The sequence below is a fragment of the Grampus griseus genome (assembly GCF_964374135.1).
Source record: "Grampus griseus genome assembly, chromosome: 9".
Classification (NCBI taxonomy): Eukaryota; Metazoa; Chordata; class Mammalia; order Artiodactyla; family Delphinidae; genus Grampus; species Grampus griseus.
Window position 1 is genome coordinate 34,582,437 of NC_139003.1, and position 72,089 is coordinate 34,654,525.

The window sequence follows — 72,089 nt, forward strand, 5'->3', positions numbered from 1 at the left end:
GACCAGAATCCTGATACAGAATGGAATGAAAAGCATGCATTCCAGAGCCAGCAGAGTACTGAACTGAGTAGCTGGGGGCTGAGATGTTAAAGGGGTAGACCAGATGGTCAGGGAGCTAATGGCAGGTTTGAAGGGGGCCTCAGAAAGCCTTGATGATGATAATGTGGAAGGATGATCTTTCTTGCCAAACTCAAGTGGAATGAGTATTCCACTTCATTCACTCACAGGTGCCCTGTGGTTTGAATCACATTCATTTTTTTTCTAGTATCTCGCCCCACATCTTAGAACTGGAGCACTTTCCTTTTAACCCAGGAAGCCACGGTCTGTCCTGAACACACTTCCATCTTGACAGGAAAGGGTCCCCATTTCTCCCCAGAATGAATCCAAATCTCATCCTCAGAGATAATTTCCTCACATCTCCCTTCTCCTCCCCACTGGGGCTCCTTATAAAAGACTTTTTGACCTGGACAATTCTCTCCAAACTCCCCAGTGTCATTGTAATTTCTCATTAAGCATCTCCATTCCTATGAGAGTTGTTGCTGGAGTTACCTAGGTCAGCCTGGCTTCAGGGTTGAAGTTCTCCCTGCACTGCTCTTTTGAGGAAGGTCCAGAACCAGATCTATACTTGAGAGAGCAGCCCCCCAAATCACAAGACTTACTGATATCACTACATTCCTCAACTTGACCCTTGGCCCGGAATTTCTTCGAGTGCCCAGATGAGTCAAAACAAATTTGTAACATCTGAGATTGAGATACAAGTTACAGAGTGCCAGGTATTGTGCTCAATGCTTTAAATATACTTTTTTCTTTTTTTACCTTTCTAGTATTTCCATGAGTTACGTACTGTCTGAGGTTTAGAAATGTTACGTAACTTGCCCAGAGTCATGGAGGAGGACTTATAGTGCTTCTCCTTCATCTCCTGTAATTATCCTCTTTATTGAGAAAACATCTAATCCTACATATGCATTTCTCCTACTATCCCATTCAGATTTTAGTTGTGTTAACCTAGCAATTAGTTACATCAAATACAATTCAAAAGTTTACTCCCCTTTTCACTCATCTATTTAGTCAACCAACTTTCAGGGGACACTTTCTATTTTGTGCCAGGTGTGAGAATTCAGAGATGAATATCAACCCCTGCTATAAAGGAGCTCCCAGTTTTCCCACTGCGAATGAAGATGCCCCCACGAGCATAATGAACTATAACTTCCAAACCCCAGCATTACATGTGGAGACTTCTATACATGGGTTTGATTGGAATTTGGATAATAGCACGTCTGAGTCCCCTTTCTCCACCTTTTCAAGCATCTACCTTCTAATACTTTAATCTCTTCTTTTACCTCTGGCTTAGCCAAACTATCCAGTAATCTGGTTGTACCGATGGCTTAATATTCAGTTAGGGGATGATACCCAAGAGGTTTGACTAAATATGTGACTTAACTGATCATACCTAACCCTTAGGAAAATATCCAAGAGTCCAGAGGAAATTCCAGAAGAATCTAATTTCATTGGTTGTATGCAACCAGTACATGAAATTTCTATAAAGAAATTATTATTTCCCTCCTAGGATGTTGAAGCCTCCTCTGTACACATTTATTTTTGAGTAGAAGCCCACCATCGGAGTCCCAGCTATGTTCTTTACAGAGCTATGATATATTGAAGGTTTTCAACAAATGCTACTGTTGTTAAATATTAATGATATGAGCAATAATGACAAACAGTTATGACTATCCATGCTGCCTGAGGAGAAGAAACTATGCAGAATAGCCAAGAAAGTAATTATAAGTGTGTAGTTTACTTTAAATGAATTTATTCATGTTGTCATGTATTTGCTTTGCTTGTGTTTGCACACTGCAGCAGGCTATAGTCCCAAAGTTCAATACTAATAATAATAAAAAAATACAATTCAGCCTTTCACTGATCTGCAGAGAAGGTGAGAGAAATGTCTGGGAGAATCAGAGATGGGCAATTAGTACAGAGAAAATAAAAACTGTTCCTAGGCGGGGAAATGTACCTGCTAGACAACAACATTTACACAGCTTCACTCCACTTCCATCTGTACAGACACTGCCACGAGGCTCAGAGAACGGCCAGATCCCCAAGTGTTTCAGATTTAGCTGTTAGACCTACCACATTGTTGTAAGCACCCCAAATCCTCTTTGCAAATACCTCCACAGAGTACTGACTCTCCTCTTTCAAAGGAGGCATTACGTAGTAGGAAATTAAGAGTGAAGGAAAATGGGAAAATAAATAATTTCCAAAATAAGCTTATGTGTTTTTCTGAAATTAATAAGAATTGGCAGACACTGCTAATTGCATGTCCATTATCCTCTTATTCCTTCTTTATTCACATAACCCTGGTGGGTGGTGGGAGAGAGGAGGGCAGAAGTGCACTCACTTAAAATACTCTACCAGATTTCCTTTCCTCTAGGGATAGCTACTCTGACATAGTTATGGCCAGCGACATGTAAGAAAACTTCTGTTAGGGATTTCTGGGAGAGTTTTTGCTTTACCAATACAAGCACTGACCCTTTCTTCTCCTTGTTTTTTCTTTCTGCCCGAATGCAGAGATAAGGCTGAAGATGTAGCAGCCTTCTTGTGTCCATGAGGCAACAAACTTGAGAATGAAAGCTGCATGCTAAATCTAGGGGAGCAGAAAGACAGGGCACTGGGTATTCGATGACATCAGGCTTCTTGCTAAGGGAGAAAAATAAATTCCTATTTGGTTAAACTGATGTTATTGAGTTTCTATAACATATAGCTGAATCCCAGATAACACAGAGGATAAAACAAAAATAAAACAGAAACAAAACATCTGTGTGTCCACAGTGAAACTGCCTCCAACAACTCTGCCATGTGTGGTTCAAATACCCTTCAGGAATATTTTAACTGTGCTCACTGAAGATTTTTTTTTGGCGGGGGTGCGTGGTCATTATTGTCCTGATCTCTGTCTTCTAATCAGGGTAGAGAAGCCATATGTGGCCACATAAATAGCACAATGTGCTTTAGTTGAGAAACTGAGCCTACATGGAGATCTCGACCTGCTCACACCCAGGAATGGCAGGTCAAATTCTGGGCAGGTGGGTAGAGAGGGCTGAAGAAGTGAGCATCCTTCTTCACACGTGAGGTGCCTGGGGCGCCTTCACGGTCCCTCAGGGAGTAATTAGTCCCTCCCTGGTAGCTGAGCAGGAGTGGAGTGAGGGCAACTGCTCTTCTGAGTCCTCTGGCAGAGGACGGGGTAGGGGTGTTGGTTGTTGCTGCAGGTGCCTTTCTGGAAGCACTCAGCTGAAGAACATCCTACAAAAATAATTCCTGACTCCTGTCACCCAAAGCATCCAGGGCTAGGAAACCTGAAAAGAGGTGGACATAAAGCCTCCAATGATGGCATCTGAAATGGATGAGGCCGCTGCCCTGGTGTTGCAGTGGTTAAGAATCCGCCTGTCAATGCAGGGGACACGGTTTGAGCCCTAGTCCAGGAAGATCCCACATGCCGCGGAGCAACTAAGCCTGTGCGCCACACCTACTGAGCCTGCGCCCTAGAGCCCACGAGCCACAACTACTGAGCCTGCGGACCACAGCTACTGAAGCCTGCGTGCCTAGAGCCCGTGCTCCCCAGCAAGAGAAGCCACCGCAATGAGAAGCCCGTGCACCTCAACAAAGAGTAGCCCCTGCTCGCCGCAACTAGAGAAAGCCCATGCACAGCAACAAAGACCCAACACAGTCAAAAATAAATTAATTAATTAAAAAAAAAAAAAAACAGCACGTGGAAAACCTCTCTCTGTAATCCAAAGATGGTCTCCTTTGATAGGTCAGCTACAATGGACCAAGGGAGAATGTGGTTCCTTTGGTGCAAAGTGTCACTGCAATTTAAACACAACTTCGTGCACGTGGTTTCCTCATAGCAGCAAGGTGCAACACAAGTATTCTAAGGAAAGGCCATGTGAGCTATCGGATGCTGAAGTGATGTTAGGAACACTCGGGCACACAGACTGTCAGAGGGCTCGAATGATGCTGCAGATGGTAGCGCTGTTGAGTCCCAGGACTGCGCACTCACATGCCCACAGGGTAGATGCCCACCATGAAGCTGCTAGTCATTTTCTTCAAATATGGTCCTTTTAATCTGTCTTTTCTGTCCAACTTTTATTAGACTCTTAAGTACACACAAAAATATTTTCCCACTACATGAATAACAGTGCAAGTAAGATGACAAGTGGTAACTACTATGTGACCTCCGTAATGGGTGGGGGGCGGGGGCATAAAGGACTAGCGGAGACTGTAGCGAACTGGATGGTTCTCACCCCAACTAAAGGTCACTGGCCCTATACAGCTCTGGTTGATTGCTACCATGCTGGCCCAGTATGGTGAGATATTCAAGTTCTTTCAAGGAAAGCCAGCAATTTTTAAAGAAATCTTCACATTTTTAAAACATATTTTTGGTTAGACAAAGCATGTCTGTGGGTTGGATCCAACACGTGGACTGCCAACTGGAGATTTCATATTTAAAAAATCTAAATATGTTAATAATTACAATGAATGCTTATGACAGAAAAAGTTCATCTTTCCATCTCAATCTTTGTTTCCTCCTTTCCTGGTTCCTTGCCCATCTCTAAGGTTCTTATCATTTCTTTTGTCCTTTTTCTCCTCCTCAACTAGGCTTTATTTATCAGTAGGATTGAAGTATTACCTGCCCTCATATTACTTATATCTAAAAAGGCTCATACAATTAAAAAACAAACAAACAAACAAACAGTTCTGCAAGAACCAAGGAAGGACTCTATAGGCAGAATTTTAGAGGAGAGATTTGGATGGCGTGGCTTAGTACAGCACATCTCATATCACACAATAGATCTTTAGCAAATCCTGCTGGTGTTTTATCATGTGAGAGTCACACATTCCTGTTTTCATATCCAAACACAGCCACACATATTTATACACACCTGTAATAACTGTGATTGCCCAAAAAAGCAACATAAAAGATAAACTGACACCCCTAAAAGTGGCAGATAAGACTCAGAGAATATCAACTAGCTGACATATTTTATGTTTGTTTCCTGGGTTGGGTTTCAGTTCGGTTTGAATCCGCAGGAAATGTTATGATGGAAAATTCCACAACTGGCCCACAACTTACATTCCAACTTGGATCCAAGAAACAATTTCAGCAAATCAAATAGGAAATCTAATATGAAATTTTTTGGCTATATCTTCACACAAAAATAATAATAATAAAATTTTACAGTAGTGTGTTTCTTTAGAGTTTGCAAAGCACTTTCATATCCATAATCTCATTTGATCCACCAGGCTAGCAGAAGTACATAAAATAGTTTGTGAATATAAACAAGTCCCTTAACACAAAACACGGACAGAGGCATGATTTTTTAAATTACCTTGTAAAAATCTGTCAGAAGCAATGCACATTAATTCTAGAAATTAGCCCAGTACCCATGGGAATTAAGTATATGATAAAGGAGGCATACTAAATAAGCAGAGTATGGTAGTTTTAAAGATACGTCCACAAATTCTTTGATGCTCTTCCTTTCAAGAGATGGAGCTTAACTCTCCTGCCCTTGAGTTAGGATTGGACTTAGTCACTTCTAATAAATAGAATATTGCAGAAGTGATCATATGTCACTTCTAAGACTACAAAACAAACAACCTCCCTTTGTCTTGGGTGCTCTCTTTCTGTCTTGGATCGCTCACTCTGGGGAAGCCAGATGCCATATCATGAGGACACTCATGTACCCTATGGAGAGGATCACATGACGAGGAACAAGGACCTCCAGACAATAGCCAATGAGAAACTAAAGCCCGCCAACAACCTAGGGAATGATCTTGGAAGCAAATCTTTGAGCCTCCAAATGACTGCACTCCTAGCCAATAGCTGAACTATAACTTTAACACCAACCCTGAGTCAGAGCCACCCAGAAAAGTCACTCTCATATTCCTGACCATCAGAAACTATATATCACAATAAATGTTGATGTTTCAATCTGATAAGATTTGGGCATATTGTTACGTAACAACAGATAATATGGAGTAATAGCTGATAGGAACTCATCTGGAAAAGATAAACTTGTACACATACTTTATACTGTTGAGCAGGATAAATTCTAAATGGATCAAAGATTTAAATGTACAATATGAAATGTTCTAAATTATTACCAAAAAACACGAGCTGATTCCTTTAAACAAATTTTCTCCACCTCACCACTAGTAACATTTCAGGCTGGATAATTCCTTACTGTAGGATTCTTTCCTGTGCGTTGTAGGATATATAACAGCATCCCTGGCCTCTACCCTCCAGATACCTGGAAACCCTATCTTCCCATTTGTGACAATCAAAAATGTCTTTAGACACTAGAGTCAGAGGAGGGTAGGGGCTTTCTGATCATGATAACACACACACACAGAATCCTATGCAAAGTCAGTGGACAAGTGACAAGCTGCAGGAAAAATAATACTTGCAACTCGTATCACAGGCAAATGACTAGCAATCCAAAAGAAAAATAGGCAAGAGATCAGAACAGATAATTCTTAGAAAAAGAAATACAAATGGCCCTTAAACATATGAAGTGATTCTCAACCTCATTCAGAATAAGAGAAATTCAATCAAAACTAAACTATTTTTTTTTAAACGTGTAGGTTGGCGAAAAAAAAAAAAAAACACACCCAAGTTTGACCACACACTGTCTGATCATTGCTGGGAAGATGAGAGCCAGATTCTCCTACAGTGCTGGTGGGAGTACTAAATGGTTCAGCTCCTAGGGAGTACAATTTAGTACCATCTTCCAAAATTACAAATATATTTATCCTTTGATCCAGTCGTTCTGTTTCTAGTTTAGCTTACAGATATGCCTATTCTCACCTTCTATCCTGAAGACAGAACTGCATCTGGCACACGGCTGCCCAGCTTGACGCTGCATTTCCCATCCTCCTTTGCAGCTAGTGGTAGCTATGTCACTAAGTCTTGGCCAGTGGAACATGATGGGATGAGATGTTTGCCACTTTTTGGTCTGGGTCCTCACATGCTGGGCATGTGCTTCTCCATGATCTCTCTTTTCCTTCCTGTGACCTGAAAGATGGATGTGTGTCCATGATCCAATTTCAATCATGCAGACTAAGACCTTGAGAAAAGTAGGAGGAATGAGATGGAAGGAACATGGCCCCCCATAATATACTGTTTGTGTCCCCTCAAAATCCGTATGTTGAAATCCTAACCTGCAATGTGACGGTAGTATAAGGTAGGACCTTTGAGAGGTGATTAGGTCATAAGGGTGGAAACTTCCTTAATGGGATTAGTACCCATAAAAGATGCCCCAGGGCTTCCCTGGTGGCGCAGTGGTTGAGAGTCCGCCTGCCGATGCAGGGGACACAGGTTCATGCCCCGGTCCGGGAAGATCCCACATGCCGCAGAGCGGCTGGGCCCATGAGCCATGGCCGCTGAGCCTGCGTGTCCGGAGCCTGTGCTCCGCAATGGGAGAGGCCACAACAGTGAGAGGCCCGCGTACCGCAAAAAAAAGAAACAAAGATGCCCCAGAGAGCACTCTTGCCCTCTCTGCCATGTGAGAACACACAAGGCAACAGCTGTCTGTAAACCAGGAAGCAGGCTCCCAACAGACACTGAATCTGCCTGTGCCTAATTTTGAACTCAGTCTTCAGACTGTGAGAAGTAAGTCTCTGTTTTTCAATCCACCCTGTCTATGGTAGCTTATTATAGCCACCCAAAGGGACTTAGATACCCATGAATGATCACAAGAAACAAGTCCACCATCACTGGACTCACCATACCCCACACCTCGGGACAATTACCTGAAGGAAATAACCTTAAGCCATTATACATCTGGATCTTTTTCTTAGGGTACCTTAGCCTTTATCCTACTATACACCTGTGCACATATGAAATGACATATGGACAAGATTATTCATCTTGGCATTGTTTTGACACTGTAAAAGATTGGAAAGAGCCCAAATTTCCATCAATAGAGGGGTGGTTAAATAAGCTACAGCATATCCACAAGATGAAGTACCATGTAGGTATTTAAGAAATGAGGAAGCCCTTTCTATATTCACATGAGTATATCCCTAGGCCATATTCTTAAGATGAAAAACACACAGTACAAAGCATTGCTCTCCAGTAAGACAATACATCCCTGATGTTGGCTTGGCCATGTGACAGGCTGCAGCGAGTGGAGCAATGTGATGTATGTCATGTCTGAGTTTCCTGAGGCATCATGAATTTCTGCCAGTTCTCTTGTTCCTGCCCTCTACCATAGGAAGAGCATGTCTCAGATAGCAGCTGCTCCTTTGGCCTGGATCCCAGAAAAAGGAGACCTAGGAAGCCTACGTACAGCCAGGAGCAGAGCTGCAGCTGGAGCAGAGCAGCCCATATAAAAGTAACTGAGAGGGCTTTTCTGGTGGTGCAGTGGTTGAGAGTCCGCCTGCCGATGCAGGGGACACGGGTTCATGCCCCGGTCCGGGAGGATCCCACAGGCCGCGGAGCGGCTGGGCCTGTAAACCATGGCCGCTGAGCCTGCGCGTCTGGAGCCTGTGCTCCGCAACGGGAGAGGCCACGACAGTGAGAGGCCCGTGTACTGCAAAAAAAAAAAAAAAGTGACTGAGAAAGAAAAGCGTGCTTTGAAAAGTGTGCCCCTGAGGTTTAGAGCTTGTTTGTATTCACACAAAATAATCTAGTAAAAATATAAGTTATCCTTTGTATAAGAAAGAGGATTAAGAAGAGTATCTATCACATTTTGCACAGCAAAGGAAACCATAAAAAAAGAATAGACAAGACACAGAATGGGAGAAAATATTTGCAAACAATGCGAGTAACAAGAGATTAGTCCCCAAAATTTACAGACAGCTCATGTGGCTCCATGTTGAAAAAACAAACGACCCAATCAAAAGATGGGCAGAAGCTCTAAACAGACACTTCTCCACAGAAGACATACAGGTGGCCAAGAAGCACATGAAAAGATGCTCACCATCACTAATTATTAGAGAAATGCAAATCAAAACTACAATAAGATATCACCTCACGCCAGTCAGAATGACCATTATCAAAAAATGTACAAACAATAAATGCTAGAGAGGGTGTGGAGGAAAGGGAACCCTCCTACACTGCTGGTGGGAATGTAAACTGGCACCACCAACATGGAGAACAGTACGGAGGTTCCTTAAAAAACTAAAAATAAAACTGTCATATGATCCAGCAATCCCACTCCTGGACATATATCTGGAGAAAACCATAATTCTACAGGATACATGCACTCCAATCTTTATCGCTGCACTATTTACATTAGCCAAGACATGGAAGCAACCTAAATGTCCATCAACAGAGGAATGGATAAAGAAGATGTGGTACATATATACAATGGATATTACTCAGCCATTAAAAAGAATGAAATGATGCCATTTGCAGCAACATGGATGGACCTGGAGATTATCATACTAAGTGAAGTAAGTCAGACGGAGAAAGACAAATATCATATGATATTGCTTATATGTGGAATCTTTTAAAAAAGATACAAATGAACTTATTTACCAAACAGAAACAGACTCACAGACCTAGAGAACGAATTTACAGTTTCTGGCGGAGGGAGGGAGTGGGGGAAGGCATAGATTGGGAGGTTGGGATTGACATGTACACGCTGCTATATTTAAAATAGATAACCAGCAAGGACCTACTGTGTAGCACAGGGCACTCTGTTCAATACTCTGTAATAACCTGCATGGGAAAAGAATTTGAAAACGAATAGATACACGTATATATATAACTAAATCAGTTTGCTGTACACCTGAAACTAATACATCATTAAACAACTATACTTCAATTTAAAAAAAAAAGAATATATATCACATTTGCATTTATTTTTGTAAAAAAACACTGGAAGGATAAAAAAGAAACTGACAATTTTCATATCATTGTAATGACACCAGTCAGAGCTGTTATGAACATTTTGTTGTATTTACTTCTAGTCTTTTATTCTGTGAATATTTTTAAATAAAAATGGAATACTACGACGCATAATCTTTTGCAAACTTTCTTTCCCACTTAGCATTATATGAAGGCAACTTCTCAAATGCTTAGTTACCATTTTAATATGTAATTCCCAGTTGACTTATTTTGTTTTGTTCTGATATATTGTAGAAAGTTCTAGCAGAGGTCTGTGCAGAGTCACTGGTGCACACAAGTGATAGGGCCAGTCTTCCGACGTCTACAGGTAGGTAACCCCACCTGACTGAGCCTAGCTCTGCTAGGATGGTGTGTGAGCTCTTGCTCACACAGTAGACCAGCCCCAGAGGCCCATGTGTGGCTCCAGCAGTGGGAAAGGCATGAGGGATTCCGGTCACGTTTTATACTTGGGTCGTGTCCTTCTTCAAAGTTTTGATAAAGCCACAGACATGTGTATTCTTCCTGAAGAAGTTTTCTTTGTTTCTATAAGATCAGAAATTTTCATCTCAAGCCAAATTGGAAGTCACACACGCGCACACGCGCTCGCGCGTGCGCGCGCACACACACACACACACACACACACACACACACAGAGTAATCTGACCAGAAAACTCAGAAAATGTCTGCTTTCTCAGAGAAGAATATCTTAAGAGGGTATTCTAAGAATAGGAGGAATTTGCTCTTCATATTGAAGTTTTGTATCATCCAGCAAGGCCCGACATCACACGCTAAAGGGCAGGGCTTCTGGCACCCATGCCGGCACAGTGACACCACACTGCCAGGCCTCGGTCCCAACAACATTGTACTGAACTGTATTTGTTCATTTGTTTCATTGCTATAGCACAGGTTGCTTTTCACTTAACATAGTTCACCTTTGCAACTACAGTAGAGAGAGGGACATTCTGATCGTATGCATGTGTAGGTTTGAAATAAAATAAACCAAAATCCGCATGTAACATTCAGTTGCCGGCATGCAGCACCCGTGTACCAATGGAGGGAATTACTGTCAGGGTGCGTTTCTTATTCCTCTAAAGATCTAGGGAGTCGACTCAACTGGCCTGGAGGAGAGGGTTCCCTGCAGACTTTCCAGGGCTTTAGAAGCCCCAAGGCAGAATCTTCAATGCCAGAAGGTGATTTCGAGGGCTATATTAGCCCATAAGCATGCCCATGAGGACTAATGGGAACAATGTAAGATGAAAAAAAATATATTAAAACAGACAAGGTGAAGATGAAACAGATTCAGACTTCTCTGGCAGGTCTAAATAATTTAAAAGCACAAAGCACAGGCTTCTAGGACGGGTTAAGCACATCCAGCTGTGAATCAGAAGACCTATGTTTTATGAGTTTAACATTTTGGAAAGTAACAAAGAAGGAGGGGTTGAAATCTATTCAAGAATCCAACAAGCAGTATGTTGGATTGTTGCTCTTTACTGACACAGGAGGCTATGATTAGAAGGATGGCTGATAAAGCTAGAAATAGCTACTCAACTAAGCAATGAAGGGAAAGAGTAAAACAGGTCTTTTCCAAAGAGCTCTATGCCCCATCGTAAGAGATGGTGCAGTGAATTTAGCCTAACCCGCATGCCTTAAATGTGTTGTTACAGCAATACGTGATGTTCACTATGGGGACACACTAGTTTACCTATGAACGTGACACTAGTGAGAATTGTCTAAGTGGATTTTGTGGGACTAACATGTCCAGACTTAGCTTTTGTCTTCATATCTTAAGAGTATTCTAGGAGATATGAAACCTAAGTGGGAATAAAGTTATGGGGTAGGAGTAATAGAAATAGGAGAAGCCGGGTTGCCACCATTGTTGCCATCACTTAAGTGAGGCCAGATGCCCTGGGTTGAGGAAAGGGAGTTAGGAAGCAGTAAAGGAGGAGAAGTATGAACAGCATGAACCCAAGCTGAGAGTCCTGCCTTCTATGAGGGTGATGGTGAGGGGAAAGAGGGGCAAGTGGTGGAGGATGAAGGGAAGATGCTAATGACAAGCACGAGGAAGAAACACACGTAAGGCTTTCCTGTCCCCATCCAGTAAGTCCAGGACCACTTGTACAGGACTGCAGGCAGTCAAGGTTCCCTTTTGGCACCTTCAGAACTGTACCATGGAAAGGGGGGAAGCTGTGAAATGTGCTCCCAATTTGGACCAAATTCATGACGTCAGTCTTTGAATACTCCATGTCTAACATCATCATGTCTGAATGATCCTCTGAACGCCTTGGCCAGCGCTGTCAGTTTTATATCAACATATTTTATAGCTGGCAGCCTTAAGTATAGTACTTGGGCAAGTTGGCACTCGTAGTATGGAATTTTTCTGTCAAGCGATTCTGTCCTTGACAACCTTCTAAAGCTTATTTAGGGAGACAATGTTGCCCTGTTGTCCCTGCAAAACTTCTATATTTATAAGTCCAGCACAGCCTCTGGCTAAGAGTAGAACTGACCTCATGATAAAGCCACAGAGGAAAACTTCTCATTTTCCTCCAATACATGTCTCCTTAAGCTGTTCGGAGTTATTGGCTGGTGTGAGGGTTGTTAATAGTAAACACCCTATTTGAGGAAAAGGGTACAATTTCTTTGCCATATATTTTAATCATCTCAGTGGATATTTTTTTTGCCAGGTAATCTAGTGATTTCTCCTTCTTTTGTGTGTTCACATCACATTATCGTTTTTTGTTTGTTTGTTTGTTTTTGTTTTTTACCAATGGAGCCATGTTGGATATATGCATTGCCAATTATACTTTGGGGATAGAAATCTAATGATTGGACAGTTGTATAGAAGCACCACCTTCCGAATTATTGTCAAATGAAGCTGAATTTATTCATGCTCCAACCTGGGACAGGAGCTCTAAGTGCTGACAATGCATAGTGTGTGAGATCTGGGCCAAACACCAAAGGAACTCAAGGGTTCCTTGCCTCCTAGTCCTGAAACCAACCAAGCTGTGTTACAAAAGTACTCTTGGTGTAGAGACAGCTGGTATTGATGTTACGGACAGTTTCAATGTGCTCATTTTAAAATAAGGTTTGTACACTGAGGTGTTACAGGTACCACCTATTGCCAAGTACATGCATTTTTCTCAGGCTTTATTCATTCAATCAATTGCAAATTACTGCTGTAAATATTTCTGATGGGAGGGGCGTTCCTCTAGTCGTTTTACCTTGGACTGGCCCAGGGGTCACTTGTTCTCTGGTAGCTCCTCTCTATCACTTGTTGTGAGCGTCTGCCGCCTCATTTCCTCCGGTGACATTTCCTCTTTGCAACTTCCATTCCTTTCACATGAGCAGCTGTCAAGCTTTTGCCCACTTAGCACCTGCGATCCATGAATCTCAACTACTATTTTTAAACTTTTATTTTCATAGAATTTCATATGTGTGTGTATATATATACATACACACACATATATATGAAATATATGTATATATATAATTTTTATTGTGGTAAAATATACATAACATAAAGTTTACCATCTTACCAATTTTTAAGTGTACAGTCCAGCGGCATTAAGTACATTTAGTGTTGTGTGACTACCACCACTCTTCCCATTTTCCATTTCCAGAACTTTTTCATCCTCCCAGACAGAAACTCCATAGCCATTAACCAGTAACTCCTCTTCCCCACGTCCCTCCCTGCAGCCCCTGGAAGTACTCTACTTTCTGTTCAAACCATATTTTATCTATTTACTCGATAGAAAGAAAGGGGATCTGCCCCTCACTCACAGGTGGATTGGCAGCGAGGGCCAGACACCGGCCTGGGAAAGAACACATGACACAGGGTTACTTGACCCAGACCCTGTCTTCCTCCTCGGGTTCCTCTTTCCAGCCCCTCTGCTCAGAAAGCTGGGACCCTGGTACTGCCCTGGACCAGGACTAGAATATTCTACTCAAACCCACATTCCCTCTCCCCTGGGCCACTCTCCAAGGCCACTCAAATTCCCATTTCCATCGACAGAAGATAAGGATGAAATAACCCATTCCACAGCGTGGAGAGCTTACTGAGCGAAGCACATGAACCATCCAGGGTGTTTGCGTTTTGAGGAGAACATTTATGAGCACAAAGCAAAGTGCTGCACCCTCAGGACACACACTAGGGCCTGAGAAAGTGTTTGGAGCTGTCCAAATCACGCAAAAACAAATCACTTCCGTGTCGATAGCTTTGGAGTGCTATTTCCACGAGCAATACTATAGATGGGGGAGGTTGAGGGGTACGCGGAGTGAAAAATCAGAATTCCTGTCATGGGTGGGGTGAGGGAGGGGATCACAGGTGTAAACGGAAACTTTTTTGTGTTGACAGCCGTGATAGTCACTTACATCTCCTTCCTGCCAAGCAGTCCCGCTTCCCTCCTCCAGTCACACTACATCCTAAAGAGAAAAATGCAGATTTCAAAAATCTCCTTAGGTAAAATGTAGAATAATACCTATGTAATGACAGTATTTTTCCTGAAATACTGTAGGATATCACATACATGTATTTTATATGTATAGTAGATGGTTTCCCATAAAGAAAAGCAAAGGACAGGATTTGGGTGCTTCAGAGGTACGGCAAACACCAGCTAGAAGACCTGAGCTACTGCAAAGCTTTGACTGATAAAGACAATAAACCTTTAAAGCCAGGCTTCATGGGAAGGAAAGGGAAAGAGAATTTTCTGCATTCTTTTGGCATAATAAAGACCAGGCCAAAAAATTAAATCACAGTATTTTCCATAAATTTAGGGAAGATAATTCTTTTGCCCAGAAAAGCCTCTGGCCATGCTACCCTAAGGGGAGGAAGAAGGAAGGAGAGCCCAAAGCTGGCCCTAGCCTGTCCTGAGTTGAACTGTCCCCTGAGAAAGGGGAGAGAGGGAGAACGCACAGAGGTCAGGGCCAAGGTGCTGCTTCCCCCCCGACCCCCACCCAGGGGCGGGTGGAGGGAGCTTTAGAACAGTGTCAGCAAGAGAAACATCATGTGAGTCACAAATGCCAGCTACCTCTGTGCTTTCAAACTTTCTAGTTGCCACACGAGAAAGCGAAAAGGAACAAGTGAAATTAATGTAAATAATACATTTCATTTAACCCAACCTAGCCAAAATATTATTACTTCAACATATAATCAACAGAAAATTACTAACAAGATAGTTGCCATTTTTTTTATATTGTCATTGAAATCTGATGTGTATCCTTCATATGCAGGACATCTCAATTCATACCGGCCGTGTTTCAACTATTCAGTGGGTGCAGGTGGCCCGTGACTGTCATGTTGGATAGCACAGCTTAGAAGATCGTAAGATACACATGCAAAGTACCAATCCTCAGTTTGTTTCCATGACCTAAATGACACAGCATTGGGAGTGGGAAGCTGGCCAAGGGAGGAGAAGAAAACGAGTCCTAGGCAATGCTACAGCCTCTCCTGCCATCTCCACCAAGGCTTGCCAGTAGCTTCTAGAGGATCCTGAAGTTGCCCTGCCCGGGACCAGATATAGACTTACTGGTATTAGAAGTAGACTCAAAGAGTTTGGGCCTGGAACAAGAGGGTATTAAGGGTTGTGGTTCCAAGATCAGGACAAATGTTTAAGGTCACAGGTGGACAAGAGCAGTCCCACTTCAGCAAGAAAGACCACAGAGGATCCAGAAGCTAAGCCCCACCATGGCTCTGCATTCATTCATTTATTCAGCAAATATGGATTCAGGGTCTGCTCTGTAAAAGCCACTGATCCTGGTATTGGGCAGACAGTTGAAAAAAAGAATCTAAAAATCTGTTCCCTTATGGAAATTACATTCTAGTTGGGGAAGAAAAAACTGAAAAGAAAAAATAAGCAAAATATATAGCGTGTTAGATAATGATAAGAACTATGGGAAAAGCTAAAAAATAAAGCAGGATGGGGAAAGGGGAGTGGGGAAATACGTAGTTTTAAATTAAGATGTCAGGAAGTAGCTGGACAAGAGAATGAGAAACCTTAGAGACTGAACGTTTTTCTTATTTTTTTTTTCTTTTCTTGCCACCCATGGTGGAGGCGAGGTAGAGAGCTGAGGTCTCAAAACAGGGATCAGAACAGTTAGGAGAAGTAAATTGCCTTATATTTGGTATATCTGTATACAATGTGATTAAATTGGCTTCTTAAATTCATATGTATTTATGTGGAAAAGACTGATAGCATATATTACAAACTATTAACTGTGCTTCTCTTTGGGGATTATGGTGAACTTATTTTCATTGTACTTTTCCCCATTTTCCTGATTTTCTACAATCAGCACAGCCTACTTTAATCAGGAGAGGTAAAAAAAAAAGCCCTCAAAAACATTGTTTATGAGGAAGAACAAAAATAAAGCCAGCTTCTTTTGCCGTCTAATAATACTGGTATAATTGAGGTATTTAACCATAGTGTGAACTTCTGAGTTCCGTGTATCAAGTTCCGTTTCTGTGTTCTCTCAGTAACAGACACTGTAGCTCTCCTTTCTTTAGATTTTTAGCCAGTTTTGTTTTGTTTAGTCCACATGTCTACATTTGTTGAACTTGAATCTTCCCATTGTGTTTTTCTGATATTCAGCATCTAGCATCTTATTACGCTGACAGCATCTTTTGAGAAATGCTGGCAGGTGTGGGCTGTGATGCTCACTCACCGCCCCATGCACCATAGATCATCAGTTGTGACACCTATCCCAGTCTGCTCCACCACCAGACTTGGTGTGCTTTCTTCTGGAAACTCCTTGTGTGGATAAAATCCCCAAAGACATTCTGAGAAACTGACATGTGGAATGTTGAATGTTGTCAGCATGCCGCTTTATACTGATTTATCTGCAAGTTCCATCACTGGCACCAAACAGATCCCACTGAGAGCCAGCCCAGGGAGTTCTTTTAACTCTTTGAGAGAGAAGAGGTATGCAAACTGAAATAACCAGAAAGGCCATTCCTTTAAAGTGATATCACTTGATGTTAAGAGAACATCTTGATCTCCATTAAACCTCTGAGAACAACACAAATATTCTGATGAAGGTATAAGCTTGGACTGACATCCTATTAACCTGTTGATCTTTACATTAACCTGGTACACATGATTTTCAAAGGCTCATTTCATTATCCATGTTGAAAATATGGAAGATGTATATAGCTAGAGCGTAGATAATATTTTAATAAGAACTTTAATATTATAAGATACTGATAATCTACACTTTTGAAAACAACAATGAATATTTTGCAAAAGTGTTTGTCTTTTTTTAAAGTTTCTTATAATGAGAACACTAATGTACGACCAAGAATAACATATTTTGAAAAACTGAGAAATACAATGTGAGTGGCTCAAGGGGGTTTAAAACCCTGAAGTGTTTCACTATCCTTTTTGCCTTTCAGGGCTTTATACCAAGGGAGCTCAGACACAGGAAACATTTGTCAAATGGGAAACAAATTACCACTTTAATAAATAAGGACAGAATGCAAGGCTCTGAAAATTTACCCTAAGATTCAATTAGGAGACCTAATTGAAGCTTCCTAGTTTGTTTTTCTATTCCTAAGCTACATTTACCAGAAAACTTTCAGCAGATTGTGAGTCCACTTACCACAAGACAGAACAGGTAGGCAGTAAAAAATTAAATGTTAAGTGTATACAAACTTTGAATAACACAATTAACAAACTAAGCAGTACACTGATATAATGGGTGTATATAGGACGCTGCATTCAACAATGACAGAACAACCTTTTCAAGTGTAAATACAGCATGTGACAAAATTTACAAAATACTTTATAATTAAAACTTTTCAAAATTTTTCAGATTGATTTAAAACACTCAGAGTATCTTCTCTGAACACAGTGGACTTACACCAGAAACTTACAACAGAAATATAACTAGAAAAATCTCCAATTATAGAAAATTAAGCTTTTCACAAAACTGAATATCCATTCATGATTAAAAACAAAACTAAACTTTAAAAACTTTAAAACCTGGAAATAGGAAGAAATTTTCTTCAACTGATTAAACAGTATGTTTAAAAACACCTATTGCAAGCATCCTAAGTTATTATTTAAAGCTTTCCTTCTGAGGTTGGGAATGAGATAAGAATATCTATTGTCAATACTGTCCCAGCATTCCTAGTCAATTCATAAATAAAAAACCTTTTCCCAAGAACTGAAACCATTAATATACAAAAACAAATTCTATTTCTATATGCCAGGATAACAGACACATTATAATTTTAAAACAATACCATTTATTTCTGGGCTTTCTATCCTGTTCCACTGATCTGTATTTCTATTTTTGTGCCAGTACCATACTGTTTTGATTACTGTAGCTTTGTAGTATAGTCTGAAGCCTGGGAGCCTGATTCCTCCAGCTCTATTTTAATTTCGCAAGTTTGCTTAAGAATGACACTAGAACATTCTCTAACACCATACACAGAAATAAATGCAAAATGGATTAAAGACCTAAATGTGGGCTTCCCTGGTGGTGCAGTGGTTGAGAGTCCGCCTGCCGATGCAGGGGACACGGGTTCATGCCCCAGTCCAGGAAGATTTTGGATGGAAGGACATTCCATCCAAAAACAACAGAATGCACTTCTCAAGTGCTCATGGAACATTTTCCAGGATAGATCATATCCTGGGTCACAAAGCAAGCCTTGGTAAACTTAAGAAAACTGAAATCGTATCAAGTATCTTCTCTGACCACAACGCTATGAGACTAGATATCAATTACAGGAAAAAATCTTTAAGAAGTACATACACATGGAGGCTAAACAATACACTACTAAATAACTAAGAGATCACTGAAGAAATCAAAGAGGAAATCAAAAAATACCTAGAAACAAATGAAAATGAAAATATGATGACCCGGGCTTCCCTGGTGGCGCAGTGGTTGAGAGTCCGCCTGCCAATGCAGGGGACACGGGTTTGTGCCCCGGTCCGCGAAGATCCCACATGCCACGGAGCAGCTAGGCCCATGAGCCATGGCTGCTGAGCCTGCACGTCCGAGGCCTGTGCTCTGCAATGGGACAGGACACAACAGTGACAGGCCCACGTACCAGAAAAAAAAAAAAGAAGACCTAAATGTAAGATCAGATACTGTAAAACTCTTAGAGGGGCAGAAGGGGAGAGGCATCATGTTGAAAGGAGGGCCTCTGGAGTGTGGAGTTCTGCAGTTTGGAGCCATGTGGCTGACAGGGTTTTGGTGCTCCGGCCGGGTGTCAGGCCTGAGTCTCTGAGGTGGGAGAGTTAAGTTCAGGACACTGGTACACCAGAGACCTCCTGGCCCCACGTAACATCAAACAGCAAAAGCTCTCTCAGAGATCTCCATTTCAACACTAAGACCCAGCTCCGCTCAATGACCAGCAAGCTACAGTGCTGGACACCCTATGGCAAACAACTAGCAAGACAGAAACACAACCCACCCATTAGCAGAGAGGCTGTTGAAAATCATAATAAGTTAACAGACATCCCAAAACACACCACCGAACGAGGTCCTGCCCACCAGAAAAACAAGATCCAGCCTCATCCACCAGAACACAGGCACCAGTCCCCTCCACCACAAAGCCTACACAACCCACTGCTGAATGGATACAAAAACAAGACCCATATATATGGTGTCTACAAGAGACCCACTTCAGACCTAGGGACACATACAGACTGAAAGGGAGGGGATGGAAAAAGATATTCCATGCAAATGGAAATCAAAAGAAAACTGGAGTAGCAATTCTCATAGCAGATAAAATAGACTTTAAAATAAAGACTATTACAAGAGACAAAGAAGGACACTACATAGTGATGAAGGGATCAATCCAAGAATATATAACAATTTTAAGTATTTATGCACCCAACATAGCAACACCTCAATACATAAGGCAAATGCTAACAGCCATAAAAGGGAAAATTGACAGTAACACAATCATAGTAGGGGACTTTAACACCCCACGTTCACCAATGGACAGATCATCTAAAATGAAAATAAATAAGCAAACACAAGCTTTAAAATGATACATTAAATGAGATGGACTTAACTGATACTTATAGGACATTCCATCCAAAAACAACAGAATGCACTTCTCAAGTGTTCATGGAACATTCCCCAGGATAGATCATATCCTTGGTCACAAATCAAGCTTTGGTAAACTTAAGAAAACTGAAATCATATCAAGTATCTTTTCTGACCACAACACCATGAGACTAGATATCAATTACAGGAAAAAATCTGTAAGAAGTACATACACATGGAGGCTAAACAATACACTACTAAATAACTAAGAGATCACTGAAGAAATCAAAGAGGAAATCAAAAACTACCTAGAAACAAATGACAATGAAAAAAAGACGACCTGGGCTTCCCTGGTGGCGCAGTGGTTGAGAGTCTACCTGCCAATGCAGGGGACATGGGTTCGTGCCCCGGTCTGGGAAGATCCCACATGCCGTGGAGTGGCTAGGCCCGTGAGGCATGGCTGCTGAGCCTGTACGTCCGACGCCTGTGCTCCGCAACGGGAGAGGCCACGACAGTGACAAGCCCGTGTATGGAAAAAAAACAAAAAACAAAACGATGACCCCAAACCTATGGGATGCAGCAAAAGCAGTTCTAAGAGGGAAGTTTATAGCAATACAATCCTACCTCAAGAAACAAGAAACATCTCAAATAACTAACCTAACCTTACACCTAAAGCAATTAGAAAAAGAAGAACAAAAAACCCCAAAGTTAGCAGAAGGAAAGAAATCATAAAGATCAGATCAGAAATAAAGGAAAAACAAATGAAGGAAATGATAACAAAGATCTAAAACTAAAAGCTGGTTCTTTGAGAAGATAAAAGAAATTGAGAAACCACTAGCCAGACTCAAGAAAAAAAGGGAGAAGACTCAAATCAATAGAATTAGAAATGAAAAAGCAGAAGTAACAACTGACACTGCAGAAATACAAAGGATTGCGAGAAATTACTACAAGCAACTATATACCAATAAAATGGACAACCTGGGAGAAATGGACAAATTCTTAGAAAAGCACAACCTTCCAAGACTGAACCAGAAGAAATAGAAAATATGAACAGACCAATCACAAGCACTGAAACTGAAACTGTGATTTAAAATCTTCCAACAAACAAAAGCCCAGGACCAGATGGCTTCACAGGTGAATTCTATCAAACATTTAGAGAAGAGCTAACACCTATCCTTCTCAAACTCTTACAAAATATAGCAGAGGGTGGAATGCTCCCAAACTCATTCTATGAGGCCATCATCACCCTGATACCAAAACCAGACAAAGATGTCACAAAAAAAGAAAACTACAAACCAGTATCACTGATGAACATAGATGTGAAAATCCTCAACAAAATACTAGCAAACATAATCCAACAGCACATTAAAAGGGTAATACACCATGACCAAGTGGGGTTTATCTGAAGAATGCAAGGATTCCTCAACATATACAAATGAATCAATGTGATAAACTATATTAAAAAACTGAAGGAGAAAAACCATATGATCAATTCAATAGATGCAGAAAAGGCTGTTGAGAAAATTCAACACCCATTTATGGTAAAAAGCCTCCAGAAAGTAGGCATAGAGAGAACTTACCTCAAAATAATAAAGGCCAAATATGACAAACCCACAGGCAATACCACTCTAAATGGTGAAAAACTGAAACCATTTCCACTAAGATCAGGAACAAGACAAAGTTGCCCACTCTCACCACTATTGTTCAACATAGTTTTGGAAGATTTAGCCATAGCAATCAGATAATAAAAAGAAATAAAAGGAATCCAGATCAGAAAAGAAGAAGTAAAGTGGTCACTGTTTGCAGATAGCATGATACTATACATAGAGAATCCCAAAGATGCTATCATAAAACTACTAGAGCTAATCAGTGAATTTGGTAAAGTAGCAGGATACAAAATTAATGCAAAGATATCTCTTGCATTCCTATACACTAATGATGAAAAATCTGAAAGAGAAATTAAGGAAACACTCCCATTTACCACTGCAACAAAAAGAATAAAATATCTAGGAATAAACCTACCTAAGGAGACAAAAGACCTGTATGCAGAAAACTATAAGACATTGATGAAAGAAATTAAAGATGATACAAATAGATGGAGAGATATACCATGTTCTTGGATTGGAAGAATCAACATTGTGAAAATGACTATACTACCCAAAGCAATCTACAGATTCAATGCAATCCCTATCAAACTACCATTGGCATTTTTCACAGAACTAGAACAAAAAATTTCACAATTTGTATGGAAACACAAAAGACCCCGAATAACCAAAGCAAACTTGAGAAAGAAAAATGGAGCTGGAGGAATCAGGCTCCTGGACTTCAGACTATACTACAATGCTACAGTAATCAAGACAGTATGTTACTGGCACAAAAACAGAAATATAGATCAATGGAACAGGATAGAAAGCCCAGAGATAAACCCACACACATATGGTCACCTTAGCTTTGATAAAGGAGGCAAGAATATAAAATGGAGAAGAGACAGCCTCTCAATAACGGTGCTAGGAAAACTGGACCGGTACATGGAAAAGAATGAAATTAGAACACTGCCTAACACCACACACACACACACACACACAAAAACTCAAAATGGATTAAAGACCTAAATATAAGGCCAGACACTATCAAACTCTTAGAGGAAAACATATGCAGAACACTTTTTGACATAAATCACAGCAGTATCTTTTTGGATCCACCACCTAGAGTAATGAAAATAAAAACAAAAATAAACAAATGGGACCTAATTAAACTCAAAAGCTTTTGCACAGCAAAGGAAACAATAAAAACTAAAAAGTCCACAAAATGGGAGAAAATACTGTGAATAAATGATGCGACCTACATGGGATTAATCTCCAAAATATACAAACAGCTCATGCAGCTCAATATTACCAAAAAAAAAAAACCCAACCCAATCAAAAAATGAGCATAAGATCTAAATAGACTTCTCCAAAGAAGATATAAATATGGCCAAAAAGCACATGAAAAGATGTTCAACATCGCTCATTATTAGAGAAATGAAAATCAAAACCACAATGAGATATCACCTTACACCTTTCAGAATGGCCATCATCAAAAAGTCTACAAACAATAAATGCTTGAGAGGGTGTGGAGAAAAGGGACTCCTCTTACACTGCTGGTGGGAATGTAAATTTGTACAACCATTATGGAGAAAGGTAGGGAGGTTCCCTGAAAAACTAAAAATAAAACTGTCATATCATCTAGCAATCCCACTCCTGGGCATATATCCAGAGAAACCATAATTCGAAAAGATACATGCACCGCAAAGTTCATAGGAGCATATTTACAATAGCCAAGACATGCAAGCATATGTCCATCGACAGAGGAATCGATAAAGAAGATGTGGTACATGTATGCAATGGAAGGTTACTCAGCCATAAAAAAGAATGAAATAATGCCATTTGCAGCAACATGGATCCAACTAGAGATTATCATACTAAGTGAAGTAAGTCAGACAGAGAAAGACAAATATCATATGATATCACTTATATGTAGAATCTTAAAAAATGATACAAATAAACTTATTTACCAAATAGAAACAGACTCACAGACTTTGAAAACAAATTTACGGTTACCAAAGGGGAAAGATGTTGGGGGGAGGGATAAATTAGGAGTTTGGGATTAACATATATTTACTACTATATATAAAATAGATAATCAGTAAGGACCTACTGTATAGCACAGGGAAGTCTACTCAATATTCTATAATAACCTATATGGAAAAAGAATCAGAAAAAGAATGGATACATGTATGTGTATAACTGAATCACTGTGCTGTACACCTGAAAGTAACACAACATTGTAAATCAACTATACTCCAATATAAAATAAAAAAGTAAAATAATGCCATTTTAAATAGTAACAAAAAAACCCGCCAAATTTCCAGGAATATGTCTAAGAAAAATCACAACATCTACAAAGACAACCACAGAACATTACTGAATAAAATTAAAGGAGATCTAATTAATGGAATTGTATGAATTTTCATGTTAGAAGACTTATTATAAAAATTTTAATTTCTCCCATGCTGAAATATAGATTCAACTTAGTCCTAATAGAAAAAGTCCTAGCAACATTTTGTGTGTGTCAATGAGGTGATTTTTACATTTATATGGGAATGAGTGGGACTAGGACAACCAACACAATTATGAACAAAAAATAATAAAGTTAGAGACCTTGTAATACCAAAAATCAAGACTTACGTCGCTGCAATAGGGGAGCAGTATGAAAAAGGCAGAAGCTTAGACAAATTTACCATGGAACAGAATGCAGGCTCTAACAGTGTATCTGTCCAAATTTAGTCACTGATTCATATGCTGCAGTGAGAGAAAGAAGGGTCTTTTTAAATAAGTGGTACTGGGTCACTGGATATCCATATGGAAAAGAAACAAATCTGGATTCCTCCCTGGCTCGCATCATGGTCAAGAATAAATTACACACAAAACTACACATTTTGAGGCTCTGAATGTAAAAGGTAAGACAATGAAATTTCTCGAAGACGATATAAGAGTTTATCTTTCTGAACTTGGAGAGGCAGAGATTTCTTAAAGTGCATACAAAAAAATCACTAACTATAAAGCAAAAAACCTGATAAGCTAGACAATATTAAAATTCACATTTTCTAGTTATTGAAAGGAGAAAAATGCAAGCCATAAAGTGAAAGAAGTTACATGTGATAACAATGTTCAATGAAAGACAATATAGTTTTCAAATAGCAGTAATTGTGCCTCGGATAAACCTCACTGGCTACGATACTGCCATTGGGCAAAACTTGAAAGAAAGTATAAAGAACAAATGGAACAGGACAGAAGGCCCAGAGATAAACCCACACACATATGGTCACCTAATCTATGACAAAGGAGGCAAGGATATACAATGGAGAAAAGACAGTCTCTTCAGTAAGTGGTGCTGGGAAACCTGGACAGCTACATGTAAAAGAATGAAATTAGAACACTCCCTAACACCATACACAAAAATAAACTCAAAATGGATTAAAGACCTAAATGTAAGACTGGACACTGTAAAACTCTTAGAGGAAAACATAGGAAGAACACTCTGACAAAAATCACAGCAAGATCTTTTTTGACCCACCTCCTAGAGTAATGAAAATAAAAACAAAAATAAACAAATGGGACCTAATGAAACTTCAAAGCTTTTGCACAGCAAAGAAAACCATAAATGAACTGAAAAGACAACCCTCAGAATGGGACAAAATATTGTGAACAAATCATGCAACCCACAAGGGATTAATCTCCAAAATATACAAGCAGCTCATGCAGCTCAATATCAAAAACAAAACAACCCAATCCAACAATAGGCAGAAGACCTAAATAGACATTTCTCCAAAGAAGACATAGAGGTGGCCAAGAAACACATGAAAAGATGCTCAATGTCACTAATTATTAGAGAAATGCAAATCAAAACCACAATGAGGTATCACCTCACACCAGTCAGAATGGCCATCATCAAAAAATCTACAAACAATAAATGCTGGAGAGGGTGTGGAAAAAAGGGAACCCTCTTGCACTGTTGGTGGGAATGTAAATTGATACAACCACTATGGAGAACAGTATGGAGGTTCCTTAAAAAACTAAAAATAGAACTATCATACGACCCAGCAATCCCACTACTGGGTATATACCCTGAGAAAACCATAATTCAAAAACAGTCATGTACCAAAATGTTCACTGCAGCTCTATTTACAATATCCAGGACATGGAAGCAACCTAAGTGTCCATCAACATGAATGGATAAAGAAGATGTGGCATATATATTCATATATTCAATGAAATATTATTCAGCCACAAAAAGAAACAAAATTGAGTTATTTGTAGCGAGGTGGATGGACCTAGAGTCTGTCATACAGAGTGAAGTAAGTCAGAAAGAGAAAAACAAATACCGGATGCTAACACATATATATGGAATCTAAGAAAAAATAAAAAAAAATGGTTCTGAAGAACCTAGGGGCAGGACAGGAATAAAGACACAGATGTAGAGAATGGACTTGAGGACACGGTGGGGGGAAGGGCAAGCTGGGACAAAGTGAGAGAGTGGCATGGATATATATACACTACCAAATGTAAAATAGATAGGTAGTGGGAAGCAGCCGCATAGCAAAGAGAGATCAACTCGGTGCTTTGTGACCACCTGGAGGGGTGGGATAGGGAGGGTGGGACGGAGAGGCAAGAGGGAGGGGGTATGGGGATACATGTATATTTATAGCTGATTCAGTTTGTTATACAGCAGAAACTAACACAACACTGTAAAGCAATTATACTCCAATAAAGATTTTAAAAGAAAAAAATATATCAGTAACCAAAACACAAACTGATAACAATGCATTTTGGGGGTGTACTAACTAGAATTTATTTACCTGGTTCCTCTTAATGGCTATGTTTTTGTAATGCTCTGTTTTTATATGAAGTAATGCTGACATCAATATTCTTATTACACATGTAATTTGCACAAATGTTCCCCACACACCCATTTGTTATTTGACTTTGCTTGTGGAATATGTAAAGATCAATTTGTGGTCAAGTTTACCATTCATTTCTTTGATGATTTCTGGACTTTTTAAAGAAATGCTTCACAAGGACTCCACTCTGAAATCAAATAAAAATTTTTCATACATGTTTTTACCGAGTAAAAACAGAACCAAACCAAAATAAGAATACTGCCTTTAATAGTCAATGGCTTTTTAGATTTTCTTAAATATGATGTATATGACAGCAACAAAGTGATCTTCGTAATGCTTTGTATGTTTAATAATAACTTAGCTTTCATATATTTTCAGTAGTAGCTCATGCACTTAAGAGTTTATCTCCTATCATAAAACACTGTCTACTTCATATGTCTTCAGGCACGTGGATCACTGGAGTCAAAGAGTTGCTGTTGAACGAACAGTCACAAAATTCTGAAGCAGTTTCGTTCCATCTTGGTGGTATTCGACTTTAAATAATGCTATTTATCTATGTGATCTGGCTTTTCTATAAGGTGCATTTTTAACTTTGAGATTCCAAAACCTTTTACAAATACCATATTCTTTTTACTTCTATGGGAAGTCAGTTTCTCTCTTTTACATGGCAACCAGATCAATACCTCTCCCACCATGAAGTAAAAAAGAGAAAATGCATAAGCTCACAGTAATCATTTTTAAAAGACCACGTTAAGATAAAATTGAGCACGGTGATTCTCATGCACAACTCCCTTAACTTTACAATAGGTGTAGACTCACAAGACTCCTTTAAGCCTCCTGGCTTTCCCTACTTTTCGTCTGAAGAAAGAAGTCTGAAGATTCACAGGTGACTCAGGGCAAGTAGGAAGCCCAAGAATCCTACATGGCACCACCGCCCTGCAGGGAGAGGTGATCAGGTGAGCAACTGTGAATTCTCCTCATTTAACAAAACTTTTCCTCCTATGGTTCCAGACTTAGTGGTTTCAAAACTGCTCAATTAATAAGCCAGCTCCAGTCCACTTTTTTTTTTTTCTTATTTATGCTCTTACCATGTCTTGAAATGCTCTGGCTTCTTCACTGTTTTGTTGTTTGTGCAAATCCATCCTTCCTCCTAGGTCCAGTTTAAGTCACATTTCTGCTCTGCTATCTTTCACTTCTTGGCCTCCTGGATGCAAGATGCCTGAAGCGGAGATCATATGCTGAGGTCGATATCCAGAGGGAGTAAAAGCAGTAAAGGAACTTTCTCTTGAGGAAATCCTTTCCCCAAAACACCAGAACCACCCCCATCCCACTCCATCCTCAAGCCAACTTGGACTTGTACTTCTTCAACCCAAGTTGTTTTGTATTCCCAGGCCTCAGTGAACCAAAGGAACAAGGCAGCCTCAAGGGGCTAGGGATCCTTCATACCTCCCCTAAAAAGCGTGGCCACAAGGAGTATGGATACTTGAACAAACGAGAGTCCTCTTAGGAAGGAGGGGGGCCATGACTGTGCACAATCAACCTGGTTGGCTGCACTTCCCAACCAATCTGTAGGTGTGTCAGTGTCCGGAGCACCCCTCCCTTCGGGCTACTTTGATGCTCCTACCCCCGCCCCAGCTTGGCACCTCTCCCTGGCTGCTAGGGCCTTGCTACACCTACTACACACCACTAGAACCAGCATTTACACCTTGTTGCTGAATTGAATGGCAAATGACAGTTTTTCATCACACTTCTCAAGAACAGTAACTGAGTCTTTCCAGAGTTAATTAACCTACACAAGCCCATAAAGGGCCAGCAATAGACTTAATAGCAAGAATGTACCACTCCCCAGGAAAAGGGAAGATGGCGGAAGAGTAAGAAGCGGAGATCACCTTCCTCCCCACAGATACATCAAAAACACATCTACACGTGGAACAACTCCTACAGAGCACCTACTGAACGCTGTTAGAAGACCTCAGACTTCCCAAAAGGCAAGAAACTCCCCCACGTACCTGGGTAGGGCAAAAGAAAAAAGAATAAACAGAGACAAAAGGATAGGGACGGGCCCTGCACCAGTGGGAGGGAGCTGTGAAGGAGGGAAGGTTTCTACACACTAGGAAGCCCCTTGGCGGGCAGAGACTGCGAGGGGTGGAGGGGGGAAGCTTCAGGGCCACCGAGGAGAGCGCAGGAACAGGGGTGCGGAGGGTAAAGCGGAGAGATTCCCGCACAGAGGATCGGTGCCAACCAGCACTAACCAGTCCGAGAGGCTTGTCTGCTCACCCGCCGTGGCGGACGGGGGCTGGGAGCTGAGGCTCGGACTTCGGTCGGATCCCAGGAAGAGAACTGGGGTTGGCGGCGGGAACACAGCCTGAAAGGGTTAGTGCACCACGGCTAGCCGGGAGGGAGTCCGGGAAAAAGTCTGGACCTGCCTAAGAGGCAAAAGACTTTTTCTTCCCTCTGTTTCCCGGTGCGCGAGAAGAGGGGATTAAGAGTGCTGCTTAAAGGAGCTCCAGAGACGGGCGCGAGCCGCGGCTGCCAGCGCAGACCCCAGAGGCAGGCATGAGACACTAAGGCTGCTGCTGCAGCCACCAAGAAGCCTGTGTGCAAGCACAGGTCACTATCCACACCTCCCCTCCCGGGAGCCTGTGCAGCCCGCCATTGCCAGGGTCCCGGGATCCAGGGACAACTTCCCCGGGAGAACACAGGGTGCACCTCAGGCTGGTGCAACGTCACGCCGCCCTCTGCCGCCGCAGGCTCGATCCGTATCCATACTGCTCCCTCCCCACGGCCTGAGTGAGCCAGAGCCTCCGAATCAGCGACTCCTTGAACCCCATCCTGTCTGAGCGAAGAAAAGATGCCCTCAGGTGACCTACATGCAAAGGTGGGTCCAAATCAAAAGCTGAACCCCAGGAGCTGTGCGAACAAAGAAGAGAAAGGGAAATCTCTCCCAGCAGCCTCAGGAGCAGTGGATTAAATCTCCACAATCAACCTGATGTACCCTGCATCAGTGGAACACCTGAAATGATAACGAATCATCCCAAATTGAGGAGGTGGACTTTGAGAGCAAGATTTATGATTTTTTCCCCTTTTCCTCTTTTTGTGAGTGTGTATGTGTATGCTTCTGTGTGAGATTTTGTCTGTATAGCTTTGCTTTCACCATTCTGTCCTAGGGTTCTGTCCAGCCGTGTTTTTTTTGTTTTTTTTTACTTAAAAAAATTTTTTTTCTTAATTTTCATTTTTTATTTTAATAACTTTATTTTCTTTTAACTTACTCTTTTATTTTAGCCTCTTTCTTTCTTTCTTTCTTTCTACTTTTTCTCCCTTTTATTCCAAGCCGTGTGGATGAAAGGCTCTTGGTGCTCCAGCCAGGAGTCAGTGCTGTGCCTCTGAGGTGGGAGCGCCAACTTCAGGACACTGGTCCACAAGAGACCTCCCAGCTCCACGTATTATCAAACAGGGAAAATCTCCCAGAGATCTCCATCTCAACACCAACACCCAGCTTCACTCAACGACCAGCAAGCTACAGTGCTGGACACCCTATGCCAAACAACTAGCAAGACAGAAACACAACCCCACCCATTAGCAGAGAGGCTGCCTAAAATCATAATAAGGCCACAGACACCCCAAAACACATCACCAGACGTGGACCTGCCCACCAGAAAGACAAGATCCAACCTCATCCACCAGAACACAGGCACTAGTCCCCTCCACCAGGAAGTCTACACAACCCACTGAACCAACTTTAGCCACTGGGGACAGACATCAAAAACAACGGGAACTATGAATCTGCAGCCTGCAAAAAGGAGACCCGAAACACAGTAAGATAAGAAAAATGAGAAGACAGAAAAACACACAGCAGATGAAGGAGCAAGATAAAAACCCACTAGATCTAACAAATGAAGAGGAAATAGGCAGTCTACCTGAAAAAGAATTCAGAATAATGATAGTAAACATGATCCAAAATCTTGGAAATTGAATACAGAGAATGCAAGAAACATTTAACAAGGACCTAGAAGAACTAAAGAGGAAACAAGCAATGATAAACAACACAATAAATGAAATTAAAAATACTCTACAAGGTATCAATAGCAGAATAACTGAGGCAGAAGAACAGATAAGTGACCTGGAAGATAAAATAGTGGAAATAACTACTGCAGAGCAGAAGAAAGAAAAGGAATGAAAAGAACTGAGGACAGTCTCAGAGACCTCTGGGACATTAAATGCACCAACATTCGAATTATAGGGATCCCAGAAGAAGAAGAGAAAAAGAAAGGGACTGAGAAAATATTTGAAGAGATTATAGTTGAAAACTTCCCTAATATGGGAAAGGAAATAGTTAATCAAGTTCAGGAAGCACAGAGAGTCCCATACAGGATAAATCCAAGGAGAAACACGCCAAGACACATATTAATCAAACTATCAAAAATTAAATACAAAGAAAACATATTAAAAGCTGCAAGGGAAAAACAACAAATAACACACAAGGGAATCCCCACAAGGTAAACAGCTGATCTTTCAGCAGAAACTCTGCAAGCCAGAAGGGACTGGCAGGACATATTTAAAGTGTGAAGGAGAAAAACCTACAACCAAGATTACTCTACTCAGCAAGGATCTCATTCAGATTTGACAGAGAAATTAAAACCTTTACAGACAAGCAAAAGCTAAGACAATTCAGCACCACCAAACCAGCTCTACAACAAATGCTAAAGGAACTTCTCTAGGCAAGAAACACAAGAGAAGGAAAAGACCTACAATAACAAACCCAAAACAATTAAGAAAATGGGAATAGGAACATACATATCGATAATTACCTTAAATGTAAATGGACTAAACGCTCCCACCAAAAGACACAGATTGGCTGAATGGATACAAGACCCATATATGTGCTGTCTACAAGAAACCCACTTCAGACCTAGGGACACATACAGACTGCAGTGAGGGGATGGAAAAAGATATTCCATGCAAATGGAAATAAGAAGAAAGCTGGAGTAGCAATTCTCATATCAGACAAAATAGACTTTAAAATAAAGACTATTACAAGAGACAAAGAAGGACACTACATCATGATCAAGGGATCGATCCAAGAAGAAGATATAACAATTGTAAATATGCACCCAACATAGGAGCACCTCAATACATAAGGCAAATACTAACAGCCAGAAAAGGGGAAATCAACAGTAACACACTCATAGTAGGGGACTTTAACACCCCACTTTCACCAATGGACAGATCATCCAAAATGAAAATAAAGAAGGAAACACAAGCTTTAAATGATCCATTAAACAAGATGGACTTAATTGATATTTATAGGACATTCCATCCGAAAAACAACAGAACACACATTTTTCTCAAGTGCTCATGGAATATTCTCCAGGATAGATCATATCTTAGGTCACAAATCAAGCCTTGGTAAACTTAAGAAAATTGAAATTCTATCAAGTATCTTTTCTGACCACAACGCTATGAAACTAGATATCAATTACAGGAAAAGATGTGTAAAAAATACAAACACATGGAGGCTAAACAATACACTACTTAATAACAAAGTGATCACTGAAGAAATCAAAGAGGAAAAAAAATGATTAGAAACCAATGACAATGGAGACACAACGATCTAAAACCTATGGAATGCAGCAAAAGCAGTTCTAAGAGGGAAGTTTATAGCAATACAATCCTACCTCAAGAAACAAGAAACATCTCAAATAAACAACCTAACCTTACACCTAAAGCAATTAGAAAAAGAAGAACAAAAAACCCTCAAAGTTAGCGTAAGGAAAGAAATCATAAAGATCAGAAATAAATGAAAAACAAATGAAGGAAATGATAGCAAAGATCAAAAAAACTAAAAGCTGGTTCTTTGAGAAGATAAACAAAATTGAGAAACCTTTAGCCAGACTCATCAAGAACAAAAGGGAGAAGACTCAAATCAATAGAATTAGAAATGAAAAAGCAGAAGTAACAACTGACACTGCAGAAATACAAAAGATCATGAGAGATTACTACAAGCAACTCTGTGCCAATAAAATGGACAACCTGGAAGAAATGGACAAATTCTTAGAAATGCACAACCTGCCAAGACTGAATCAGGAAGAAATAGAAAATATGAACAGACCAATCACAAGCACTGAAATTGAAACTGTGATTAAAAATCTTCCAAAAAACAAAAGCCGAGGACCAGATGGCTTCACAGGAGAATTCTATCAAACATTTAGAGAAGAGCTAACACCTATCTTTCTCAAACTCTTCCAAAATATAGCAGAGGGAGGAACACTCCCAACTCATTCTCTGAGGCCACCATCACCCTGATACCAAAACCAGACAAAGACGTCACAAAGAAAGAAAACTACAGGGCAGTATCACTGATGAACACAGATGCAAAAATCCTCAACAAAATACTAGCAAACAGAATCCAACAGCACATTAAAAGGATCATACACCATGATCAAGTGGGGTTTATTCCAGGAATGCAAGGATTCTTCAATATACACAAATCAACCAACGTGATACACCATATTAACAAACTGAAGGAGAAAAACCATATGATCATCTCAATAGATGCAGAGAAAGCTTTCAAAAAAATTTAACACCTATTTATGATAAAACCCCTGCAGAAAGTAGGCATAGAGGGAACTTTCCTCAACATAATAAATGCCATATATGACAAACCCATAGCCAACATCGTCCTCAATGGTGAAAAACTGAAACGATTTCCACTAAGATCAGGAACAAGGCAAGGTTCCCCACTCTCACCACTATTATTCAACATAGTTTTGGAAGTTTTAGCCACAGCAATCAGAGAAGAAAAAGAAATAAAAGGAATCCAAATCGGAAAAGAAGAAGTAAAGTTGTCACTGTTTGCAGATGACATGATACTATACATAGAGAATCCCCAAGATGCTACCAGAAAACTACTAGAGCTAATCAATGAATTTGGTAAAGTAGCAGGATACATAATTAATGCACAGAAATCTCTGAAATTCCTATACACTAATGATGAAAAATCTGAAAATGAAATTAAGAAAAGACTCCTATTTACCACTGCAACAAAAAGAATAAAATATCTAGGAATAAACCTACCTAAGGAGACAAAAGACCTGTATGCAGAAAACTATAAGACACTGATGAAAGAAATTAAAGATGATACAAATAGATGGAGATATATACCATGTTCTTGGATTGGAACAATCAGCATTGTGAAAATGACTCTACTACCCAAAGCAAGCTACAGATTCAATGCAATGCCTACCAAACTACCTCTGGCATTTTTGACAGAACCAGAACCAAAAATTTCACAATTTGTATGGAAACACAAAAGACCCCGAATAACCAAAGCAATCTTGAGAACGAAAAATGGAGCTGGAAGAATCAGGTTCCCTGACTTCAGACTATACTACAAAGCTACAGTAATCAAGACAGTATGCTACTGGTACAAAAACAGAAATATAGATCAATGGAACAGTATAGAAAGCCCAGAGATAAACCCACGCACATATGGTTACCTTATCTTTGATAAAGGAGGCAAGAATATACAGTGGAGGAAAGACAGCCTCTTCTATAAGTGGTGCTGGGAAAACTGGACAGGTACATGTAAAAGTATGAGATTAGAACACTCCCTAACACCATACACAAAAATAAGCTCAAAATGGATTAAAGACCTAAATGTAAGGCCAGAAACTATCAAACTCTTAGAGGAAAACATAGGCAGAGCACTCTATGACATATATCACAGCAAGATCCTTTTTGACCCACCTCCTAGAGAAATGGAAATAAAAACAAAATAAACAAATGGGACCTAATGAAACTTAAAAGCTTTTTCACAGCAAAGGAAACCATAAACAAGACGAAAAGACAACCTTCAGAATGGGAGAAAATATTTGCAAATGAAGCAACTGACAAAGGATTCATCTCCAAAATGTACAAGCAGCTCATGCAGCTCAATAACAAGAAAACAACCCAATCCAAAAATGGGCAGAAGACCCAAATAGACATTTCTCCAAAGAAGATATACAGATTGCCAACAAACACATGAAATAATGCTCAACATCATTAATCATTAGAGAAATGCAAATCAAAACTACAATGAGATATCATCTCACACCAGTCAGAATGGCCATCATCAAAAAATCTACAAACAATAAATGCTGGAGAGGGTGTGGAGAAAAGGGGACACTCCTGCACTGCTGGTGAGAATGTAAATTGATACAGCCACTATGGAGAACAGTATGGAGGTTCCTTAAAAACTACAAATAGAACTACCATATGACCCAGCAATACCACTACTGGGCATATACCCTGAGAAAACCATAATTCAAAAAGAGTCATGTACCAAAATGTTCATTGCAGCTCTATTTACGATAGCCAGGAGACAGAAGCAACCTAAGTGTCCATCATTGGATGAATGGATAAAGAAAATGTGGCACATATATACAATGGAATATTACTCAGCCATAAAAGAAACGAAATTGAGTTATTTGTAGTGAGGTTGATGGACCTAGAGTCTGTCATGCAGAGTGAAGTAAGTCAGAAAGAGAAAAACAAATACCGTATGCTAACACATATATATGGAATCTAGGAAGAAAAAAAAAAGGTCATGAAGAACCTAGGGGTAAGATGAGAATAAAGACACAGACCTACTAGAGAATGGACTTGAGGAAACGGGGAGGGGGAAGGGTAAGCTGTGACAAAGTGAGAGAGTGGCATGGACATATATACACTACCAAACATAAAATAGATAGCTAGTGGGAAGCAGCCGCATAGCACAGGGAGATCAGCTCAGTGCTTTGTGACCACCTAGAGGGGTGGGATAGGGAGGGTGGGAAGGAGGGAGACACAAGAGGGAAGAGATATGGGAACATATGTATATGTATAACTGATTCACTTTGTTATAAAGCAGAAACTAACACACCATTGTAAAGCAATTATACTCCAATAAAGATGTTAAAAAAAAAAAAAAATGTACCACTCCTGACCCCTATTCTTCTGATCTATGCTTTGACTATTAACCTGGGCTCCTGAAAAGGACACAAAGGGCTTCTCTTATCACACCAATTCTGTGAAAAGGAACAGGCTTTTAGTTTAAGTAGCTAAAGCATACCATGAAAAAATTTTTCCTTTTTTGTAACACTAAACTCAGCTCAATTGTTCTAGTTACAGTACTCCTAATTTTTATCCAGCTGATTAACTAGAGAATACTCCAAATACATTTCAAATTATATATCTTTCATGATTTGGGAGATTTTATACAAATGTATGTTTGAGAGTGCTAATTTAAAGCAAATATCAAAAATGATTAAACATTCTCAAGATAAGAGGGATAAACCATTGGATTATTTTATAGATTTAACCACCAATCACAAACTTCTCTAAACAGAAATATTTTGATGTTCATCTTTTTTTAAACAATTCTTGGGGAAATGTCCGAGAAGGACTACGGAAGTGGGTCAAGAATGTGTGCACACAAAATTTGTATTCTTTACTGTATAAACACTAATTTATTTATTGAAATAATATGCTATTAAATATTTATTAAATAAATTAACATTTTGCTGAGCTTCCCTCCAAAATCATTAATATGGTCCATGGCTATTGATATAGCCAGGGCTCTGATTGTTTCCCATGTCTGTCTTCCAATTGTTTGCTAAGTATTTATCCACCAAGTGACATTCCCCCAGAGTTTAATCTCTCTGTGAGGCTATTCTTTGGAAAGCTCATGAAGTAGAAGGTTTCTGGAAATCATTGAACTTTCACTGAACTATAAGACTTTTGTTATCCAATTCTCTCATTTTACAGATGAGTCTAAAAAGAGGTTTAATGACTTGCGCAAGACCTTGGAATTCACACTATCTTTTACGTAAGTAAAAAGAGGAGTTGGTTTTAAACGTGGAGGACAGAATTACTCATTAGAATTGAACTTCTCTGGAAGAATTTGGGGGTCTAAGGGCAGGTTTATAAATTTGATTTAAAAAACCCATATCCTTCACATTTTGTTTAAATATGCATGACCCTTTAGAAAATTTCATCAAGTTAAAGAAAAGGAGTAAGGAGGCATGAATACCCCACACAGATCCAATATAAAAAACTGGAGAGAGAGATTTATTTGTAAAGCTTATGGCCAGCACAGGTATTGTCCAGTCACACTACAATCCTCAGAACCACTTGCAGGACAAGCTAAATGCAAACAATAAATAAGCAAGAAGACAGGTAAACAGAAACAGCAGAAGTGAAAAAGTACACACTGCCGAGAAAGCATTAAACCCGTCCTCCTCACTGGAAAATGAGCAGAACACATTCAACAGCTGAGAATATGCGGCTGCACGATGCTCTCCCAGGTAATGTGTAAATGAGAGGCACATCCGGGGATGACATTATCTGAAAATCTCCGTTGGTCTCTCTCTGTCTCAGATTTCGAGAATAAAGCATACATTTTTCTCTCTCGTTTCTCTACTTTGGTTAATACTGGATAACATAATTCCTTCTCTAGTAATCTCACACAATACATAAATAAGAGCATTTCCCCTAGGTATTTTAATATTATTTTAATATTTATCATATTTATGCTGAAAAGAATCATGTCTTTCTCTGGTCCCACTAGCCAATGTACCTCAAATTTTTGGAACTTCATTACAGGATCTGTTTGTGAGACACATTTGTATTCTGTGGAACACAATAAACAAATTAAACAATTGTGGATAGAGATATTCCATTTTTCACAAAATTTCTAAAAATTGAGGGTACTGATTTCTAAAAATGTAACAAAACACTTACACTGAAAGCACAAATAACAACTAAAATTATCAGCTTGACATTATTATGTCATAAATTGATGCCCAAATCAATTTGAGAGGAGTCATAAATACTTTTCTTTCTTAAGATTTGTTAGTGTATGTTTTTCAAGGTAAATATGACAAACAGAATCTATTCTGCCCATTTTTATATTCCATATTAAGTGCTGAATTGTCAATTAAGAGCATTCTTATTTTGTCATGATTGGATTTCATGATAGTAGGTATGCAATGGACATTTTGATAACAGACTTTTTTCTTTTTTAAAATACTATAAAAAATAGATTTTAACTATTAGGGAAAATACTTTTTCCCCCAGTTTTCTCCTCTCATGTTGGGTGTCTGCATAGGTGATTTTTACATAGTTTAAATCAGGAACACATACACTCTTTTTCATTGTCTGCTTTTTTTCACTTAGTGTAATTTCATAAATTTTGCCCCATATATTTATAATCACCAGATGACTCAACTGTAGCAAAAAAATTGAGTATCAGATGTTTCAGCCAGATTGTCTTCATACCCTCATAATTATTGTCTTAATGGCTGCAGAATATTCTAACACATTTTTATACCATAACTTAATTAGCCATTTTGTGATTGGTGAACATTTGCACTGATTCCCATTTTCTATCATAAGTAACCCTGCGGTAAACATATGTACATAATGAGTCACTTTCATCTTTGGATTATTTCTTTAGGATAAATTTCCAAAAATAGGATATTACTGGATTAAGGAACATTTTGTCTCTAAAAATATATTGCCAAAGTGTTTTCCATTTTAAATTGTCAGCAGCAATTTGTGAGTTTGCTAGTTTTCCCACATCTCCATCAACTTTGGGTATTATCATTTTAAATTTTTGCTAACATATTTAAAATGATACCTCATTGTTCCTTTCTATTTTGTGTTATTTTATTTATTTAATTAATGAGAGTAAAAATTTTTCATATCTTAAGTAGTAGTCCAGGTTATTTTAATGGATGTTTGTTAAACACTTACTATATACCAAGTACTGTGCTGGGGGCTAAGAGGTACAATGGTGAGTAAAGCATGATTTTGATCTTGAGGAGCTCATCAAATAGAATATGTTTCAATGTCCTTTATTAATTTAAAATGGAAAGTTATTTCTTTCCCTTCTTGACAATCAATTGACATTTGTATAGTACCTACCTCTTCTGGGAAGAGTATCTTTTTAAAAATTAGTCCAGATACACATTTTGAGAAAATCTTAAAGCACAGAAACATTCAGAGACATGTACAATAAAGGCCTGTGTACTTGCCACCAAGCAATATCAAATAATAACTTTATTTATATAGTTACATGTCAAGCCTTTTTATTTTAATAAAGGAAATAAATTTAAGTCCTCTTTTTTGCCTTTTTCCTTCCCATTTCCAATTCTCCCTTTTCCTAAACAACACTACCATGAATTTGGTGTGTATCATTCCAGTTCATTGAATAAGTAAACTTTCAAAATGATTTGTGATTAATATATAGTATAGTTTTCTGTGGCTTTTTATTTACATAAATAATTATTATACTGTGTACATCATTTTTCAACTTGCCTTTTCCTTCTATTTTGAGACAGATCCATGCTGCAATATAAATAGTTCATTTTTAACTGCTACGTAGTAGTCCATGACATATTTATTTATTTATTTATTTATATATTCCCTTATTAATGGACATATAGATTATTTCCTCTTTTTAAAAAAATGTGCTACCATAAATATCCTTACACATAATTCTTTAGGCTTATGTGCGAGTTTTCTCTAGTAGATATATACCTTGAAAGGGAAATGCTGGATTGTAAATTATGAGTACTTTCAATTTTGTTTGACACTGAAAAGTGATTGCACCAATTTACACTCCTACCCACAATATGAGAGAATTCCTGTTTTCTGAAATCCTCTGACATTGTCAGACTTTCAAATTATCACCAATTGGATACATGATAACTGGTACTGTTATTTATATATTTATGTCCCTGATTATTAGAAGTGGGGATTAACATCTTTTCAAATGTCTACTCTTGAGTTCCCCAGTCTATAAATTGTCTGGTCATATAACTGGACCAGTTTTTCTATTGCCTTCTTAAACAATGTTGATGATGATGACAACATGATAATGTTTATTGACTTTTATTTATGTAGAATAACTGTTCTTAGAGAATTATCTGTATTAACCTAAATGAATCCTCAGAGCAGTCATATGAGACAGCATCCTTCTTTTTACAGATGAGGAAACTAAGGCCCAAAGAGATTAAATAACCAATTCCAAATTACAGCTGGTTAGGGGTGGAACTAGAATTTAATGCTAAATGGTCTTGTTCCAGACTATTAAACCTACTGTTAGTACTGCCAGTCACACTACTTGAAATAATTAGTGTCATAAAACAGGAGGATAGAACTGACTCCAAGCTCATATAATTTACATACATCGGTTAATCACTCTCACTGTATTTTCTTGTTTTGGAAACAAAAATATTAACAGGTGGAATAGATGTAAAAATAATTACAAATATAAAATGTATTTTATACACATGAATGCAGTATCTTCTTTTTGTAGAAATTGGGATACATACAAAAGTAATTTAAAAGTATAAAAATCAAACCATATCCCAATGCCTAGATTGTTAAACTTCAGTACACCTTTTAAAATAATAATTATTTCATTTTTAGTGGTTGTATGTTTTTCTTCCTTTTTAAGCTATATCTAGAATTAAAGTATGTGGAATAAGAAATTATTTCAACTCTAAATTAAGGGGATAATAATTATATCCATTTAAAATATATATCAACAAGGGATTAGCGTATCTAATTCAACCAAACTGGGAAAAAACCCAGCTCAGTTCCACTGGTACTAGTAGAAAGAACCATTGCACCCTTGAGGGGAGGACAAGTCATTAAAAAACAACAGAGTGATATGTTTTTGAAGAAATGGACATGACTCCAAATCTCTAACTACAGGCAGACTAAAGAGTGATTTTTCATGGCTGATAAAAATAAACCCAACTATTTACAGATGAATTTTATCAGCCAAACGACCCTGACTGAAAGCCTAGAAAAAAGTTTTCTACACAGATCAGGGTAGAAAGCAATTTTCCCTGCTGGGTATAGAGCTTGAAGATGCTGGTGGTTAAAGTCAAGGTAAATGAAAAGGTAAATATTATGTGCTGCTCCTTAGGATGACATAACAGCATCAAGTTCACATTTCTCACTGTGTGTTTCTTGTGTCCTCATTTTCCGCACTGAGCACACTCATTAGGCTCTAGAAAGAACCCAAGCCAGACTCCAGGGTCTCTGTTCTTCGACAGCTTAGGCTCTCGCTTAAGCTTCTTCCCCCGACCCCACTACATATTTCTCCTCTGTCAGCACAGTGCCTGAGCTTACATTTTCAGTTCAGTCCTGATAACTCCTGTCAAGGTTCTAATCTTCTATCTAGAAGGGGGTGTAACACACGAGGTCCCTACCATCCGTAAGTATCATTTGTTGGTAGAATTTCTAGGCAGTCACTTAACAAAGCTTTGAGGAAATAACATAGTTGAAAGTGAAGCTTTCAAGAGATAACCAAGAAAACAAAAGTGTAGAAAGGAGTTTCCCCCAATTGTTCTCTAGAAATTTCTAAATGCTATTAATGGGATTCCATTAGGAAGTATAGCACATTCTAGCTGGCTCTTTATAAAGTCACCAGGTCCACTGCCATTTTAGAAGCTCTGAGAAGTCTTCTAGTAAGAAACAAATGATTGTGGTTTTTGGCTCAGCTGAATTTCCCATGAATGAAAACAATAACAACAGAATGTTTATTGACAAACAAGAACAAACTTCTTTCTTGGTGGACTGGAAAGTGTGTGTGAACAGGGTACAAGCTCTTTGATAGGGTGATTGGCAAGGCATGAGCTAGGAAAGGTTGGGACCCAATGACAAGGGTCGATCAGAATGCATATGCAACTAATTATTGCTAATTAGAAAAACCCTCCAAAGTGTAAGACCCGGCTTTAAAAATGTTAAAAATTAAATACACTTTGTCATAAGTAATCATGTTGAGAGTTGCTTCTTCTGATGAGGTGTAATCAGGATCTCATGGGGAAATACACTAAAGTTAGCATCAGAAGTCCTGCATTTGAGCTCCTGCTCTGCCACTTATTAGCTATGTGATGTGTGTGAAATTTGTAATTTTAAAGTTCTAGATAAATGTAGGGCATTATTAGAATCCAGGACAGTCATGGAATTGTTGGTACACACTCAGGATAGCAGAATCCTTACTTGTTCCCCCACATAAATGAAATTGTGCAGAATCTTTTAAAGACTTGTTATTTTTTCCACTTTGGGGCTATAATGAATAAACCTGCTGTGAACACTTTTGTATACATTTTTTGTGGACACGTTTTTGTTAGGTACATTACCATATGTAATGAGTTTCCCGTTTCATTAGATTTTCATTTGTTTCTATCTCTGACAGGGTGCTAACTTCTGGCCCAGTTGTCAATTAGGATTCTCATTTATTTCTTCAGTAACATCTAATGCTATTCTGATTTCTTTTTGGTTTTTAAGAATTGAAAAGATATTTCTGAACATCAATAGAGCATATGGGGATTCAATTTTTTCTTCTAACATTGGGGAAAAAAAGCAGAGCTCTTACAACAGTCATATATCCATAGAAAGACCTGTACAAGAGTGTTCACTGCATCTTTTTTCATTCAAGCTCTAAATTGAGAAAAAAAAATTATCAATAAGAAAATGAATAACTACACAGAGTATAGAACAGAACACAATAAAAGGGTACATATAACATGGACGAATCTCATAGATATTATGTTGAATGGAGGAAACCATCACAAAAGAGTACATACTGAGTAATTTTTACTTACACGGAATTTAAGAACAGGCAAAAACTAACTGATAGTACCAGAAGTTAGAACAGTATTTACCTCTGGGAGTGGATGGAAGGGAGTGGGTATGACTAGGAGTGGACACGAGGAAAGTTATGAGGTGCTAAAAGTGTTTTACAGGTCATCTGGACGGAGCTTAACCAAATATGGAAATTTGCATCTAGTTATACAGATAAAATTAGTACATTTGTATGTTTCACTGTTTGTATGTCACTTTCAATCTAATCAGCTTTTCTTTAACAATCAGAAAATTTTTCATTTCTGTTTTTTAATCAATATTACATCTAAATTCAAATTTATTTATACATGTAACACCATTCCTTCAAAAATAATTGATTATGTCCATGGAGCCTGCACTGTGCCAGGAACTGAAGACTCCCCAGTGAATTGGACATCCATGGTTGCTGCCCTCAGACAGCTCTCAGCCTAGCAGGAAAGACAGCTGTAGAGGAAATAATTATAAAATGACGAGTGTAGCAAAGGAAGTGTGAAAACCAGCAGTGAGGTCAGGGAAGAAAGTACCATTTAACTAGGACATTAAGAATGAGCTGAATCTAGGTAGATGAGGAACACCTGCTAGAGGGACCAACATGTACAAAAGCCCTGAGGCAAGAAAGGTGTTCCTAGCATTGAAACAGATGCTTCTGGAGTGGGGAGAGCCAGGGAAAAGTGTCTGGAGAGGTAGGCAGGGCCTAGGGAGATATTAAGTCAGTTGCAGAAAATAATGCAGCTGTTCTGATACACACAACAATTTCAAATTAGAGATTATTGCAAATTTGCTTGCACCTGCCGCAGTCTTAGATCACTGTCAACATCCAATTGATTATCTTATAGTGGTTGTTGAGTATTGAAAAAATCCAGATTAACATGAACAAATGGTTACAAATAGTTTTTAATAGACTACCTAGCAATCCCAGGAGACTTCATGATTAAAGAGAGACGGCAGGAGGAGCTTTGCTCCAAGTTTGAAAAATTGCAACAAAAACCAAGTTAACTGACAGCACAGGCTAACATGCTTTGTATAGTAGGGATTCCATTGTGTCAACTTTTGATATATGAGAAAATTACACATGCTTTGTATTTTTAATTGCACTTTAAAAAACATACTTAAAAGAGTTTTAAAAATGACATTCTAGGGCTTCCCTGGTGGTGCAGTGGTTGAGAGTCTACTTGCCAATGCAGGGGACACGGGTTCGTGCCCCTGTCCGGGAAGATGCCACATGCTGCTGGGCCCGTGAGCCATGGCCGCTGAGCCTGCGTGTCCGGAGCCTGTGCTCCGCAACGGGAGAGGCCACAACAATGAGAGGCCTGCATACCCCCCAAAAAAAAAAAAAAAAAAAAATGACATTCTAGTGAAACTTTTGTAGAAACCCTGAGGTGCTCAGTTTGAAAACCACTAGAGTAGTCAAAAGATTCTGAGTTGAACTTTCATCTTGAACCTGTATGTACAAATTTGGGCAAGTCATAACTTCCCTTTCAATCATTTCTAAAATAGTGTCTCTCTGCTTTTCTACTTTATTGGTCTCACACAGGGCAGACTTTGGTCACCTATCGTGCGCAGGGTACACGAAGTTTCCTTCACGTGGCACTATGCACAACTCTAGGGCCTGAATCTTGTTTGGTCAAAGTCTATCAAGCTAATCCCATTCCCTTTGGCCAAGTACTCAATGTGGTTATATGACATTGTTCTAGGCAATGAGTAACACAGGAGAAATATGCTAGGGTGCTTCTGGGGAATATTTTCCTCTCTCATAGAAAGAGTCCTTTCTATGAGAAGGACTCATAACCGAGAAGTAACCCCTCTTTTTCCGTCTTTAATTGCTGTCATGTGAGGATATTTTGTTGGTGCCACTGCAGCCATTATGTGAGCACGGGGAGAAAGAGAATTACCCACCCCCAACCCAGCACTCTGGAATCCTGGAGTGGCCGAACCATTACTGTTACCACCCTCTACAAGAATTCTTGTTATGTGACCAAAAAATAAAAAGAGAAATGCTCCTATAGTCTAAGTTACTGTTGGGCATTCTGTTAATTGCAGCCAAAGCCATCTCAAATGATATACTGTGACATGAAGCCTTTCCAAAGTGAGTGGCTGAGTGCTGCCTAATTAGCCAATCTCAAAGGATCTAACTACATTCTCGTTCTCTGGATCCACGTGGTAATATCCTCCTCTAGATGACATTGCCTTATAATAAGGAATTTAAGCCACTAAACTTCTTTGGGAATGACTGTGATATAATAGAAAGCACGTGGACCCTGGCACCTGACAAACCTGGACTTGAATCTGAATTCAATCACTTAGTAACTGTATGATCTTGGACAAGTACCTTAGTCTTTCCAAGCCTCACATTCTTCATCCAAACACTGGGGATAATAATAGACCCTACCGCAGAGGATTGTTAGTGTTATGAAATCATTTGAGATATGTGACATGCTTAGAACAATGTCTTGAATGTTGAAAATATTTTCAGGTGTTTGCTGTCCTCCCGCTCCTGCTCATTATCATCATCATTTCTTTCTCTTCCATTCAGAGAACTTCAAGACAGACATATACTATGCCATACGCCATTTTATATCAGGGTACATATACTATGCCATACGCCATTCCATACCAGTGTACATATACTATGCCATATTCCATTCTATATCAGTGTACATATACTATGCCATACGCCATTCTATATCAGTGTGGCTGATCCATTATAAAAACAGAGGATATGGAAGTTAAAATCATTCAATATATACTGTCTAATAACTAGAACTATTACCAGATAATGCTTTTAAAGGGTTTCAAAGTCATTAAAAGAATTGAATATAAAAATACAATTTCTAACATGTTAACTCATATTTCCTATGAGATTTTGCTTTTGAAAGTATTGGCAGGATCTTTGGAGGTATTTTCATTTTTTGAAAAATTGTTTCTCAAAATACTTCAAAGTAAATTTTTATCACTGCATTTCTTTTTGCATGATTAAGAAGCCAGGGTGACTGGAATTACTTCCAGATTCATCTTACAATAATGGTTTATAAAGTATCAAATACAAGAACTATTACAACTACCTGCTATAACACAAAATGTATAGCTTTATAAACAAATTCCTATGTGTCCAATTTCAACCCTGCCACCAGAAAGTTATTAACGCTTATAACTTTGGTAGTTAAATGGTCACAGTGGAGAGTTCCTTTATATCCAAAAAATTAAAATTAAACAAATAATGAATTAATTCTTAGCACTCAATTAACTAAAAATGGCTTGACCCATGTGAACAAGGTCAGTTGACTATAGCAACGTTTGTTGGATTTAATGACTTAGTCCAAGGTTTGCACTAGGATATTATATAAAAGAATAATCTTTTGCTATCTGAAATTAGCTGATAATAATAATCAGATACATTTTCCTCTTACTACAGCAGAAGCCTAACACAGGCAAACTCCTTCATTCATTCACTTATCTGACAAGTTTTTGAGAGTGGGCTATGTCTATGAGACAGGCATTGTACTAAGCCCAAGGGACAGAAAGGTGAATTACAGAGACAGGGTCATTGCTCTCACAGAGCTTACCTCAGGTCCCAGGGAGACAGAAAGGAAACAGAGTTTCTACCTAGTCGAGTGTGATATGGCCCAGTGGGGCAGCGTGGTGTACTTTGGAGAGCTGGGCAGCAACACTCACACACATCCTGAGGAGCAAGGGATATAGAAGCTGAGGTCTGTAAAGTGTACAGCCAGGAATTTAGTCAAAGGAGGATGGAGATGGAGAGAGTATGCCAAGCAAATGAAGCATAAATTTTGGGGAGTGCACAGTAAGAGCTGCGTACAAAATTTACAAGGAGTTTACAGCCTAGACTTTCTTCCTGATTTTACATGAACTAGAAAACACTGTGTTGGACATCAGACCCAGTATGACACATAAAAGAGTCTCTCCCTTTTAAAGCAATTTCCCCAAGATAAGTAAACTGCATAATGCAACAGAGAAAAAGAGGGGTTTGGTACTACTGACTGAACATAGTAAGTAACAATAATAAACATTTTCTTGGCACTCCCAGGACCCCATTCGTTTGGTAAACATAAATTTAAGTAAGCATTTATGCTCGAATAAGGGAAAAGACAGCATACTTGTGATAAGCTACCAAGTGTATATATATTAAGGGAGAAGGAAGTGGCATATATAGGGTGACTATACATCCCAGTTTTCCCAGGACCATCCCAGTGTATGCCTGCTGCCCCTGGCTGGATAATAAATTATATACAATGGTTCATAAAAGGGGATGATGTCTATAGGCTAGACTTGGGAAAGGCTTCACAGAAACAGTGGGACTTGTAAGGTGACTTGATGGCAGGGTGGGAACCAGTAAGGAGAGACAGGCTATAGCTGAAGCTCAAACACCAGCCAAGAGAGACCTGCTGAGAATGTGAAAGCTCTTCATTCATTCACTTACTCACTCATTCAACCAGTATCTATAGCCCATATACTCCACGGCAGGCACTGCTCAGATGCTGAGTCACACCAGGGAACATGCTAGCCAAAAGTCTGTCCTCATAAAGCTCACATTCTAGTGGGGGTGGGGGAGAAGCAGAATTCTTTTAAAAACCAACAAATGAGTAAACTGGTTATTTTCAGATAGCGATAAATGCTCTAAAGGAAAGCTGAAAGGGTGACACATTAGTGAGAACTGGAGGATGGCTGCTCTCGACAAGACTCTCGGAAGAGCTAGACCGTGAGTTGTGACCTGAATGCAAAGAAGCAGGCATCCATGAAGGGAAATGATGTGAGGAAGCAGGTGCGGCCCTGGTGTAGGGACCAGCTTGGTCTGTGGCTGGCAGTCGTGATCAGGAGGGAGAGAGACGCTCAGTCGTGGGCTTAGGCCAGGCAGTTAAGGCAGGGTACTGCAGCTCAGGGGAAGAACCTGCATTTGCTTGCAAGTGCAAAGGGAAGGCATTTGGAAAATAAACCTGAATCGTGTTTAAAGAGATCACTCTTGCTGTCTGGGGGCAAAGAGAATGCAGGGAAACAGGAGCCCAGCAGGGACAAAGAGACGGCAGCTGCTTAGATCAAGTGACTGCAGGGGAAACAGAGGTAATTAGATGGAGTTCAAACATGTTTTGGAGGTAAGTTGCCAGTGTTGCTAAAGGTTTTTTGAGGTTGAGAAGGTGGGGAGTGATAGAGAGAATTGAGGAGTAATTCCTGGATTTGGTCTAAAATTGGCTGCATAGTAATATAAATACAGTTATTGAAATGGAAGCACAGTTTCACTTTCAAGCGTCCATTCATGATTTGATCAAAGAGCAACTGACCTGGACAAAGGGAAATGCTGATTCTTATCATGAACTCTTAGAAAAAAGCCCATATCAAATCCATCTTTATTTATTTATTTATTTATTTTCCGGTACGCGGGCCTCTCACTGTTGTGGCCTCTCCTGTTGCGGAGCACAGGCTCCGGACGTGCAGGCTCGGCGGCCATGGCTCACGGGCCCAGCCGCTCCGCGGCATGCGGGATCCTCCAGGACCGGGGCACGAACCCGTGTCCCCTGCATCAGCAGGCGGACTCTCAACCACTGCGCCACCAGGGAAGCCCCAAATCCATCTTTTCATCCCCTACAGTACTCAACTGTGCCACTGCATCTAAATACTCAAGAAGATAATAACAAATGAATGACTGAACGGAAATTTTCTCTGTGAATTATTCTAGGTATTTCAGGAAAACTTCAAGAGGTAATAGGGTAACTTTGTTAAACAATTAGTTCATTTGTTCTCTCCCTTATGGTTCCTTTACTCCTTGGACACATTTAGCGCTTATTTTGTGCCAAGCATTGTGCTAATAAGCAGATACGTGAGTTACACAGCGCCAGTGCTAGGGCAGAAAAAACTTTGATGACAGCAAATGACAAAGGACCCTAATGTGAACTAAAAGCCAGGGAGGGCTTCCTTTGAGGAAGAAATTCTTGAGCAAAGGGCTAAAGGCATGAACTTGGCAGGAGTAAGTTCTTGTAATGAGAGGACCCAAAAGAAGCCCCTGTGGCTGGAGTTGAGGGGCTGGGGTGGCCGATGAGGAGAGGAGGCTGAGAGGGCTGGAAGCAGGCTCTGCAGGGCCTTGTAGACAGAGACTCTTGAAGGGTTTAAAGCAGGTTAGACATGATCAGACTGTACCTTAAAGAGATCAGCCTGACTGCTTGTGACAAATGACTAGGTTGAAGGAGGTCAGCCAAGGGCTGACACTGGTCACTTTCTGCTTGCAGTTAATTAACATTTCTTACGCCATCTAGAAACATAACATAGTCTGAATAATTGTCTTTGGAGAGGTTTGGATGAAGAATAAGGAGAAGGAGAAGGAGAAGAGAGGGGGAAGGCAAGGGAGGAAAGGGGGAGAAAGCAGCAGCAGCAGCAATGTAGGCAAGAAGCTCAAATATTTGGCATGTAATTTCAAACATCTAGGTAACCTATTCCAGGCTTCCCAAGATATTTAACTATCAAATAATTTCACTATCAAAGAAACAGCTAAGAAAATGCCATTCTTTTTTATTAACTACAATTTTGAACTAATGCCTTTTCCCCCCAATTTAAGTATAATGCATGTTCATTGTAAAAAAAGATTTAGGAAATGAAGAAAACGAGTAGAAAAAAATACCTTTAGTAGCTCCCCAAAATAGCCTCTATTAATATTTTACTATACTTCTTCGTATATTTCTTTTTTTTTTGCGGTATGTGGGCCTCTCACTGTTGTGGCCTCTCCCGTTGCGGAGCACAGGCTCCGGACGCGCAGGCTCAGCGGCCATGGCTCATGGGCCCAGCCGCTCCGCAGCATGTGGGATCTTCCCGGACCAGGGCACAAACCCGTGTCTCCTGCATCGGCACGCGGCACAAACCCGTGTCTCCTGCATCAACCACTGCGCCACCAGGGAAGCCCTCTTGGTATACTTTTGACTAAGCTTTCTTCTTTTTTTAACAGGTTTCTTGTTGCACTGTTTATACAATTTCATTTACTTCTCTTTTCACTTAATAAGTTAACACAATCATGAGAAATAAAAACTGTCTCTTTATGACTTTACCCAAGATCTCGAGGAACCCTGTTTCTCCTCTCTAATCAAATATGCAGCTTACAGGTCACAAATGATGAAGTGCTGGCCTCCTGTGAGTCCTGGCATTGTCAAACTTTTTGAATAGTTATTTATCTTCATCACTGACAGAAATGTCTGATTCCCCCTTATATTCATAAGGAATTGCTCCTTCATTGAGGAAGGGATGTCAAAACTATTAAAATTTCAAATAGGCCAACTTCTTTTCCACAATGAGCTGGCCGTATACGTCATCCAAACAGCTACACTGTGATGTTCCAAAGAGAGCATCTAAGTTGTGTTACTATTTTTAAATGTTAGAACTTTAACAAATCCATAAAGTTTCATATACTTCATTGTATTTACTAAAGTGGTTCCAATTTTAAAAAATTGTCGTCAGCCAAATAACAGACATCCTAGAAGTACTTTCCCTTGTTCAGGTTTGGGAAGTAGGGTGGATTGAATAACAACATCATTTCCTTTGCCTGAGAAATAAATGAAATCGTAGTATGCTAAGTTGCACATATTTTTCATTAGTACTTAGACACCGTGTCTATACTGAGATCCATTTATCTCATACAGTTTTTTCCTTCTTTTCAGATAAAACTTTCAAATGCTTACATTTCACTGCATACTGGTTGATTGGATAATTTGAACATCAAAGGAAACTTTCATTTAATTTAAGGCGTAAAGTTGTCCTTTGCTTTATTAACTCTCCATCAATAAACAAGCAATTTGGAAATGTAATCAGGAAATGCTTCAGATTGGCTGACAATGTATCAAAGGCAGGCTTGAAGGCAACAGCAGGCTGTAACAAGCAGTTTATTACCAGTAGCTGTTACTGACATTAGTCAAAACCAAGAAAGATAAAATGGAATAAGAAATGTAATGCTGGAGGAGCCTTGGGCACTGTGTTCTCTTCTTCCTTTTGAAAACTGCAAGCCTGTCTTTGATATGATAACAAATATAAACTGTTTAAAAACACCAAATGCAGAAAAACTGAGCCTAGCCTGTCATGGAGTTAATCCATTCCGGAGTGACACACAAATAGTGTAACATCCAGCAGATATATGTTATGGAAATATTTTGAATTGGATTTTACATGTAGTGAGCAAATTGGAACTTTTGATTTTTACTAGATATTGTAATATGCATGTTCTCATATTAATAGAATGTAATCCTATTTGAAGATAATGAGTTTTCAACAGGCTCTGCAATTGGAAGCTACATGAAAAAAAATTGTTTGGTTTTTAACTAGAGACGGGCGAAGAGAATTGGACCCTAAATTTGCAAGGTAGCTTCGCTTTATGTCAGTCTGCTGCATGTTATTTTGCCCTCGGTTACTGCTTACCAAAAGATTTCTGGGATTGACGCGCTTTAGGTTTCCCCCCTACCCCTTATCTCTGGACTGTCCATCCCTGGGCAAATAGCAAAGTGCAGAGCACTTGACCAGGATTTTTCTTTGCACACATGCCTTCTTATAGTCATTCTAAACAGCCTATGCATATCTTTCAGACAATTAAAACAGGAGAGAGATGGAAATAGCCTTTACCCTTGTTGGTTTGAAACCTCCTTTAGATATTGAGCAGATTCACAGAATTATTTTTCATTGCACTCAGAACATGATAAGCCACACTGATAGCAAAATCAAATAGACTCAACACAAAGGAGAGATAAAAAGAACCAAGAAGGGATTCTCTTTTTTATTGCTTTTGGGGGCATCTCTGCCTTGGCACGTTGGGTGTGCTGAGCCTGGGTGTCTTTCCATCACCATGTGAGGAGTTTCCCCTCATAGAGCAGCTAGAGATCTCCACATTTCAAAATAAATAATATATATATTGTTTGAAGAAGCTTTGCCTTAGGGGCCGATATATATCGAAATGAGTGTATGAGATCTGGCTGGTGGATTGCACCAGGGTTACTGACCATCTTTCTGTCCACTTTTTCTCCAGTGTCCAGGCACATTAGTCATTTTCTTTGAATTATCTGCTGACCATCTGCCCAATTTGTCCTCAACACATAAACACACTCAAGTGTCATAAAAACTCCTTTAAAGTAAATGCTCCTTAATTTTGCATACGGGTATTTAAGACTTTGATTACCTCACTATTGAGCCACATGATACACTTCTTAAAACATTCTTTTAGGGCTTTGCTGGTGGCGCAGTGGTTGAGAGTCCGCCTGCCGATGCAGGGGACACGGGTTCGTGCCCCGGTCCGGGAAGATCCCACATGCCGCGGAGCGGCTGGGCCCGTGAGCCATGGCCGCTGAGCCTGCGTGTCCGGAGCCTGTGCTTCGCTACGGGAGAGGTCACAACAGTGAGAGGACCGCGTACCGCAAAAAACCCCCCAAAAACAACTTTCTTTTAGTTTATTTTCTGCTTATAGGTACAGATATATCATGTAATTGAAAACCTATGCATGTGCAGAGTTGCCAATTTTTCTACTGTGACCTTCTCCTATAATGATGGAAGCAAACCTCTGAGCTGATTGGGCTACTTGATTTTAACTGACAGCTGCTTTCAAACTGATTTCAATTAGCTAAAAATTTTGACTCATTGGGCATACTACAAATAGGAAAAAATAGTTTAACTTATGACTGCAATTCAAGAATCTCATGAAGTTCAACCAAGCAATTTCGAAGTACCTTTAGTTACATTAGCCTTATTGTTATTTTTTTCAAGTTACTTTGTAGGCTTTTGAAAATCACCTTCTGAAAAACAAACAAGATGTTGTATTTGGTATTGAGGTCAGGAAATGCCACATATCTGTTAAACATCACTATAGGATAGTATCCATATTCTCTAATTCTAATGATAATTGGAGTTTTAAGTTTTTTTTTTAAACAGAGGAATTGTTGATTTACAATATTTATGTTTCAATTGTACAACAGAGTGATTCACAATTTTTAAAGGTTATACTCCATTTATAAGTATTATAAAATATTGGCTATATCCCCTGTGCTGTACAACATATCCTTGTAGCTTATTTATTTTATACATAGTAGTTTGTACCTCTTAATCCCCTACCGTTATCTTACCCCTCTCCCCTTCCCTTGCTCCACTGGTAACCTCTAGTTCGTTTTCTACATCCGTGAGTCTGCTTATTTTTTGTTATAGTCACTAGTTTTTTATTTTTTAGATTCCACACATAAGTGATATCAGACAGTATTTGTCTATTGCTGTCTGACTTATTTCACTAAGCATTATACCCTCAAGTCCATCCATGTTGTTTTAATTATAATTGGATTTTTTAAAGTCAGCTTCTGATTCACAGAGAGGGAAACATTTTTTATTAGTATTCTTATGACTGCACCAAAATTTAAAATGTTTGTTCTTTCAGAAGTAGCAATAATAAAAGTCTCCTCAGCTTTGTAGTGAAAGACTGAAAAAGCAGTTCAAACTCACAGAGCAAAAGACACTGTGAGAAGAAAGTAAGTACCACCAATGATTAACATACAGAGAAATAAACAACATGCCAACACATATTTTCCCTCCCTTGTTTTCTGTGCTCATTGTGCATAATTAAACATCTATTAATATCAATGGGAATATGTGGAAGCCAAAGAATTACTTTTAAATAGATTTGTCATTCGTCTATTAGCACCCAAAGACCAAATAAAAGAAGTCAGTGGTTTAAGAGTTTTAGAAGATTTTTTTTTGAGATTGATCCAAAAAATCTATGTGAGGTTATTTATATCATCTGCAGCTTTGTGCTTCTCAGACAAAATGTGGAAATATCAATGTGGAAACAAAACTTAAGAGGAGAAACATTAGATATTGTGAAAAGAACAAAGAGTGTCAATTTTTTAAAGACCAAGGGCAGTGTGGTGCTGGAGAGAGAGAAGAGGCACAAATGGTGTCATTTATTAGTTCTAGAAGATTACGTGACATTTCACTGCTTTCACTATGCTTAATAGAGAGTGAAGCAATTTGTGATGAAAGTGGTTTGTCTGAGATAAGTAGGAGTGTTGAGGGAGTGGCTATGAATATTACTTTGTAATAGTCTCACTTGTGTATGTAAGAATTAAAAAACATCAGGAATATTGAAAAAGTATCATAGTTTTCCATTTTGTTTCTTATTTATTAAAAAAATGCATAATGGCACAATCAGTTCATTTGAGGGAGGAGAACTCTGGGAGGGGGCTTCTTCATAAAACAAGACTTTCACCTACATCACTGTCTCTGTAAGTTATGATCTAAAGGTGCCAAGAGGCAAGTGGGCTGCATTTTTTCAATCACATATAAAGTCCCAAGGATCTAGTAGATAAACACAGAGAACATGTGAAGATAATTTACACTACAGGATATATATAGTACGGAACTTGACATTCTGAACCTAGGTATTAAGTGAATACACAAAATTTTAAAATATTGAAGGTATGGGTCTGAGGAAAAGGGAAGAATGTAGGATGATGCCTAAGGGTCTGGTTGGAAGAATGTGTAGAAGACAGTGCCATTCATTTGTAATGCAGAAGATGGGGGGATAGTTTGGGAGGAGAACAAGTTAAATTTTACATTTTGGACATGTTATTCTGAGACATCTAAAAGTCATTGAGGTCCAAATGGCAATGTCATGAAGGCTGTTGAAAACATGAGGATGGTGGTCAGAGGAAAAGCTGGGATGGATATCTACATATGGGAATCATCAGCACAGAGTTGGGGTAGGTCATCAAAGGAGAGAGGTGAGAGAAAGGAAAGAGCTCAGAACCAGGTGTGAAGAACCCCATATACAGATTCTGATAGGGAAGAAGAGCCAGCAAAGGAGACTGGACAGGAACCACCAGTGAATGAAGAAGAAAACCATTAGAGAGTGAGGCTGCTAGATTCGAAAGAAGAAACATAGAGAAGATATTTTACACTGTATTGAGTGATTCTTAGAACTCAGGAAGAATGAGGACAGAAAGATGGTCATTGGCTTTGACAACATGGAAGTTTCTGGTGGCCTTGATAGGAGTGATTTCAAGACAAGAGTGGGAGCATTCCAGGGTGGGTACCATATTAGAATAAATTGAATAGAGCCTCAAGGATGAGGAATTTGAATTGCAGAGAAGATGGTGAGAAGGTAGAGTTTTCTTTGTTGCTATTGTTTTTCTTTTAAGACAGGAGATAGGAAAGAATGTTTATATGTTGATAGGAATGACCCAGTGTACGGAGCTTGACACTACAAGAATAAGACAACTACAGAAAAAGAAATAACTGAGAATTAGGGAAATGATGGAATTTGGGTTTGCTACTGGTAGGAGTAGTAGTTGCTTCAGACTTGATATTGACTGCTTCATTGTCACAAGAAGGAAGAAGGTGATGACTGATGCAAGGAACGCTGATAAATGCCTATTGTTATTGGGGGGTGTGTGTGCACGTATGTTATAGTAATAATTGTATTTTGAAAAACTCTTGACTTATCAAAAATGACATTATATAGAAATAATTTCAAAGAAGAAAAAAGTTTAAAAACTAAATGTTTCAATTGTAAAGGGAACTTTTGCATAGCTCTGAATTAAACACGATTGAGCAAATGCAGGTTTTGATTACTTTTGGCTTTTACCTTTGAGTAATGACCTTTATTTTCAGATGACCACTACCATTTTATTAAAACAGGACTTATCACTCTCTCACCTTTAGCACCTATCATTATGGTTAACCAGTGATTCTCAAAGTGCAGCCTTAGATTCCTTCCTAAGACTCTTTCCAGGGTTTCCAGAGGTCGAAACTATTGTTATAATTATACTAAGATTTTTTTGGTCTGTATACTGTGCTGACATTTGCACTGATGGTGCAAAAGCACTGATAAAGAATAAGACTTCTGTCACCTTAGCACAAATCAAGGTAGTGGCACTAAATCGTACCACTAGCCACTGATGAAACAGTAACATTAATTTAATCTCTATTATATTAAGTTACTAATTTTGTAAAATTAACACCTTGAACACATGCTTCTTTAATATTCTGTACAAGATCTGAAAATGGCAGTCCTTTGGAAAATCCAGGCTCTCTAAATCTTGGTGCTTTGACTAACGTTTCACTGAGCTATCAGGAGGACAGTGGTAATGGTACAAAGGCAGGTACAAAGGTTTGGTTCCTACTCCCAGGTCTGTGCTTTGATCAAATCTCTTAAACCCTTTGGGCCTGAAGTTTCTCATATTTACAAAAAGGAAATTTATCTCAATTTTTTTTCTTACCATTCTTTAGCAATGAATTCTATGTAACTCTGATAAAGATGTCAACATATGGCCCAGTCTAAAGGAGTTATGCCAATAAAAGAGAGCTGAGCAAACAAAAGCAATTTCAAGATAACCTAAGTTCTTAACCTTCATTTTTTGAATACCACAAAGACCACAGCAATAATTCTTACAACGGCCTTTTCCCCCCTCTCACCTGCTTCTAGCTTGTGAGCTCCCCACCCTCACTCTCATACACTCCACTTTCCTTACAAGACTGCATCTGAGAAGGAAAAGAATAGATCTAGCAAGGCAGGACTCTCCTCTACTCTGTTGCCCCACTTTACAGAAGCTACTATGCAGAGTTTTGTGTATCCTGTATAATATTCTACTTTACGGGAATTCCATAATATTTTAATCATTTCCCCTTAAAGGACATAGAGAATGTCTCCAGATTTTGTATCAATATAACATAGCCTTCAAATAGCATCTTTACACATGTAACTATAAATATTTTTGCAACTATGTCTTTAGAATAAGTTCTTGAAATCGAATTGTTTTTTGAAGTTGTCCTACCATAAGGTTGGATAAATTTTTACTCCCACCAACATGTAGATCAATGCCTGCTTTCCCAAACCTTCCTCAATACCAGGTCTGATTGAACTTTAAAATTTTTTCTGCCAGACTCATAGATTAAAAAAATGTCATTACCATACTAATTTGATTTTCTTTAATTATTACTTTTTATTAATTAAAAAGCATACTTTTTATATTTATTTCCCATTTGAATCTTTTTCTGTAAATTACCTATGCATGACTACGTTCCATTGGGTTGCTAGTCCTTTGCTAAATGACTTATACAAATTATTTTCTTTACCCTCCAACTTACAAATATCTTCCCAGTCTTTTGTTCCTCATTTACTGTATTCAAAGTGTTTTGTCTAGGTGGATACTTTTTATTTTTCAGTTAGTCTAATCTATCAGTACATTTACCTACAGCTTTTCAGTCTTATGCTTACGTGTCCTAAACTTATTTTTTTTTAATTACCAAGCTCTTTCAAGGCCTTTAATGATTTCATTTTTACTCTCAAATTCTTGAGCCAACTAAAATTCATTCTGAGGAAGGAGTGAGGTAAAGCTCTAGTTTCACTTTTTTCCAGATGCCTAGCCAGTTGTCCCAATACCCTTTATTGAATAATCCATCTTTTCCACAATGTGTTGAAAGGCCACCTTTATCATATCCTAAATTTGTACATTTTCCTCTATCTCTGACCTCTCAGAATAGGGAGTTATAGGTGAAAGATAAGAAAGGAACAAAGGAAGAAAAAAAATTGAAACAAAATATAGTGGTTAAACTAGATCAAGAAAAAAATGAAATAATTTCTAAAGGAATACTAAAAACTAAGCATCATGTTTTTCTATTCTCCCTGGTTCCAAGAGAATATTCTGCATTTGTTAACTAAATCACAGAAAATTGGAAGTATCACTATCCTCCTCAAAAGAGCTGGATTCTTATTACAAATCTTGTAGGATAAAGAGATGAGCACAATCTGTTATCACTTTTCTTAATCTTGGATCATTAGTAACTTTGTGGCATTGGGAAAATAAAGCATCATTAAAAGATATTGTACATTGTAGGTATTCAATACAAAAAAAAAAACTCTGTTAAACAGTACTGGAGCTGGGCTTCCCTGGTGGCACAGTGGTTGAGAGTCCGCCTGCCGATGCAGGGGACACGGGTTCGTGCCCTGGTCTGGGAAGATCCCACATGCCGCGGAGTGGCTGGGCCCGTGAGCCACGGCCGCTGAGCCTGCACGTCCGGAGCCTGTGCTCCACAACGGGAGAGGTCACAACAGTGAGAGGCCAGAGTACCACAAAAAAAAAGAAGAAGAAGAAAAAAAAGTACTAGAGCTAATCAATGGATTTGGTAAAGTACCAGGATACAAAATTAATGCACAGAAATCTCTTGCATTCCTATACACTAATGATGAAAAATCTGAAAATGAAATTAAGGAAACACTCCCAGTTACCACTGCAACAAAAAGAATAAAATACCTAGGAATAAACCTACCTAAGGAGACAAAAGACCTGTATGCAGAAAACTATAAGACACTGATGAAAGAAATTAAAGATGATACAAACAGATGGGGAGATATACCATGTTCTTGGATTGGAAGAATCAACATTGTGAAAATGACTATACTACCCAAAGCAATCTACAGATTCAATGCAATCCCTATCAAACTACCAATGGCATTTTTCACAGAACTAGAACAAAAAATTGCACAATTTATATGGAAACACAAAAGACCCCGAATAGCCAAAGCAATCTTGAGAAAGAAAAACGGAGCGGGAGGAATCAGACTACCTGACTTCAGACTATACTACAAAGCTACAGTAATCAGGACAGTATGCTACTGGCACAAAAACAGAAATACAGATCAATGGAATAGGATAGTAAGCCCAGAGATAAACCCACACACCAATGGTCACCTTATCTTTGATAAAGGAGGCAAGAATATACAATGGAGAAAAGACAGCCTCTTCAATAAGTGGTGCTGGGAAAACTGGACAGCTACATGTAAAAGAATGAAATTAGAACACTCCCTAACACCATACACAAAAGTAAACTCAAAATGGATTAAAGACCTAAATGTAAGGCCAGACACTGTCAAACTCTTAGAGGAAAACATAGGCAGAACACTGTATGATATACATCACAGCAAGATCCTTTTTGACCCACCTCCTAGAGAAATGCAAATAAAAACAAAAATAAACAAATGGGACCTAATGAAACTTAAAAGCTTTTGCACAGCAAAGCAAACCATAAATAAGACAAAAAGACAACCCTCAGAACGGAAGAAAATATTTGCAAATGAAGCAAAGGGCAAAGGATTTATCTCCAAAATATACAAGCAGCTCATTCAGCTCAGTATCAACAAAACAAACAATCCAATCCAAAAATGGGCAAAAGACCTAAATAGATATTTCTCCAAAGAAGATATACAGATTGCCAACAAACACATGAAAGAATGCTCAACATCACTAATCATTAGAGAAATTCAAATCAAAACTACAATGAGGTGTCACCTCACACTGGTCAGAATAGCCATCATCAAAAAATCTACAAACAATAAATGCTGGAGAGGGTGTGGAGAAAAGAGAACCCTCTTGCGCTGTGGTGGGAATGTGAATTGGTAGAGCCACTGTGGAGAACAGTATGGAGGTTCCTTAAAAAACTAAAAATAGAACTACCATATGACTCAGCAATCCCTCTACTGGGCATATACCCTGAGAAAGCCATAATTCAAAAAGAGTCATGTAACACAGTGTTCACTGCAGCTCTACTTACAATAGCCAGGACATGGAAGCAACCTAAGTGTCCATCGACAGATGAAAGTATAAAGAAGATGTGGCACATATATACAATGGAATATTACTCAGCCATAAAAGAAACGAAACTGAGTTATTTGTAGTGAGGTGGGTGGACCTAGAGACTGTCATACACAGTGAAGTAAGTCAGAAAGAGAAAAACAAATACCGTATGCTAACACATATATATGGAATCTAAAAAAAAAAAAAAAATGGTTCTGAAGAACCTAGGAGCAGGACAGGAATAAAGATGCAGATGTAGAGAATGGACTTGAGGACACGGGGAGGGGGAAGAGTAAGCTGGGATGAAGTGAGAGAGTGGCATGGACATATATACTACCAAATGTAAAATGGTTAGCTAGTGGGAAGCAGCTGCATAGCACAGGGAGATCAGCTCAGTGCTTTTTGACCACCTAGAGCGGTGGGATAGGGAGGGTGGGAGGGAGATGCAAGAGGGAGGAGATATGGGGATATATGTATATGTATAGCTGATTCACTTTGTTATAAAGCAGAAACTAACACACCATTGTAAAGCAATTATACTCCAATAAAGATGTTTAAAAAAAAATCTGTTATTGTATACAACACTGCACCACCACCATCACCCCTCCCATTCTGACTATTTTGTTTCCACTTTCATGAAAAGAGACTACTTTTAATTGTAGGGGGAAAGAATAAAAATTTTTGTGGTAGACGTGAAGAGAAGTAGAAGTAGAGGGAGATGCAAAGGCATTACACATTTCCAAGCACCTATGGACTAATTTTCACCCTCCTTGAGAAAAGTTTTCAGATTCAGAAGCAGATGGGCCTCAGGAAGACCTAGGAAGAGCCTGGGAGTAAAGATTGCTGCTTCTGGGACCCTGAGACCACGTGTGGTCCAGAGTTGGGAGGACACCGTTTTCCTCTGATCTGCACACAGCTCAGCACCTCACTGGAGCTGCAATGACAGAAACCCAAGGAGCATCAGTTGAAGACATCCTCGACAAAGCATTCATTTCTCATGGTGCTAGCAAGGATTCTTCAAGAATCTATTTTTGGCAGCATTTGTAGAAAAGGGAGAAATGGAGTGGGAGAAAGAATACAACAAAGGAAATTCGATAAATGCAACTGAACTTTGTCTTTTGGTCACATGTAAGGTACTCTTTTTAGGACTTTGTTTGGGGAAAGGCTAGGGTGGGTGCCCCAGGTCTATTACTCCTTATGTGGAAGCTCTCAAGGGAAGAGATATTTGGAATCACAAATATTTGCAGAATGAATGAATGAACCAACCAGTGAATGGCCTTTCTGTAAAATTAATGCTTTTTAGCACTTTAAGTGGTTGATCTTGGACTGAACATTAAAAATTTGCCAATTTAGCACAAAATGCAAGTAATATAGTCTTTGAAATATAGAAATTAGAAATTGTTAGAGAATAATTGGCTATTTTAAAATCCTTCTGGTGGTGTATGATTATTTTTGATGTTTTTTTTTTCCTCCACCACTGGGTTTGATCACTTCCTACCATTATCATCTCTGAACGCATATTTTCTAGTAATTATAAAACAAGTGACTCAGGTGAAAATCCTCAGTTCAGAGGCTCTGGGTGAAGTTCAGGGCAAACAGGACATGTATGTTAGGAACTCAGAGTCAATATTGTTTGATGTAAGCACGAAGGAACTTATGGGCAAAATGGGCTTACATCTATGCCTAATTTTTGTCTTGGATTCCCTGATGACTTCATATCTAAGTTAATTCTCATAAGGGAGAGAAGTAAACGGAGGAGGCAATCACTCCTCCTTCCCCCCAGTTTGGCTAGTCAAGAAGGTTCCCTTGATAAACAACTACACTACCTTGCTGATTCTGACAAACACAGTGTGGAGGAATAAAATTCAGGGCTCCTCTTCCCACAGAAAGTACAATTTAAACAACTCTTCAAAGTGCATTATTATCTTGAGAACACCAGGCAGATTTATGTAATCTGAAGAGTTATTTAGGACTATAAAGTTATTTAGGACCCTAAAGTTATTTAGGATCCTAGAGAAAATATTCTTAATACGGTTTTATCAGAATATTGATAAAATAATGAGGTCTTAGTAACATGTCTCTGAACTTTTCAATGTTTTACAAAACACCGAGTTAAATAATACATAATTGACATATATGCTAAAGTATTTGAACAAAATGCCCCCCAAAGAGGGTGGTCTTTGATTAAAAAACCAGGTAAATACTGCATTCTGCCAGGGATGGGTGGTCCAGGCACAACTGGCTACAAGGTAAGTTTCTTTGTTCTTTATGTGAATTAACATGAATTATCTTCTGCACAAAAGATGAATAGAGGAACAGAGACAATCTAACTCAGAAAGTGTGTTGGTACATTTCCCCCAGCACAATATTTTGAAGAATTCACAGACAAACTTTGATACAACCAAATAGAAAGTCTTAGCAATTTTTAAAGATTTTAAGGAAAAAGCTGGAAAACTACAAATGTGACAAGTAGTTACTGTTTTCATGGCTTCAAGAATTTTGAGGCTTTCCTCATTCTAAGCAACTGGCAAAGCCACAGTGCAGGTGATGAAGCCGTAGCTTCTTCCTTATAATAAAACAATTGATTTACAAAGAAGTTCAAACCCTGAATCAGATTTTAATGAAAATAGTCTCACTTAAAAGCAAATGTCCTCCAAAACAAGCTTCCTGGCGAGAAAGCAAAAGCTTAACATTTTAAGAGTATAAATAACTGATTGGCTATGATGCTTGGTGTAAATGCTAAGAGAGATTCAACTATGCTAGAATTTTTATTAGGATTTTGTCATTTTGGTTTTGCTATTGGTGCTCTGCTTATTAAGCCTGTGATTTGAGGGTCTGCCCTAATCCTATTTTTCCCATAATCCCCTTTACCTTTATGGCAAGATTCTGCAGACCCCAAGGTTTTTCAGAACACATATGGCCTTCTAGCATAGACACCTATACTTCCACTTGAAATAGCTGCCCATAATCTCCTGCAGTGAGTTCATCCAGGGCTGCCCACAGTTGGGCTATGGAACTTCCCTCACCAGGAAGTAAAGGTTTATTTTTCTTCACAATAGGCCATCTGGTTGCCAGCAGTCATGTCCAGCTGCACCTTCTGGGAGTGGAGACACATTCTGCTAACCTACCTAAAGTTTGCAGTAGAAGGTATGGAGCAGCCTTGATCGTGATAGTCGTTCAAATATTTGGGGAATCTCAGAAATTAATTCTCCCACTTCTTTCTGATTGTTTTGGGAGTACCATAAATAGAAATGAGTGGATAAGTCTGTACACTAAGAGGATTCCACTGTTGGTGAGAAAGGTTTATCTTGCAAATGCTGACTCTTAGCAGGCACTGTATCCTCTGGCCCCATCTGGTAACGCTTATGATAAAAATGATGCATTGATGATACTCTACTCACTGCTCCTTTTCATTTCTGCCTCAACAATGTAGCCAAGGATGGCTCGATAACGTGGGCCAATGTTACCTGTTCAATATTCTGACAAAAACCCTCTAGATAAATACAACTCAATTTATATCTTGTATATTGCCACAGAAGTATATTACTTAGTATACATTTTAATGTATACCAAAGGATTTTAATTTTTGAAAGGTGATAACAACAACAAAAGAAATGCCTCTCTTTTTAATTTCCATTAGAGACGTTGAACTAAGCCAAGATGAGCACGGGAGTGAATATATATCAACAGTATACATATTTCTTGGGCGAGGTGGTGGTCCACTTTTCCAATAAGGTTCATGTTTGCTCCCAAATATAAATGTAGGATGAGCATAGAAAGGCTGGCTGTCTTTCTTCTTTGATGTTTATTCCACCGCTGTTAAGTTTTATGTCCTTTACAGAGTTGCTAGAATCGCCATCAACCTACCCTCTTAAACTCTAGGCCATTTATAGAGAATCAGCATAAAATAATTCATTCTTTATAAATAATACCAAAGTTGTTTCTTGGTCTTCTTTTCCTATTGCTTTTCTGAGCCACGTCCGAGTGGCTGATGAAAATAATTTAAACTACACTGAGGATGTCTGTAAGTTAAAAGGATAATATAGAAATGGTTATTGAATCAGCATATTAGCTGTTAGCCTTTCTATTTGCTTATCATACAATGGGAGCTGCTGTTTACTTTTTATTCTACAAAGGACAGGCCCACTTTCTGTCTCCAAACAGTTAAAGGAATTAGATGAGAAATTCTTCCCAATGAACTGTACACAGTTTGATTAGCCTAGCTGTGGAATATAGTTTCTGAAAAAAAGAGTCATCAACACATGAGGGCAAATGAATTCTTATTGAATAATGAACTGGAGCCTCAAAAGCTGCACGCAGTGGCATATTCGTGTGTGTGTGCATGTGTGTGTATATGTGTATATATATTTCTTGTTAGCAACGTAGTACTTTAATTGGCTGGGTATTTAGGATGGATCGCTTTAAAGCTGTCCCGTTTAACATCACAACATGGTAAAGATGCTCTGTTTAAATGGGTCACAAATGATGAAGGAGAACATCTTTTTATTATGCAGATCACAATATTACTTGTTAAGAACTTTACACCTTAAAAGTTTCCTTTTCGCATATAATGTCACTTCATCCTCACCACAGATCTGCTGGGCAGGTGGGACAATGTATGTTCAGATGCAATTTTTGCACCAAAAATCGACCTAATGAAAGCACCTATTATCTAATCAAAAAGAGGAACGTAAAAATGTGCAATGAATATGTAGTGTTTGTGATTATATAAAAAGGTATTTGAAAATCATCAGCACGTCGGATATGTCTTTTATTACTGTGTAATAGAGTAAAAGTAGTCCAGTATTAGAAACGAAAACAAAAACCACACACACATACAAGGGCAACAATGCCAAGGTTTCAAGGGAATTGAGTATATTTCTAAACTCTAGGGTAGTCTAGCACCAAATGTTCAACTTCTTTCCAAGTTGTAGATCAATTGTTGGGGTGTGTATGGTGTGAGTGTATACATGGTGTGTGTGTGTGTGTGTGTGTGTGTGTGTGTGTGTGTGTGTGTGTGTGTGTGTGTGTGTGTGTGTGTGTGTGTGTGTGTGTGTGTGTGTGTGTGTGTGTGTGTGTGTGTGTGTGTGTGTGTGTGTAAAGCAATCTGGAGATTCCCGTTTGCAAAACATGCCAAGAAAAATATTTTGAAATGAAGTGGAAAATCAAGGTACTGTCCACATGCTTTTGAATTTTTATCCATGAGACCAAAAGGGGGTTTTCAAACTGATGCTTCCAAGTGCCATGAGGAGTAAAAACATGCTTTGACCCAATCTGTAACCATTTTTTATTTCACTTTCAAGGTATCATTCTATAATCCTTTTCACGAATATAAGAGTCACTATGCTGTGTACTGGTGTATTATTTGTGTTTTACTGAATTTTTGTAAGGAATGAAATCTTAAGAAGAGACAGGTAGATAATGTAAGGAGATAAAACACTCCCATTGGACAGCAAAGATGTCCTTAGGCCTTGATCTTTGAGTACCACTCGACCTCAGGAAATACTTCCTCGCCTTGTCTTTAGATGATACTCGGACAAAGAAGACAGGATAAGCTAATAAACTAGAAGCAGGTAGCGTCTGACAGTATAAATGATTGGCACCAGGGGATGCCAAGTATCATGGATGCTTGTCTGAGTCCTTTACTTATAAAAAATAAACAAGTCAGTAGAAGTTAGCAAAACAATAAAGCAGCTGACATGCAAACCCGAATTTAAGACCAAAGTCTTCTTTTTCCCGTGCCTTTCCCATGCCTGACTCCAAGCACACCTTTCAGCTCATTACTGCAAAGCATTTGAATTCCAGCACACAATGTCACCTGGTCTGTAATCTGATTACTTTATGGAGGAATTAGTATGTATATTTAATGTAGAAGGGTTTTAATCTTGATGAAAATAATCCTAAGGAACTGTGATAGGGCCGCTCACATGTCTGGCAGATATGCCAGTAACATGCTAATAAATGACAGCTGATTTATGTATCTGGATTCTTTTATTTATAAAAATAGCAAGTGGACTGATTTTTGATATTAATAATACAAGTGAATCCACTTTGATTAGACTTCCGTGGAGAGCTGTGCATATCCGGCATTACAATTAAATCTTGTGATGTGGAATGGGAATGACATGCTAATGAAGCAAGCCAGTGAGCCTGAGCCCAGAGTGTCCAACATCATTATGGGATATCTTAGATGAAGAGTAATTATAAGAGGAACACTGAAATGTCATTAAAAATCTTCACTAAGAGATTTAACCTACTATTTTGTACTAACGCTGTGATTTTTTTTTTTTTTTAAGCAACATAACTGAACACAAAGTTCCTTTTCAGAATTTACAGGAAAAGGTTTTTAAATAGGTCTGGATTTAAGAAAAGATACAATCTAGTGCCCTAATTTAATTTGGTACATCAAAATTCAATGGTGGTATGTAATTGAAATCTCTTTTTAATAATTTCAGATGAATTAGCAATTAGGGCTTGTTCCGATTTCCATGAAATGTATTAAAATTGAGGGTTGAAGCCCTTGAAAATTTTTATTCTTTTCACTCCATTAGCACAATACATCTAGTTTAAATGACTCTGTCAGTTAGTATGGTACATTCCTTGTTTATTTATGAGAATTTGTTCCGAGGAAGTTCAAAAGAGGTAATGTAATGCATATTCATAAACTACAGCTTATAATATATGATTCAAGAAAGCTCACAAGCTTAAATTCCCTCCCTTTTTGGAAAAAAAAAAGCACTACCCTCATCTTCAGAAGCGTATTTGCTTCTGAGCGATTCTCACTCGGGCTCTCCCGTGTGTGACTCCATTGCATCCCTGGCCTTCGCCGGAGGACGACTTCTTTGTGACAAATTGCACCCGGGCACTGTTGGAACGGGACGCGAGGGCACAGGAAACAGTGCCAACTCCCAACAACATAAAATGTGGACTTAGAACACTGACTCCAACGTTGTCAATCCATGAGCCTGAGTACAAAAAAACGCGACCCAAATCGTAGTACCTATCACACTGCCTTGGTGCCCAGCAGGAGAAACACAGCGCTTCTCAGTGGCAAACAAATAAATTACTCACACACTGAAAGACCAAAGGAAATATGCCAAGCATTTGTTCCCCTTCTCCAGGCTTTTTGTGAAGAACTGCAATTACGCTTAACAAAAAAACACCATAGAACTCGCTGGCATCACTCTGAGACATAAATGTGTTTCTGTTCTAAATACGCAGCGTTTTCAGAATGTTTGTGTGTATTATGTGCAATTTGTTCAGTGTATCCTTCTGGGAACACCAGGTCCTGGCTGCGTAATTATGACAAGTGTAAACAGTATTTTCTGACTGTGAGCTTCCATTTCTAAAGTTGGAGCAGAAAACTCTTATTATTTACCGTTTTGAGGAAACATTACCAACACAAGCTTTGCCTATTTGCCTTCACCACATCTGATTTTTACAAAGGAGATCTCCTCGTTGTTTAACTAAATGGGCCCCCTGAAGAAAGCTACGTGGAAAACGGATGTCTTTCTAGGAGAATGTGAATGAGTAAAGGATACCTCAGTTCCTGGGAATTCTATAAAGGAAATGACACTGACTCTTGAAAACCTTATTAGAAAATCCTGCAGTTTTCTACTCAGTGAAACTGTATTCAACGAGTCTTTTTTCTTCACCTGCACAGTTTAGTGTAGAAGATGGGCACGTAGTGATACTTCATGATAATATTTTAAGGGCCAAGAGGGATTCCCCTGGTGCTTAGGGGAGCATCAGGAATAGATTATTTGAATCATGAGTATCTTGGAGGATGAAATACTGAGCTAGGGATGGCCAAGATGGGTGGTGACAGAGTAAGTTGAAAAGGGCACTGCAGGCGGAGGAAAAATTATGACCAAAGGTTCAGAGCCCTGAATCTGAATGGTGTGTGTTGGAGAGACATTGGGGATGGCAACTGGCAGGGGTGAGAAATAAATGCAAGTTCTCCGTGGCCTTAGTATCACACATGACAAGGTGGGAATGGCAACAGATGAAGCAAGAAGTAGGTATAAGGGTCAGATCCTGGAGGGCCTTATGTATCATGCTAAGCAAATTAGATTTTATTCTGTAAGTGATGGGCAACCACTGAAGTTTTTTAAGCCCCAGAAAAGCATGGGCAGGCGTGCGTTTTAGATCGATCACTCACTTTCCTGACTCACCTTTGCTTGATCAGCTATGCCTCTTAAACTCCCTTTCTCAGATTCGACAGATTCAGTTTCAGGTATTTTTCTGACTCTGATGGAAATTTAGCAGTGTTTCTACCGATAATACTGAAATAGCATTTTGCGGATTCTGAGCTATCACAGGTTCTCACGATGGCAGTTCCACTCATCTTGCAACACTGCTCTAGCTTCTTTAATATGATTTGCACTCACAACCGTGTTAAGCATTTTGTGTATTCAGAAAAGCAAGACAAACCCGAGCTAGTCCAGATTTCAAGACAGTGAATTGGGACACAGCCAAAGCCTTGCCATTGAAGCCAATTCTACAGATGAGCTTTTGCTTCATGCCTTTCAGGTACACATTTTTGCCCAAAAACTACTCCAGGAGGAAGGAACGTAATAGACCCTGCAGGGAAATGGCTATATGTTTACAGAGCAGAATTGCTAATATCCTTTTACATGGCCATCATCTAATTTTATCAGGATCACTTCTGAATGTTTACCAGTTTGGGATTTGAATAAGAAGGCAGACAGGAGTGAATGGAAAACAAAGAAAAGAAGAAAATGAAGAAGTCAATGCTGAGAAAAATAGAAGTCAGCCACTGATACAGTTTAAAGAAAAAACTCTTCAACCATTTGTCATCTTGCCAATAATCTTCAAAAAGTCATTTTCGAGGTCATTAAATACCCAGGCTTTTTAATATGAAACATTTTCTACCTGCCTCCAATTTCATTTTATTTATATTTAACAAGCTAAGTATAAGGAAATGTATTGCACTTAATTTTGAAAGGAAACAGGGCCTAGACTGGCCTGTTGGGTATAATTTGAATCTTTTCTGCCACTGGAGGGCTTTGTTCAATTCTGCTTTTTAAATTTTTCCACCTGGCCTGCTTGCCTGGAGGGTCCAAGATAAATGTTTCCAAGGACTTTCTAGACGGTCGGGGAGAGAGGTGGAATGGGGAGGAAGTAGAAAAAGGTTTGGCAACATTATCCAACTACTAAAAATCAAGAATAGAAGGATGAAGAGGAGACCCTCACAAGTGGCACAAGAATCCAAAAAACAAACAACCCAATCAAAAGATTGGCAGATCGATCACTCACATTTCTCCAAAGAAGACATACAGATGGCCAAAGGCACATGAAAAGATGCTCAGCAAATCGAAACTAAAATGAGGTAGAACTTCACCCCAGTCAGAATGGCCATCATCAAAAAGTCTACAAACTATAAATGCTGGAGAGGGTGTGGAGAAAAGGGGACCCTCCTATGCTGTTGGGAGGAACGTAAATTGGTGCAGCCACTGTGGAGAACAGTACAGAGGTTCCTTAAAAAACTAAAAATAGAACTATCATATGACCCAGCAACCCCATTCCTGGGCATATATGCCCAGGAAAACCATAATTCAAAAAGACACATGCACCCCAATGTTCACTGCAGCACTATTTACAATAGCCAAGACATGGAAGCAACCTTCTATGAACAGATGAAGGGATAAAGAAGATGTGGTATATTTATACAATGGAATATTACTCAGCCATAAAGAAAGAATGAAATAATGCCATTTACAGGAACATGGATGGACCTAGGGATTATCATACTAAGCGAAGTAAGCCTGACAGAAGGACAAATATCGTATACATCACTTATATGTGGAATCTAAAAAACATGATACAAATTAACTTATATACAAAACAGAAGTAGACCCACAGACATAGAAAACATACTTGTGGGTACCAAAGGCAGGAGATGGATAAATTAAAAGTTTGGGATTAACATATACACAGAACTATATATAAAACAGATAACCAACAAGGACCTACTGTATAGCACAGAGAACTATACTCAATATTTTGTAATAAGCTATAAGGGAAAAGAATTTGAAATATATATTCAGATTATATAATTAAATGTTTATGTTAAACATATATATAAATAAATAACTGAATCACTTTGCTGTACACCTCGAACTAACACAACATTGTAAATCAACTCTACTTCAATAAAAAAGACGAGTGACGAAAGAGCCAGAGTAATTTGGCTCAACAAGGACCCCTCAACAACAGCTCCAGATGAAGCAGCCATCTTTCCCCACCTCCCACCTCCTTATTTCCTCACCTCCCTTCTCCCACCTCAATGAACTTTTGACTCAAGCTGAGCCAATCATATTTAGTTTCTTGAGTATTTGAACTCAGGAATTATAGTCAGAGGATATTTGATCTGGGAACTATAAAATCCAAGACAGGAAATTTAAGTTCAAGGTATATTTGGAACTGTATAAACAATTGACATTCAGATACATAAGGAAAAAATCAAGTGTAATACATGTGGATTGATAGGAGAAAAGTGTACTTTCAAAACAAATTATTGCTTCTATTTCATGATAAAATGCCATTTCCTACTCATTTAGTAAGTGTAAAATATGAATTTATAATTTGAGCAACAATCGTTTTGTTCGTAATGAGAGCAAGTAACATTTCACACCAAACTAATATTAGTAAAAAAAAAAAAAGGGGGATGTGATCCATTTAGATTCAACATAAATTCACCCATAAGGAAACAGGCCAAGTAGGGATAGCATATGTACAGTAGCCAACCTTTTCTTTTTGGTTGCCTTTGATTTAAAAAAAAAAAAAAAAAAGGTTCTAAACTGATTTCCTCTTACCTTAATGGAAATTATGTTTTTATTCTAAGAAAATGACTTCAAACTGAAGCAGCATTAAATCCTTAGATATTAATTAACAGGAAAAAAATCATTTAACCACATCTTTCCAACACTGATAGGACATTGCCAAATGGTATCCACAAAAAAACTTATTTTTTAAAAAGTCCTTTCCTCATAGACATGTATTGAGTACCCACTATGTGTCAAATACAATCTTAGAAACTAGAGAGGAGGATGAAAACATAAAAGGACCTTGTGTCACAAAAAATGCTATATATTCACTATACCATTTCCCCTTGCTGGACCCACAGAAAGATGACATTTCTCAGGCTCTCTCATGGTTATATGTGGCAATGGGAATGACTTTTGGTCAACAGAATGTGGGTAGAGTGATGTAGGCAGCTTCTAGTCCTGGCCCTTAAAGACCTCCCTCAAGACCTTTCAGATTTCTCTTCTCCCTTGTGAGCTACAGACAATAGAGCTACCAGACGGAGGAAGATCACCCCACATCTATCAGACTGTGAGGCAAAAAAAACCCTAAAAACCTTTCGTTGTGTTATACCAGCGAGATTTAGGGGGTTATTTGCTACCATTGAATAGCCTCTCCTAACCTTACAATCTGGAGAACAAAATGATAACAACGAAAACATATAAGGTAATATGGGAATGCAGAAAAATAATACTCTACATGGCAGAAAAATAGAGTACAGATTGCCTGTAGGCTCTGTCAGGGATGGCATTAAACAGGAGGCGATAGTTCACATTGCTCTTGAATTACGGTAGGAGTTTGCAAGTTAGACCAAAGCAAAATGGAAGATGGAAGGAAATGCCCTTCATCATCAAGGAATACCTTGATGTTTTCTCAAAGGCAGCTAAGACAGGGAAGGAAATAAAAAACACTTTTCAGAGCGAAATTCAACATTGTGCCGAAGCAATACTAGATTACCATTTAGCTTAATTGACTAGAAAATTGATTTGGCCAAATAATACACGAACTATGTAATGTGATGGCACTTTTATTACAAATGAGTTCACGAAAGAAAAGCACGGAGCAGGTTATTCAGAAATGTCAAAACTCTCTCCAAAACAGAATGTATTGATTTGTAAGGGATCCTTAGTACCCAATGTCTAACAGGTGCTATCTCCAGATGCAAGCTATTTCCTGATAGCTAGGTAGGTTTCAAGGTTAATGTAGTGACAGTACAATCTATAGCTGCCAGGGGGCCATTTATACCGAATATCTTAAGTGGATGTACAAAGTTTCCCTCAAGATGAAACAAAAACTAGCAGCAGAAAATCCGAACTCGTTTACTATTCAGAGAAAGTGGTGCGTTCTGTACTGGTCTCTTCTCAGAAGGTATGAGGTGAAGGCTTTGCTGTGATTTGTCAAATCTTTTCCAGGAAGGATGTTTGAATTATAATAGAAAGAACAACCTTTGAATTTGGGAAAATGAAGAAAACTGTATTAGGAACAAATAAATAATGTGTCAAGGGTCTGATCTCTGGAGGGCAAATGATAACCGTCCTCAAAGTGCAACACGTGAGCATTCTGAGTTAAAGGAAGATAAAGATTGTTATGAAAAGATTCAGAGCGTTGAGAGATCTTTGAGGAGCTTGATCTGTGGACACCACATTATAGCTCTATAAATTCAAGGCAGAAATAAATGGAGGTTCTGCACGTTTGAGGCATAAATCAGTGCTAAGTTGGACTTGTAGCAATGCAGTTAGTTCTGAGCAGTGGAGATGAAGACACTGGTGTTTTCCTGAATGAAGTGGACCAGGCAGAAGTGCTATTCTTAGTAAAAATTTTAAAAGCACTAGGTACACCTCAAAGTTAAATTTGTCATTATGACTTTGAATTCAGGATTTTCAACATAATGACCAACCTGTGCACTTACGTATATTCCTACTTGAATAGAAGTGTGTCAAGGTATTTCCAAGAAGAAATGAGGATAAAATCTAGCCCAGGGAGAGTTTTCCCCTGAAAAATAGCAATGTGGCCCCAGCAAGGTAGGGCATAAGAAATAGAAAGCTAGCAATACGATTAGAATGGTTTGTTTGACGGTATGACTTTTGTGAACCTCTATTTTATAATGATCTTCAATTTTTTTCTCTTCCCATCACTATCGTCTTATTAACTGTAATATTTCTGCTAATATTGTTGCTGAGTCCCTTTAGGTTTCTTGAATACCAGACATACACAATCCACTGTCAGTTTGGAAATTAGCAAAAAGACAACATGAGGGCTGATATTCACCAGCTTTATAAAAAATGTAAAATTCAAACATTAAAATACATTATTCCATTTTTCTTTTTCGTGCACATAGATTCTCAGGTTTACTTGAGCAGTCTGTCCTCATCCTGCACATGGACCAGTTCTGACATACAGAAATAATCCCACCAATAATATTTCTCCTGTTTAAGCTTTCAGTACTTGCCCTTTATTACCTCCATCATAGCAGAATGCCTTGAAACCTCTGAATGCCCTGGGAAAAGTGTACCTAAACAGCTTTTATAATTTAGAGTAACTGGCAATCTGATTACGTTTAACATTAATTCGGGACTATAACTGAGACACCTATTTTTTCCTGTATCATGCTGTAGCTCACGGAATTTAACACAAAAGCACAAAGACTCTTGTGAAAATACCTGATGTGTGCTTGTTTAAAATGACTCTGCTGTTT